A 72,089-nucleotide genomic window follows, 5' to 3' on the forward strand; every position below is an offset into this window, starting at 1 on the left:
AACAGTAAACAGGACGATTTAAATGCTGCACCTGCGTCCGTGCTAAATGCCGTGCTGTCTCGCTCTGTATTTATTGGTGTGATTCTTCAGAGTGCCGCCTGTAATCATAAACATTTCCACGTATTAGCAAACTACATGTATTGTTATGAAAAGGTATACAGAACTGTTATTTTGTTCCACAGTGATAGAAATAGTGTTGTTGTCTAGATGCATTCTCTTTATCTGAGACATAAAGGGTTTAGACAGTCTGCGGTACAGTGCAGAGTGCAGGGTTAAACGCTCAAATATCCCTCACTACAAAGCACCTTTGAAGTAGTCTGACTTAAAGAATGTATGTGCAGTTTTGATTGGAGGCAGGTTTCACATCTGCAATCTACTGATGAAAAAAAATAAATAAATCTAATTAACTTGAAGACTGTAGCATTAATCTTAAAATGTCTCTCTGATCTGAATATACACTACCTAAACCCCAGCACATGCAGCCAGTCATCAATGAGTTCTAGTTAGTGATGGGTGAATGGAGCCTCGTGAAGCATTGACACCTCAGTTGCAATATTGTCTCAAATGGTTCGACGTGTCTGAGGCCTCGGAGAAACACTGACCTCTAGTGGACAAATTTAACCATTGGCACGCAGGTGTCTCAGCATCGATGAAGTATTGTTAGTGTAAGACAATACTTGTGTGCAGAGCGACACCGTACCTAACAACAACAATAATAATGATGATGAATAATATGTAAAGAGCAACATAAATAGCAGCTGTAAATAAGAAAATAGGTGTTACCTTGTTAGATGGAATTAGATCAAAGTGATCCCAAACCATGGATCGCTTTTTTCCACTTGTAGATGCCATCGAAAATGAAACGAATGCCAAAACACTAACACAACTAACGTCACACAACACTCCTCACTACCCAACATTTTAAAGAAATATTGGTGCATCTTTTATACAGTAGCAGTTTAGCGCTTGTCAAACCACAGAAGTGCACTGAACACTCTGAAGCACTCTGAACCACTGCAGAGCTGAACATTCGCCGAGCCAATGAAACGCTTCGATACACTGAAGCAATTGACACGCAGAGCGAATCATTAAGGGGGGGTCCCGACACTTCGACACTTTGGTCACGTGAGCGGCTGCTGCGAGACGAGCTCCGAGGCAGCGCTTCGGAGCAATTTGTTTCAGAAAGAACGAGACGTCCTCCGGAGCTCCGTCTCATTTGCCCATCACTAGTTCTAGTGCCTCTGCAGCTCCAGGAGGAAATAGGTTCTATTCATGTTTACATCACAAACCAGGATGCGATTACAACTTCCCAGGCCCAGTTTTCTTCATCTAAATGTCACTGTAGTGTTCCGTTATGTTCGGCTAATCAACAATTATGACCATACCTCAGTTTTCATCATTTCCCGACGGACATACTGCTCCGAGCGCACTGGGCACACGCAATTAGAAGAGACGAAGCGCCAAATTTAAGGTGATTCCAAACAGCACACACATATGCAGACTTCATTCACATTTACTTCAGTGGTTTTTATCACAATTGGTCATTGAGTCCAGTGTCAGTAACTACACCGGAAGTTGTCATTGCTTCTTTCCAAACATCTTCCTGGTTTGTGACCTAACGTGAGTAGAGTTTATTCTAGAGGTTCTGAGCTTTCACTTGAGACATGGTAGGTCCATCTACAGAGAATGAGACAAACTTGGATGTGTCTCTATCTGCAGGTTAAGGATCTACTGTAGCAAACCAAGTTGCAGTTAAAGCACAGACCACATACAGTTCCTTTAAAACCAAACTTTGTTACATTCTCCTTGAAGTTAGATGAGTGATGCCAAACTGAGGAATATTATAGGAACACTTCCATGGAAACAAGCAGGAGGAGGCTTTCCTTCAGGCCAAATAAGTCAGGTTTATGGAGATGCAAGCTATCTTGATTCACTTCTCAATCATCTGAACTGAAATCATCTGACCTTGCAGCATTAGGATTCGTTTGCTCGATGATAGGCAGGTACTTTTTTTAATTTCACTAGGGCTGGGCAAAAATAAAAAAATATTAATCGCATGAGTTTGAGTGTGAGTAATCGCATGTTATACGCAAAACCAATTAATGAATTAAAAAGTAGCGTATAGCGCACTTTTATTGGAAATGTAAATGAAAGAGCCACACATTTGTTGTGCAAACAGCATTTCCTCAGAGCCTTCAAGGTATTCTGAAGGCTCAAGAAAAAAAAAAAAAGAATGAACTAATATATTTTTTCGAACTTTTTTATTCAGTGAGTAGTAAACACTACTACTTGCAATAATTTCTAGATCATTATTATAAACGTGAACTGATATTTCTTGGAAGAAAAATAGTGATTGGTCCATTTCCATTCCATTATTTTAGCCCTTTGTTTCCCAATGGTGTCTGGGTAAATCAGTGACTCCCCTGCAGACACTGGACTAAACAAACACTTGCAGGACTTTTGGTGGCTGCAACGAAGTTTGAGAATGACAGTTGTCTGAGCCAATCATATTTCTTTGAGTTATGGGCGGGATCATATCCCGAAGTCTTCCGGACCTTCGCGAATGACCTGTAATAGCGTTATGTAGGCGAGACCGGAGCGACGAAAACCGCACTGGACACCCCTATCTGGACGACTCAGGGGCGTCTGGAAGAGCCCGCGGCCCGGTTGGAGCTAGGAGCCCACGGAAGCTCAGAGCCTGTGGCTGGTCCGGCCCGCGGCCCACAGAGGCTCAGACACGTTGCATCTCACGTGGTCAGAAAAAAGTGAAAAGAGAAGACGTCAAACTTAAAGAAATGCTCGCGGTGGACTTTTTCAAAATAAAAGCCAGTGAGAAACAGACATTTACAATAAATAAATAATAAAAACTGCATTAATGTCGTTAAAATAATTGTTGGTGATAATGAATAATTAGTTAACGCAAAATTAATGTGTTATAGTGCCCGGCCCTAAATTTAACCAGTCTATTTAGCCAACCTATTTGGTTGGATCCTGAACACTCAGTGATGTCCAAGTATTTGCTGGCTTCACAGCTCTTCGCTGATTGGCCAGTGTGTGGTCTATAAGTTCAGGGGCTTTTGCGGAGTGTCAAGTGTATTCCGATTTCTGACCTAGTCGCTGGAGAGAAATTGAAATTGAGTGGAGGCACTAGGTGGTGCCAGCGTGGCTAGATGCAAGCCCACTCACAGTAGGAATTTATGTTTTTCAGTGCAAAAACAAAACCTTTCTTTCTTTTCTTTTTTTTTTTTTTATTATTTTAGTCACATTTTTGACACAATTTTGTACACTTAGTATGTTCCACAGCATGGCTTACCTGAAGAGTTGAGCCTGCTCACAGCAAGATATGTGTATATGCTTTTTTTTTTTTTTTCAGTCATTTTGAAGCAATAAAACCACACTGTAAACCCAAATTTTCTTTTACATATTAAGCCATGCTAATATTACTAATCTTTTTAATATTTTGCAAAAGGCGGGACCATTACTAAACAAAGTGTGAATTGTAAACTATTTTAAACTAGTATTTGCTGTACTAATGGCTCTGAGTGGAGACGGCTCACACTTGTATGTTTTTACCGGTGAAGGGAGGGGCGTGGCACCTGAACACTCCCAAACTGCACCAAACCACATTTGACTTCTGCTCGGACTGTTGGCTGCAATTCAGCGTCAGTCTGCTTTATCATCACATGGTAAGTGAATAAATATGGTTTATGTTCCCGTGAGACTGAATAGTTGGAGACATTGGTTGACACTTGCAGCCAAATAAGGCTAACGTGAAGTTCATTGTGGTCACGTTGCGCTCGTTATCATCTGTTAGCCGCTAACAGAGAACAGCTAATGCTAACAGTTAAGGCTGTGGGAGCCGGTAGAGATGAACGGAGGGCGAACTCCGCGACTAAACCGCTGCTCGTGCGTATGACGCGACGAAAAATACTGTTTTAATTAAACTCGGGCGGGTGGCGGTTTAACGACGCATGGACCCATAGAACTCCTCACGTACACCGTGTGCACCGCGCCTCAGAACTAAACCAGGTCTAAAACCAGGACTAAAACAGAAGAGCGTCTCCTCCTGTAGGCCGCGCGAATCGAATTTTAGAATGAATGTATAGAGTTGGTGTTTTTTTTTTTTTTAATCGAGACTCGTTTTCGTTGTTTGCTATATGATTGTTCTAAAATCTAAAATCGTGGGTGCAAATGGAGAGTTTGGAGTTCAAGTTTTTAGATTATCACCACAAAATTGCATATAAGCTTTGGTTGGAATTAAACACTAAAACATATTTTGTGTTTTACAGGTGACTACCCAACATGCTGTGGAGCTGTAAATACTGTGAGTTCAGCTGAGATAAGAGAGGTTACTACCTCAGACACTACAGAACACTAATTTCTTTTTTTTTTTTTTTTTTTTTTTTTTAGATTTGTCTGGAATTCAAAAGGATTGTGGGAAAAGACCTGCACCAGGAATTTTATTCTGCCCTTGATAACCACACTACCCATTTTCTTGAAAGTTTTAAAGCTAAGAGGGGCAACGTGGGTGACAGTTGGCACAGCTTTTGCAGCAAATGCAGGTAAAACTTTTGTAACCCAGATAAAAATACATGTGCAGTAAAAGCATAAGTTCATAACATAGTTAATCTAAAATGGATAAAAAGATAATTCATTTTTATTAAAATACATAGTTCATGTTAATGGTTAAATGTATATTTACAAAAGTGTTTGCATCTCTGTATATTTCTTTTAAGTTATCATACAGTATCCATTTTCTGTCTTACAGTCACTGGATTCTACTGAAAAAAAAAGGACAGTCACACTAAGAGAGCTTCCTTACTTACTCGGAGACAATCCCACTGAATTCTTCAAATCTAGAAGCTTTGTAAGTGTGCATTTTGTTTGTAATGTGAAACTTTTAGAATGTGACATTTATTGTATAATTTGAATATGCCAAAACTGACAAGTAGTCTATACATTACGAGCTCCAGCCATTCCATGAATATTATTTATCTTAAAGTCAGATTATTATTGATTTTCAAATATTTGTTTGAACATTTGAAAATGCTTGACCAAATAGTTATCATGTCAGCATAAACTGAATTTCATACAATTTATGTTTTGTCATTCTTATTGAGTCTGTTGTAGTTCAGTCATTTCATTCACTAATGGTTATGTTTCTGGCATTAATTTTTTTGTTTTTCTTTAGGATGGTGATGAATCCTTTCGCCAAATGGACATTCGGATCTTGTTAGTAAATCTGAAGGTGTCTCTCTTCCAACACCAGGTCTTCACCCAAAGCAAATGCTGTTACAGGGAACAAACAGAAGACTGCACTTTATTCAGGTTTAAGCATGTTATTATTGCACTATTTTTGCAATAAATTTGTGAGAAAAAAATTTGTCATTTTATGTCAGTTATTAAAAAAATAATATGATGTATAATTTGCATCTAATTATTATAATTAATAAACATATTCAATAAATACTCATAAATATCAGAAATACATGCTGATAAAAATAAGTAATGATTACTGTAATACACAAGTAATGGTTAGTTAATTACTTGTAAACATTAGTTTTAGAAACTTAAGTTCTTTAGTAATGGATTATCTTGGACAGAAGACTTTATGTAAACAGAGCTTGATTTGTTTAGTTTTTGATATTGTAAAAACTAGACATCCCAGTGCAATCACTTACCACGCGCGGTTTTAGTAATGATTACTAATTTGGGTTTACAGTGCACCTGTTCTTTTATGTGTATTGATACGTATGTCAAATGTCATCAAGGTCGACTGTGAAACATAAGAGATATAATATGTCATTAAGAGAAGGAGGTGGGGGGCCTTTAATCAGTAAGTAATAAGCAAACTCATTTCTGCTGTCACACATTTGCAGGTTATTTCTGCGTCCTTCACCGGGTTCACTATGAATTTCAGAAATCGTCTGTGACCGTTTTGACAATTGCTCCAAACCGGAATTGTCAAAGTACATTTTCTTTTCCATTACGTCCTATTGTTGTTGTCAGCTTTTGTTATTTCCTCATGTAATTGTAGCGTGCATACAAATTATCCCTCGGAACCCCCATAAGGAGAAGGCAATGTAGAAGAAAGATTAATCTGTTTTCCCATCTTCCCCGGTGGATTTTAAATTATCATTGTTTTGTTTTTTACCAAGAAGTCGACGCAAGTTTAATGTTTCATGAATAGCGTTGCATTTAGAATTTTTCACAATCCTTGATCTCATTTTATGCATGAACAAGTTATTACACATCACATAACAAAAGGGGCACGCCGTTTCCTACACTCTGCGAATGCCTCTAACAGCGCAAAAACGTGCTGCGGTGACTTCGTTTAATGGCATCTGGGGAAATATTAAAAGTGACAGAAACAGCAAACTTGACTTCTAAGCGATTTAAAAGACACAAAAGAAAAACTAATTTCTGTCAAATGGACAAATGCTTTTTTTTTTTTTGGAGGGAATATGTTTCCCCATCCAAGCTGCTTCTTCATTTCTGGTCACGCACTGGTGGACACTGCCTTATATCTACCTGAAGGGAGGAGATAACTACACTGAAACTACTCTGAAACTAACACACACACTTGTTTACAGTTTATGTTTGTTGGCTAAATCTATTGAACTAGACTAAATGGGGACTCTGCCTGAATCATATTAGACTAATTGCCCCAGATGGATGCTTTCACACCTCTGAGCCTCTTTTTCTGTACACATCTTCAGCAGTTTTGATATCGGTAATTGTGCATGCGTGTATTATCCGTAAAATTATGTTGCCATTTTGACAACGTCGTCTCGTCATCTTCTCTGTGCCTCTAAAACCAGGATTAAACCCGAACTAAAACCAGCACTAACCCAGGACTAAACCAGGAGTAAAATCAGGCCTAAAACCAGATCTAAACCAGAGCAGAACGAGGATTAAACCTGAGCTAAAATTAGGACTAAAACCAGGTCTAAACGAGGAAGTAAAAAATTGACAAAACTAGGACTAAAATCAGGACTGTAACCAGGTCTAAACCAGGATTAAACCAGGACTAAAACCAGGACTAAACCAGGTCTAAGACAGGATTAAATCTAGGTCTAAACTAGGTCTAAACCAGGACTAAAATCAGGACTAAAACCAGGTCCAAACCAGGTCTAAACCAGGATTGCAAAAGGACTAAACCAGGACTAAACTAGGTCTAAACCAGGACTAAAACCAGGTCTAAAGCAGGTCTAAATCAGGACTAAAACGAGGTCCAAAACAGATCTAAACCAGGACTAAACCCAGGTCTAAACCAGGTCTAAATCAGGACTAAATCTAGATCTAAACTAGGTCTAAACCAGGACTAAAATCTGGACTAAAACCAGGTCCAAACTAGGTCTAAACCAGGTCTAAACCAGGACTAAAAAAGGACTAAACCAGGACTAAAATCAGGACTAAAACCAGGTCTAAACCAGGTCTAAATCAGGACTAAAACAGGATTAAACCTGGACTAAAATTAGAACCAAAACAGGATTAAACCTGGACTAAAATTAGAACCAAAACAGGATTAAACCTGGACTAAAATTAGAACTAAAACAGGACTAAACCTGGACTAAAATTAGAACTAAAACCAGGACTAAACTAAGACTAACCCAGGACTAAATCTCGGTCTAAACCAGGTCTAAACCAGGACTAAAATCAGGTCTAAATCAGAACCAAATCTGGGTGTAAACTAGGTCTAAACCAGAACTAAAATCGGGTCTCAAAGCAAGCCTAAACCAGGATTTAACCAGGACTAAACCATGCCGAGTGGAGGGGGCTCATTTATCTTTACCTGCTTCAAGGGGAGGCTCACATTCATCCAAATAGAAAACCCCTGATCTAAATTCCTCTTTTCTGTTCCAAGATGGACTGTCTTAACTCCCCTCTCAAACCATCACCATAAGAAGATCAGGAACCCTTTACTGCACATATTAATGCTGTCGAGCTGAACATCATACTCACACGGGAAGAGAACTCATTAGTCTTCTTACATTGTGCAGTAACTATAGGAGAAGACCGGCGACTCCAGGTAGAGGTCTTCATGACGCCCACACAGACTGACCAGTGTCTGCTGTTAGATTCACAATAAACCACTGCAGCACAAGGTCAGAGTTATTCAAACATTACAGCACAGGGTTCAAGTGGTTCCTACAAGCACAGAGGGAAAAGAAGAAAGAAGAACATGCACAGAAAGCTCTCTGAAATCGGGGGGTTGATCTGTGTGACGCACACAAAATGTGCAGTCACATTTTTATGTTATTTTGTAATCTGGCTATTTGTGTTGGTGCTGTTAAGTAGCTCCCTTATTGATACATGTACTAAACAAATGTAATGTTTTCCTCACTGTAAAGTTTTTAGGATACTCTTGCATTATGCGCCAGGAGGTGGCAGTGTAGTGAGTAGTCGCGGGTCTCCAGCCACGGCCCTTCTTGAAAAGTTTTGCGCCGCTCCTCTTCATACAATGAAGCGAGGCTGAACAGAACCAAAGTCACTGCTCACTGTCTTTATTTTTCTATTATTCAGTAATCTAATGTGGAACACTTACAAAAAAGTACATACAAGAGAAATGTATTTTATTTTGGTTGTTTAGAGCCGATATCGAGTGGTTTTGATAAAGATAGATCGCGTTAGTTTGTTAAAAGCTCTGCTAGTCATCGCAGTAGGAACATGAGGTTTTGTAATGGCGGCGCCCTCCGTAACTTGAACTTTTTTTAAAAGCATGTAGTTCCTGGAGTATTTGTATTGTTCATATATATAATTCAGATAACAGTTAAGATTAAAAAAAGGTACATTTAAGGTTGTTGTTTTGATTGTAAAATGAGTAAATGTGTAAGCCGAACTGAAAAAATATGAATAATAATTCAGTTCATTGTCAAGTAAGAAAAGTACTGTTTAGATATATACAAATATATATGCACGTATTTGAGTAAATATGCGTTTTTCGGTAATTGAACAGTATGTGTGAGGTTAGAACAAAGAACATGTATTGTGAAGAAACCAAATTATTGATAAATGTGGACTAAAATGTAATTTTGATTATTTGTAAATAAATATACAATGAAGCGAGGCTGCACAGAAAGCTCACTGACTGATTCAGGGATTCTTCTGGGGGTTGATCTGCAATGTGGCAACTGGAAAATAAGTGATTTAAAGATCGCTCGAACATGCACTAATCACTCCAAATACAAGTGAGAAAATGGTGAGGGTTAAAAGCTCTGAAATCGCAATTTTGCATTATTGGTCTGCTTCAACCATGTTTGAATGGAACTCCGTATAAATGGACTTTATTTATTGATTCATTGTTCATACTCTTGGCTAAAATCAGTGCCATGTTTTTTTAACTGGAAGTCAGAGGGCCAAAGATGTTCATTTTGTCATTTTACATACTTTAACTTCTTGGGTTCTTTTTAAAGACAATACAGTAAAGTGTGTTTACCTTGTTGACATGTTTCGGCTGCTGCTGCGAGCCATCGGTGTTGGTGGTGACGTGTCGTATATCAGCTGTTGTTACTTCCTGTAGGCGTGGTCAGCGTTTCCTCATTTCGTTGGCCTTCTTGATCCAGCGTTTGAACTTGTTGTTTTCTGCTCCGATCACCCGAGCCCCGTCCCAATCCATAAAGGAACCGAGGAAACGAGGCACGGACAGCATTAACCGCGATGACGACGCGATCCTCTTTTCACACATCTGGGACACCCTCCTCCAGAGACACCGGGCGACGGGAGGCGTGGTCAGTCTGAGCGACCTGCAGGTCCATCAGGTCTGACCACGCCTACGGGAAGTAACAGCAGCTGATATACGACACGTCACCACCAACACCGGTGACACTTCTGAAGACGCAGCAGCCGAAACATGTCAACAAGGTAAACACACTTTACTGTATTGTTTTTAAAAGAACCCAAGAAATTAAAGTGGAAGTCAGTGGACCAATTTTTATATAGAAACAGATGCTTTTTTTGTGACTTTTGTGATTCCCTTTTAAACATGCTTTTCATTTGTCTGGGACTGAGAATACAGAGTTCTTAAATAAGAACATGCTGGTCTGGTCACCAGTGAATCTCCCCATTTTTAGAGACAGTTGAACAGTTGGATTTGCCAAACAGGGACAAGTATGGTCCGTCCATGTGTTCTATAAAAAAATATCACAGGGGGCTGAAAAACATAAGCCAGGCTGGCGCTACATTGTGCCTCCATTCAATTTAATTTCTCTCCAGCTACTAGGTCAGGAATCAGAATACACTAGACCAGGGGTGGGCAAACTTTTTGGCTCGCGGGCCACATAGGGTCCTAAAGTTTGGCTGAAGGGCCGGACAGAAAATAAGACATAATGTGTTAAGAGCTCGACTTCATTACATCATCACGTTTATATAGAACTTCAGACGCTTCGACATTTCTGTGAACGATTCAGACACATAAAAGTGAATAAATCTGTTCCACTGCACACGACAGGGAAATAAACACCATGAGCTCAACGTTCACAAATTTGAGTAAAAATAACTCAAAGTCAAAGTCAAACAGTCACACACATACACCTGTAAACGCAGTAAAACTGGACACTATGAAGTTACACATATTGACATTTACATCTCAGAATCTTCAAGTTTTCTAAGTTTTACTTTTACCAACTTAAAATGGAAGCAGTGCAGTCTTATATCTTGAACACCAACTACTTCACTCATGGTCCGAATAACTCCTGTAAGAACACTTTCCCATAAAGCATTGCGGCCAATATAATACGCCGCACCTCAACGTATATGTAGTGCGCCATCTACTGGGAAACGATGGAAATGCATGACAAATAAAACAACAAGGTTTATTTTTATAATTTCTTCCAGTTCGGCGGGCCAGATTAAAAGGTTTAAAGGGCCGTAGTTTGCCCACCCCTGCACTAGACGGTTTGCAAGAACCCCAGAAGTGCGAGTTCGGGCACCAGCCAATCAGTGAAGAGCCATACATTCTGTGTTGGCGACTATGCCCGAGATCGAAGATTTAAAGCTGGAACAAGGGAGAATGTTTTGTGAATTTTATCAAGGGTAAAGACGTTATTGTCCTTCTTCCTATGGGATTTGGGAAAAGCTTAATATACCAGTTAGTCCTGTTACATACACATTACATACGTCACGACCAAATAGCAGTGATTGGTTAATGAAAAAAAAAGTACCCGCCTGCTGTTGAGCGAATGAATCCTAATGTCAGATGTTTTGTACGAAGTAAGACTGGCTGATGAATCAGGCTAGAAAAACATTGCAAATTTCTGCAGAATGAATGAGTGAAGCCAATTCATTTCACATGTCACTGAGAAAGACAAATCTTTTCTAACAAACCCTAAATGCCTCACTGGAAACAGAGTTGGAGCTCTTCTTCTGTCAACAATGGGAATGAACATTTAGAAAGTAAACAAATGTTAAACAAATGTGAACACAATTCGGCCTTTGAATGAGTCTGAAGTTTTACCTGTGATGCAACAATCCAAGAAAAATGCAAACAGAGCATTATGAGTGCTTAGAGAAGTCAAATTTGGATTATTGGATTAATGAAACAAGTGTGAATGAAGAAAAATACAACTCTATGTTTCCATGAGGAGGAAAACAGTATAACTAGATTAGAAGCTCAAAAAGTCAATGTTGCAAAGGAGTTTTTAACAGTTTAGTGTAGGAAAAGCCAAACCAGGGACAGGAGCCTGCACGGGTCCGTTTTGGGAGACCCACACCTGCCCGTAAACCCGTGATTTTATCAAAGTTAAACCCTCACCCACTTGGACCTGTTAACATTTCACCCATTACCCGTAAATCGCACTCAAATTACAAGCATTCTAACTGAAGCATCCATCAGAAAATTAATTGAAAAGTCACGACTTCAAGAATTACAATCACGAAATGAAATGAAACGGTTTTTCACTTTCTTCGGTACGAATATGAATTCACAGACACGACTCGACTGTCAAAAATACGTCACATCATAGGCATTATTTACTGAGCAGAAGAAACACTGATTGAGATGCCCGACTTTTGCGCCGCACACGCCACGGACTGAACCAAGACTAACCCAGGACTGATTCCAGGACAGGACTAAACAGGACTGAACTAGGACTAAACCAGAACTGAACCAGAACTGAACCAGGACTCACTGTCGGGACTGGCTCGGAGGTGCGCCCACGTAGACTGTCGGGTGATCGCAGGCGAACGGACCAACGCAGATCTCCACGCGCACGGAGGTTAAGTGCAGTAATCGCCCCAATCGCGCTTTCTTTTTCTCTTCAATCCAAAATTAGTCCTGGTTAAGTCCTGATTTAGTCCTGACCCGCCCGTATGTAATCACTACCCGCCCGCATACCCGCCCGTAAATTCCAGAACATTAAAACCCGCCCGTTTCAGCAACTATTTGCACTGGATCCGGGACTCTGCTCTATCTGCGTCGCATCGGCTGCACGTTCTACCTATGCCTATGTATGACTGCACCGTCCTCGTCACATGCATAAATTGAAGTCAGATCAGATTAATAATGCGGTTTGCAATGAATAAAATGTAAAATAATGAGATTACTACACACCAGACAAAGCATAATATATCTTCTGTAGGAAAAAGCGAAGTTGTTGGGCTCTGTCAAATGAACGCGAGACATATTCACAAGAACCGCCTCCCCGGCTCCGCACAAAAGCTGCATTGTCAAAGAAAGTCCATTATACTAAAAGGCAAGGTGTTTCGGCGATATTCTCCGGCAGCACAAAGGACTCGGAGGAACTTTTGAAGCAATCATTTCAGGTAGGAGGGAAAAAAAAAAAACACCTTAAACTCTCCAATGTGTTGAAAGCCTATAACTACAGAGCGCGGAGACGAGCAGTAAGTATTAAATAATTTGAGAAATGGGTGAAAAAGGAGCGCAGAATACGTCCATCATTTTGGCACTTGAATATGTGACAGCGTTAGGGACATTTTGTTATAGCTCCTCTTACGCTGTGGGAAAAAAAACTGTTGGAAAAAAAGAAGAAGTTGTTGGATTTTAAATGGCATTGTGCTGTCTTGTGTACTGTGTGTACTGTGGCCCATTCAACCAACGTGCAAATGAATGACTCAAACTCTTTAGCTCTACAGTTACTTCTGTTCGTGATTCACTCTTAACAACATTCGCACGTCTCCGGAACAAACTGAAGTGCCTTTGAGCAAGACACTATTGTGCTAAACTGACTTTTGACAGCGTTATAAAACTGTGAGGTGGGTTGCAAGCGGCGTTTACCTGACGTGGGGTTGGTTTTTACTCAAAGGTGCACTGTGTAACTTTCAGTGTTGGGGAGTAACAGATTACATGTACCAGCGTTACGTAATCAGAGTACAGATGATGAGTAACTGTATTTGGTTACAGTTACTGTTTAAGTGAGTGATAATTAGATTACAGTTACTTGGTTGAAATAAATGGATTACACAGAGGTATTTTCCTGTTTTCACATTTTAGGCTAAATCCCTTTTTTTTTTTTTTTTTTTTTTCAGCAATTCCACTCATTGCTGGACACTAGACCAGGTTTAAACCCAGGTCCAAACCAGTTTTAAACCTGGTCTAAACCCAAGTCTAAAACCAGGTCTAAAACCAGGTCTAAACAAGGTCTAAACTCAGTCTAAACCAGGACTAAAACCAGGTCTAAACTACATCTCAAACAGGATTTAACAGGACTAAATCATGCTGTGCGGACTGCGTCTCCTCTTCTATCAATAATATTTTTTTTTTAATTTGGTTAAGTAAAGTCTTGACTTTTTAATTGTCTTTTAGCAGACAAAACATCTTATGTGAAGATTTCCTCGTCTTTGTTTATCTACAGCAAATCAAGAAATCCAAAGTATTCAGATTATGTTACTGACCTTAAGTAATTTAATGGATTCGGTTACAAACTACATTTCGATGTATGTAATCTGTCATCTCGACCAGTTTGTTTACTGTTGTGCTGTTCCACAAAAGGATGATCATGATGTCACAGCTCTTCTCTGATTGGTCGGTGTGCGCGCTACAGCTTCCGGGGTTCTTGCAAACCGTCTACTGTATTCTGATTTCTGACCTAGTCGCTGGAGAGAAATGAAATTGAGCGGAGGCACAAGGTGGCACCAGCCTGGCTAATACTGTGGAGCATTCCAGGCAAAGAAGAACCATGTGGTGGACCCCCATCAAAAAAGTTACACAATGCACCTTTAACTCTTTCCCCCCTGGACGCCTACTAGGAACAACCCATACATATGTCACTAGGGCTACACCCATAGAGCATAATTGCATAAAAGAAAACAGACTTCCACGAGTGATTTCAGGGCAATTTTGGTTCATAATCAAGTATAAAGCCCGGATAGTTTGTTTGGACAGACGCATCAGCGGCATTCTCATCTTCATAAGTTTCACTCTGTGTAAGTCCGTCGCTATCGCTGTTTTCCACTTTATAATCACCCTCATCATCACTTTGAAATCTATAAAAGTCACTTTCTCTAAACTTATCCATAAAATACGTCCGCTCCTCATTATTTCTAAAACTGTGCGCCGCAGCACCGCGATCTTTCCATTACACGTGTTTCGTGTTGTGTTTTTTCCGGAAGCTACCATCGTCACTACTTCGATTAACTTCGGAAAAAATCGGCGAAAACATATCCTTGAATCCTATTGGTCAGTCTAGTGTTGGGTTGTAGTGGCCCCCACCGATCACAGTCTCTGTTTAAATGTGAAAAACCGAGCCATTTCTAAAGGTCGTCAAATCACGTCTTTAGTGATACAGCGGAGGTGTCAAAAGTCGTCATTAAGGGTTCAGGGGGGTCGTCAAATGTCGTCTTCATGGGGGAAAGAGTTAAGGCAGTTTATTTGGTCAGCAAAAAAATAATATCTGTAATGTGCATTTAAAGCTAAACCATTTTAAATCTATGAGTCTTGAATAAGCAACTGTCACAGTCCAGGTTGTGTCTCGCCCTGCGCCCTCCCTGTCACTCTTTCTCTCTGGGTGTGTGTCCTCGCCTCCAGGTCCTGCCCTGCCTTCTGGCTCCACCCGCCCATCACCGCGGGACTATAAAGCAGTGCACTGCCCCTTCATCTCTCCAACTCCAATCCATCCACCGGGGCCTGCCACACCGCCACGCTGCCACCACCATTTACCATCATGCTTTTACAATAAACGCTCACACAAGGGCTAAAAACCATCGCCGTTGTCGTCTCCCTTTACTTTGTTGCGGTCTTTCGAGACAGGGCCGTAACACAACCAATAACACATACTTGCGCAGTCTTCACTTCACTTTTCCATGCTTAATATGTATACATTGCATTCTTAAAGATGTGGTATTAAGCAAATTCTACTTTCTGGAGTTTTCTACCACGTTATAACATGACTGAAGTGGTTTTACGCATCATCCATGCATGTCTGAGTAATCTTGTGATCTCTCCTGGGCCCTATCCAAACCCCTCTTATGGTTGGCGTCAAACATGCACTCACATGGCAATTTTTAACAGACAAAGCATGGCACAAAACAATACGCTACAGCCTTGACAAACCTGCGCAGTATCATTAGTGAAATCCATACTGATTATGTTGTGACTTTTTTTGAAAAATTGCAGGTTAGTACAAAGCAGTGGGCAGAGACTGGAAAGGCGAAAACAGACATTTTCTGGGCACTCCAGCCTCGAATGCAGGACAAGAGGATTACTCAAACACACAGCAGTCAATGGAGATATAACTCTGAGTAAGAGAATGATGACAACACATTGTAAAACATCTAAAAAGTTAATTTTACATAATATTTTTCAGGCACTATGTGTTCTTAAAAAAAAAGAAAAACATAACTAGTTCATTTTAAACAGTTTGCAGAGGTCCAAAGTTACTCCTCACTTACCTTAAGCATTCTGAGCATCCTAATTATTCACCATGATGGGATTATAAGAACTTTCCGCAACTTTCAAAGCCCAGAGCAGACACACAACACCAATATATTTGTATTGGAGCAAGACACATGTTGCAGTACAGAGGAAGTACAGAGGGGGGGAAAATCTGGGCACAGAGCCATTAAATACTCCATTCTCTTTTCTAGACTTGTTCATTACATTCTTCAACCACAAAAATACCAAGTTACAACAATTAATACAGATAGGAATCTTTAATAATACACTGTTTTCTGATCTGTGTTATAATGTTATTTCCTTATCAGAAATATTCCATGAGTTGTGTTTTGTTTCATTCACACAGACCCTTCATATTTAGGAGTTCTTCTCTCAGGGCCTGTTTACATGAGAACGCTTGTGGGTAAAAACGGCAAAATATTTTATCGTAAGTGCCTTGACTGCGACGGCGTATTGGGGCTTAAAAATGCAAAAATCTGAAACCACCCTCCAGTGTGGAAAAGTTGAATACACTCCGCTGTATCATTTCAAACAAACATGCAGTCGCCTCTGTCAAATCCTGGACGCACCAGTTCGTCGCAGGCGAGCCAGACAGCTCTGGACGAGACCTGGAGAACCAGTCGATGGTGGGACAACTTTGTGGAAGGAGTAGCTGATGAAAATGTGTGGCAGGAAAACTTCCGTATGTCCAAAGACGCCCTCGTTGCTTTAAGTAAAACAGGGCTCTCCGACCTGTAGCTCGGGAGTTACCAGTAGCTCTCCACCTCCTAGTAGCTCACCAAGGGATTTTGGAATTATACCACTGTGCTGAATAACAAAAATATGGTTAATTACACGCTGTTGTCAAAGTTTTCAGCTTGTCCAAGAAAGGGTGAAAGTAAAAGGCTGGAGACCAACTGGACGTCTTAAGCAGGAGAAGTTTATTTACCATCAACAGTGTTGGGGAGTAACAGATTACATGTACCGGAGTTACATAATCAGAGTACAAATTGTGAGTAATTGTATTCAGTTACAGTTACTGTTTCAGTGAGTGGTAATTGGATTACAGTTACTTTGTTGAAATAAATGGATTACACAGCAGTATTTTTCTGTTTTCAGATTTTGGGCTTTTTTTTTTTTTTTTTTCGTAATTCCATTCATTGCCAGAATCTAAACCAGGTCTAAACCAGGACTAAACCAGGTCTAAACTAGATCTAAACCAGGACTAAACCAGGACTAAAACCAGGTCTAAACCAGATCTAAACCAGGACTAAAACTAGGTCTAAACTAGATCTAAACCAGGTCTAAACCAGGACTAAACCAGGTCTAAACTAGATCTAAACCAGGAGTAAACCAGGACTAAAACCAGGTCTAAACCAGATCTAAACCAGGACTAAACCAGGACTAAAACTAGGTCTAAACTAGATCTAAACCAGGTCTAAACCAGGACTAAACCAGGTCTAAACTAGATCTAAACCAGGTCTAAACTAGATCTAAACCAGGTCTAAACCAGGACTAAACCAGGTCTAAACTAGATCTAAACCAGGTCTAAACCAGGACTAAACCAGGTCTAAACTAGATCTAAACCAGGACTAAACCAGGACTAAAACCAGGTCTAAACCAGATCTAAACCAGGACTAAACCAGGACTAAAACCAGGTCTAAACCAGGTCTAAACTAGATCTAAACCAGGACTAAACCAGGTCTAAACCAGGACTTAACCAGGACTAAAACCTGGTCTAAACCAGGACTAAAACAGGATTTAACAGGACTAAACCATCCTGCACGGATGTGTCTCCTCCTCTTCTATCAATAATATTTTTAATTTGGTTAAATAAAGACTGGACTTTTTATTTTCTTTTAGCAGACAAAACCTCTTATGTTACGATATCCTAGTCTTTTCTACTCTACAGCAAATCAAGTAATCCAAAGTATTCAGATTACGTTACTCACCTTAAATAACTTAATAGATTCCTTTACAAACTACATTTTGGTGTATGTAATCTGTAATCTGGAGGGGAATACATTTTAAAAGTAACCTTCCCAACACTGACCATTAATAATACAGGCCCGAGGGGACTGGAAAAGCCAACATAGTTTGATTTCAAAAGAGAACATAGTGTGATCTTTGATGAGTGTTCAAGCCCCTTTGACTATGCTTCCAAAAGAGGAGGTTTATAAAGCAAGTGTGGTGAGACTATTAAGGCCAGTAGACACCAGTTAGACAGAAATGTGCCACAATTTAGATAGTGGTACGCCAAGGGAAGATCAAGGTGTAAATATACCTTTTATAATTTTAAACTGAGATGTACGTGGAAGATAAATTACTTAAATTCTCTTACACATACCCATTACCTTTTTAAATATATAATACTGAAGTCCAACCTTGTACACTAGTAAATGGACAATGGTTTATGTTTTATAGGCATCTAAAGGCTCGCCCTCTTTCTTATAATCGTCTCAATTTCTTGCGGCCGCCAAAATGAGCAGCTCTCTAGCATTTTTGTTTTGTAAATGAGCTCACTGGAGGAAAAAGGTTGAAGACCCCTGAAGTACAAACATACCCAATCGAATTCCACACACTTTTACGTCACCGTATGTGCGCAGATTTCCTCCAGAAAACGCTCTAAATGCAGAATAAAAAGTGAGGACACAACACCACTTTTGCGTCTTCTGTTCAGACCGTCGTCATGTAAACGTAGCCTCAAACAGAAAACAGTCTGTTCCACCTCGTGATGTCATGGGGTAATACAATTAGTTTTTAAACTCCATACACCTTCACTAGAATCATTTGGATAAGTTAAGACATGGAATTGCCAATCTCTACTGAGCAAAAGGCATTAAAGGAGCTGCTGAAAACTACCGCTTCATGACATCACAAGGTGGAACTGAGCATTTTGAGCTTTGGAGATGTAAACAAACTAATAATAAAGGGTTAGTTAAACGTGTGAATGAAAGAAAGCGCAAATCCAGGTCTGTTTTTGAGGAGGTAACAACATTATAGCCTGACTTAAAGCTCAATTTTACATAATGTAGGTCCTTTAACTCTTTCCCCCATGAAGACGACATTTGACGACCCCCCTGAACCCTTAATGACGACTTTTGACACCTCCGCCGTATCACTAAAGACGAGATTTGACGACCTTTAGAAACGGCTCGGTTTTTCACATTTAAACAGAGACTGTGATCGGTGGGGGCCACTACAACCCACACTAAACTGACCAATAGGATTCAAGGATATGTTTTCGCCGATTTTTTCCGAAGTTAATCGAAAGAGTGACGATGGTAGCTTCCGGAAAAAACACAACACGAAACACGTGCAATGGAAAGATCGCGGCGCTGCGGTGCACAGTTTTAGAAATAATGAGGAGCGGACGTATTTTATGGATAAGTTTAGAGAAAGTGACTTTTATAGATTTCAAAGTGATGGTGTTGAAGTTGATTATAAAGTGGAAAACAGCGATAGCGACGGACTTTCGGGGAGAAGATGAGAATGCCGCTGATGCGTCTGTGTGGAGTCCTGCGATGTCCAAACAAACTATCTGAGCTTTATACTCGATTATGAACCAAAATTGCCCTGAAATCTGGATGTTGCCCAGGCCAGTCCTTTAAAATATTTCAGTCTTTTTTTCCAAGATGCGATGTATAACAGAATCGCTACAGAAAAAACGCTTATGCGGAGCTCTGCACACGAGAAAATAGCCAAGATGACAAATACTGGACACACACTGACGGGGAAGAGTTTTATTATTATATTATCATATTATAATAAGCTAAATTAGTTGAATAAGCTAAATGAGTTGAATAAATAAAATAAGTTGAATAAGCTAAATGAGTTGAATAAGTTAAATGGAAAAAAAATTAATTGGGTGCACACAGGTGAACAACAGGTAAAAACAGGTGCACACTTGGCTATACTGTATCTGGTGATATGAAATCTGTTTAAATACTTTGACAGAGTATATTTTTATTTTTTTTTATGAATATAGTACTCAGAACATGCAGATATCAGATGCTGAATGTAGTTTTTTGTTTTCGAGTTTGCACCTGACCAGGTAAACTCTCATTTTCAGTGAGCTGTTATACACCTATAAATGAGTTGAATCACATTTAAACATCCATAAATGAATAGTTCAGAGTCTAAGGTTTCCAGAGATACTAAATATGTCTGTGTTACAATTAAGTTCATGAGTGTAAAAATCATTTATAATCACTCGTGGAAGTCTGTTTTCTTTTATGCAATTATGCTCTATGGGTAGAACTAGTAACATATGTATGGGTTGTTCCTAGTCGGCGTCCAGGGGGGAAAGAGTTAACATTTTAAACAGGTGAACCAGGCGTCGTACCTTCAACCATCTTGTTATGAAATCCAACCAGGCTCAGATAGACTGTTATACACTGCATTCTGCTGCACTGGGCTCTCCACAGACCAATCTCCCTGCGCACGGATGAGCTCGAGACTTGGAAGATGGAATTCTGTGATGGTTTGCGAGCGCACAAACCCCATGTGGATTTGAACTCTTGATTCAAAAACTCCCAATAAGATTCATTGTGTTTTTGACAAAGGAGCCCCCGGTCCCATCGCTGACTCAAACCAGGCCACCACCTGCTTGTCGACATGGAAATTTTTATTGCTTTTGAATGAATAAATATGCTTCTATTATCATACATTTTTGGTTAAAAAGTAACACACTGGGGTTTTAAGTAGCGTATGAGACTTTCTTTCTAGTGGAGGGTCTGCCACCTGTTTGTCTCCATGGAAATGTTACTGCTTTGTCTAAAATGTTCCACAGTGTAGATTAAACCAACTGTATGTATCACGAGGGAGACGAGCAGGTTACAGCACGACGCTACATTACAATTCAGATCTGAGGAGAGTCGTCCCTATTCACAGAATGAATTGTTGTATTTTTAGCAACAGAAACGTCCATGAAGAATAAATGCTAGATGGAAACGTTTAAAGTCATACTATGGAACATTCCAGGCAAAGTAATGACATCTCCATGGAGACAAGTAGCAGCTTTATATAGATAGATTGACAGTAAACTTTTTTTATCTGGATAGATCTTACCATATATATGAATGGACTATGAACATAGCTATCGCGTGAGCCTCGTCATTTTGGTCTTAAATTGTTTGTATTATTAGTTTGTTTGTTTTTTGTTGCTGTCCCTAAATCAAGATATGAACATAAATAACGGACCAATCAGACGCCTTTATTCCCCCAGGTCCCTCCCACTAGCATTGATATTAATAACATATTATATATTCCGTTACAACCTTAGGGACGTTAATGCCCGTTAAATCAAGTATTTGTTCAATAGAGGCTTTGCACCGCTATAGCAACGGTACCTACGCCGCCATGACACCGGGCTATGTCATTGACTTCAGCAGCATCGGAGAAACATGGGCAGGTTTTGTTGTGTATTTGGTTGTTCTAGACGCTCTGAAAGGGATAAAACGATTCGTTTCTTCACTATTCCTCTGGAAATTACTGATCAGGAGCTCAAACAAGGGAATTATTGAAAAAAGATGGGAATTATGGCTAGAGAACATAAACCGCGAAGAGATTTCCTATGATATCATCAAGACACACTCACGTCACTTTCATCAAGGTATTTGCTATTTAAATAGTTTCATAGCTTATTTAATGAGAGAAGCACATTTACTGAACTAAAATTTAAAAAGAAAACATTTGCAGTGTGAGTGGCAGTAGAAACTGTATCTTCCAGCACACATATAAACATGTCACTCATCGTAGGACCGATGTTTTCTTTATTGTCTTGCTTATCCACAACTATGTCTTCTAGAATTAATCGCTTTTTGCGAGTGGATCTTTCTAATGTTCGCGAGGATCTTTTCATGGCCGATTCTTTCGAGGTTCGGCTCACAGACTCTTCGACTCGTGCGCCATGTTCATCATAGGAGCCCAGTGTGGCTTCGTAAACTAGTGCGGGTTTTCCTGGATAAATCAATGAAATTTTAGTTCAGTAAATGTGCTTCTTTCATTAAATAAGCTATGAAACAATTTAAATAGCAAATACCTTGATGAAACTTCGGGTGTCTTGATGGAAATCTCTTCGTGGTTTATATTTGCTAGCTATAATCTGCGTCTTTTTTTTGATAATTACCTCGTTTCTCCTGATGAGTCATTTCCAGAGGAATAGTGAAGAAACAATTCATTTTATCCCTTTCAGTGCGTCTAGAACAACCAAATACACAACAAAACCTGCCCATGTTTCTCCGATGCTGCTGAAGTCAATGACATAGCCCGGTGTCATGGCGGCGTACTTACCGCTGCTATAGGGGTCACGTGATGGTGCAAAACCTCTATATTGGCCTCACCACAACACGACTACCAAACCCACAGGCAGAGATATGGACACAGTGAGGTACTGCAGTGATACGAGTGACTGAAATTGTCATTTAAACCACCAAAATGTCTAAACACAATAAAAACACTTCATATTTGCACGTCACAGTGGGTGGAGCCATCTTGGATTCGGACTCGAAATCCTTGCTCGGTCCACTTTTTTCGCCACCAAGGTCCAAGTCGCACCGTCCCACGAAAAGAGACATGTCATGCATGTCACAACATTCACTGAAATGTTTCAAAGTTTTGATTCCGAAGGATTAATTAAATGCAGGGTTACTTAGCAACGAAATGCACTAGCTGTCAATCAAACCTATCGCTAATGTTATAAATAAAAATAATAATTTACAGAAATGTTTACAGAAATAAATAAGTAAATAAATAAGGTAAGTGAGGAATCATTGTGGATCACTGCAAAGAGTTTAAAATGAACTAGATTTTCTTTTTTTTTTTTTTTGGTGTTTAACTTTCTAACATGTCATAATGAACAATGTTCCCTCATCAAAAACATGCCTTCGATTTTAGATGTCATCCATGCATGTTTGAGTAATTTAGCGATCTCTCCTGGGCCCTATTCAAACCCTCGTTACGGTAAACTTCAAAACTCACCCCACGAGCCAATGCGCTCCATCAATTTACAAAAACACAATACAAAACTGTACACAACAACACGACAAACCTGATCTTACTGATTGTGTTGTGATCGTGCTCTGAAGGGGGAGTGACTTAATGCAGAGAGCAAAGGCAGGGGACACTCAGAGCATCAAAAAAAGTGGTTTTCGGTGGATATAGGATTTTCAAAACAATAAAAGGTAAAATGATCATCTAAATATGTTAAGTGTTAGTAGTTAATACAGCGTAAAGGTGTAATACTCCATGTTTAAGTGAGTAAAAAAAAATAAAATAAAATAGTGTGTGTCCTGATTAAAGTGACCTGATTCGGGCTGAGTGATGGTCGAGTCGTCTCTCTGTCTCCTGCAGGTGTCTTGTCGTCTCCGGGTGTTTGACACGGTGAAGCCTGTGGAGTCTTTGGCCTCGGTTCTGCTCTCCACGCTCCGACGCACAAACACAGCACACACACACACACAACACACACAACACACACAACACAAAGCACGCAACACACACTCACCTCTGAAAATCCCTTTGACCAACCACGTGTAAAATGATACTTCAGAGAGAGAAAGAGAGAGGGAGAGAAGGGAAAGAAGAGAGAGGTGTGTGTGTGTGAGAGAGAGAGGGAGACAGAGAGAGAGAGAGGGAGACAGAGAGAGAGAGAGGGAGACAGAGAGAGGAAAGGGAAAGAGGGGAGTGACAGAGAAAGAGGGGGAAAGTGTGTGTGTGAGAGAGAGTGAGAGAGGGAGAAAGAGAAGGGGAAGAGAAAGAGAGAGAGAGAGGAAAGGGAAACGCGGCGCGTTTTCCGCGTCAGCGCGGCGCGAATCTGGCGTCGACGCGGCGCGTCTTGAGCGTTTTTGCGTCAGCGTCAAGAAGTTGAAAGTGCTGAACTTTTCGCGTCAGACGCGCCGCGTCAACCAATCAGGGACGAGTATCCAATGACGCAGCGACGTTATTATCAGGAAGCAAGACCCGAGAACCAGAACGAGAACCACAAACATGAGCGGAGATTAAATATATACGCCACAATCACCGACCCGATCGCGAGGACTACACCAGGACCGGACCAGGACTAAACCAGGACTCGACCGGGAGTAGACCGAGACTAGACCGGGACCAAACCAGGACTAGACCGGGACTAAACAAGGACTAGACCCTGAATAGACCAAGATTAAACCACGACTAGACCAGAACTAGACCGTGATTAGACCAGGACTAGACCGGGACTGATCCAGTGTCATTAGCGGAGTATAAATATATATACGCCCCAGTCGTCGACCCGATCTCCTCCGCTGATGTTTTATGTCATAAAAACACAATCAGTCTGGTCTGATATTGTTTCGGGAAAAGACCGAAACCGGGTTCTTGTTTCCAGGGCAACGGACGCGCGTCAAGTATTTGTGTCCCTTTCGTCCACGGCGTCAAAGACGCGCGTCGGGGGCGTCTAAACTCAAATGCAAAGGCTCCAAACAGGCGTCAAGGCGTTTTTTGACGCTTTGGTGTGAACGGCCCTTATGACATCATCACATTCTACAATTTGAAAACCAATGACATTTTCTTCTGCTGGTTCCCATGGAGACGAGATTACATAAAGTGAGTTGTTCTTTGAAGTAGAAGTAGGTAGGTTGTGAGGGGGCAGCAGCTTGTCAGTGGAGCGGTAACAAAGAAGGTTGATTTGTATTGATCGAGGGCTATTTGACACAAACAAACACACATATCATTCCATATTTATTACAATTTTAATTACTAACATGGATGGTGAAACTCAAATTAAGTCTTTGATAGAGAAGTGGCAGGGCATGGAGAGAGACCATGACACTGCAGAGACAGAATGGAGTGAAAATTTTCAGGTCTGGCTTTCAACAGAGGTTGATCTTCTGACCAAGGAGCAGGCTACGAGCAAGACGGACCTGCCTTGGGGACAGAGTGAGACAGACTGGGAGAATAGGGAAGTCGTGTACAAGAATGTGGTCTTGGAAATTCTGAGGGATGCCGATGCTAGACTCCAGGGAAAGCCAGAGATGTTCCCCAAATTGCCTGAGCTCCAGCAGCAATTTGACGATAGGCTACAGCACCTGACTCTCCGGCACTTCCTCCGGCTGCAGACTGAGGCGTGGTTTAAAGGGAGGGAACATCTTTTAGGTCATGATAAAATAAAGGCACAAAAGCTTACGTCAAAAGTCCAGATGGCAGTGGCGCAAAGGTTGGACAAATTGAAATCAGATGAGCTCAGCAGTACTAGCAGTGACTGGAGCTCAGGAAGTAACCAGGAAGACGACAAAACACTGAGCGATAAATATGTGCAGTTACAACATGAACATTCCACCCTGCGCAAAATGTATTTGGAACAAGAGACAAGCTTCACTGAGAAATTAATGGAGGAGCAAGTCATGTATAGGCAAAAAACGTCAGAGCTTGAAACAACATCTGAAGAAAGACACAAAGAACTGTGTGATGAAATTATTGCACTGAGACAGGAGAAGGAAAAATGGACAATAGAATACCAAGAGCTTGAGAAGATCTGCGATGAGAAAGCAAAACTGATACACGAAAACGAAATGGAAACTTTAAAACTGAGGTTCCAAGAGCACGAACAATATTTGCACACTTATTATGAAGAGAAGAGAGAAAAGGATCGAAAGGAATGGGCGAAGAAGGTGGTTGCATACCACGAGAAGTTGAGCGAAGAGGTCAAGGAACATGCAAAGACAAGAATGATTCTGGACGATCTGAAGAAGCAGTGGAAGAATAAAGAGCTGGCAATGAAGCTGGCACTGGTGGCTGAGGAGAGAGAGCGGGAAATTGCAGAGGAACGACGCGCAGAGGAAATTCGCAAGTGGAGAGCGCAGGTCCAGCAGGAGTTTGATGAGAAAGAACACGAGCTACTTACGAAAGAGTTACTTTATGAGAGCAGAAAACTAGAGATGGCTAAATGGGAACAATATTTCTCCTCAGAGTTATTGGAGCTCCAAAAAGGAATAACAGAATCCCCACCTACAAATATGAACGAAACTGAAACAGCATTGTCGGTAGAAGATCAGTTGACCAAACCAAAAAAGAAGAGAAAGTTCTGGTCCCGGAGCGGCTTCAGGAGATTTGGGTGGGGAGTAAGGGATGAGGCTAATGAATAGTTAAGAGCTGTAGAGGGCAATGGTATGCACTGTTCAGAGTGTGTTCGGCTGCCCTTTGTTCAGCTCCTGTTGGCGGTTGCTGTTGGAGGCCAGGTCAGAAGAGTAAAGGAGGAGGGGTCAGAGTGGATGAGGCTAAGTGGGGGTGCTGTATTGAGTCGTTAAGAGCTGTAGAAACACTTTTTAGAGTGGGTGCGGCTGCCCAGGGCTCATCGTCTCAAAACCAGCTCAAACCAAACTTTTTATTTATTTGCATTTTTTCATTAAGACGTAGTCGTTACATGTTAACAAGTTAGTTTTCCCATTTCTCATGAGCAAACTGTTCTTGTTGCCTCAGGTTTGAAGGGTGACTTCTCCAGACGCATGTTTCAGCTCCTTTCACAAATGTTCAGTAGAATTGAGATCTGGCTCACAGAAGAACGCTCCAGAATAGTCCAGTGTTTTGTTCTTAATCATTCTTGGGTGTTTTAACTGTGTGTTTTTTTTCATTATCCTGTTGGACGACCCATGACCTACAACCAAGACCAAGCTTTCTGACACTAGGCAACACATTCCAGTCCAAAATACACTGATAGATTAGAGATTTCGTTGTACCTTGCATGGATTCAAGACACCCTGTGCCAGATGCAGCAAAACAACCCCAGAACAAATCAAGCCTCCTCCATGCTTCATAGTACACTGTAATAAAAAAATAAGTTATTTCAACTAAAAAACTTAAGGCAACAGGATGCCTTTACTTTTTTTTTGAAAAGACTAACTAACTTATTCAAGTTATGGATTTAAGTTGCTCCAACTTAAATTATTTTGTTCACAAAATTAATCTTTCATGTTTTCCTGGACTTACTTTTATTTGTTAGAACAAATAATTTATTTTTGTTTGTTAGTTATTACTCTTTATGAGCACAAGGCATTTTTTTTTTTGCTTCTCTGACTTATCATTAGCTCAACACATTTACTATCACAATCACAATGCATTTTCTTTTGCTCACCCAATTTATTTTTTAATGTTTGCAGAATGTATTTTCTCTCATTTGTAATTGTTTTAATTAACTGAAGTATAAATAAAGATATAAACAGCTCAAGTAACAGACTTTTTAATAGATTATTAATAACTGCACAACTGCAGTTTTAAATTGTAACACATTTTGCCCATGTTCGCACACATCTACCCATCACACATTTAAAAAGGTCCTAATGATGCAAATTAAGATGTAGAGTCCAAAGACAAATTGCATGTGCGGAAAAGATGGACTTATTAGAACATTTCTTCACCATTGTTAACTGTAAATGGAACTGACCACGATGCAATTGCTATCATAAATACATCCAACCAGAATCTTAGGAATAGGCTGCTTTCTAGAATCTAATTTCAGATTTGTAATAACACCTTAACGTAAAATTGTTACTTGACATCTATAAAAATATTGTACATGAAATGCACATCCAACTGTAAATGAACAATATAAATGTCTAATATTTGTGCTTATGCTATGGAAGCTTTTACACTGCCCAAGTTAAACCCAAGATTGAACAGCAATGTGTATATTATTTTACCTACCAAACTAACAGATTTCACAAAGTCTTTGAACAAAGCAATGCAATTGTATGAATATAAGCAATGAGATGCATTTCTATCAAAGGACTTTAAACTAAGAGCTTAGTTTTTAAGCTTCTCACTCGCTGGGAGCAAGTAGGAGTCAGTTCCATGAAAATGTGTTGAATAGCTTCAAATGTGTACCTGTGCTCCTTTGGAAATTCCATATTTAGTCCATAAAGAAGTCCAAAAAGACACGCACAGGCAGTGGGAAGGTCTGACAGATCAGTGAGAATGATGTTCTCTTCTAACACAATACCAATGTTGACAACAGTGGGCTCTGAAGCAGGTCCAGTGTAGTCGTCCAGAACAGCAAGAATGCCCACCTTCACACCTTTGGTGGCCCTCTCAACTGGGTCTGTGTCCTGTTAAAACAAAAGGATTACAAGATAAGGACAGTCAGGGAGACAGGCAGGGAGACCTACCTATACTTACCAATATTTACCTATATCCCAGTAACAGTTATAGCAAAATCTAAATCCGGAAGTATGTCCATTTATTTCCACAAACTGTTGTCTTCCTGTCAGATAGCTTTCAATCCAGTTTAGAGCAATGCCCCTTATGCCATACAGTTTAAGTTTTTTGAGTAGTATTGAGTGGTTTAAAGTGTCAGAAGCTTTCTTTAAATCAATGAAAACCCTCACAACATACTTTTTGTTATCTAGTGCATTTGTTATCTCCTCCACAGCGTCCATAAGTGACATTGTTGTTGAACTTTTGGTTCTGAACCCATACTGACTCTCGTCTATTATTTTATGTTTATCTAAAAATGATTCCAATCTATTATTGTATAATTTTTCAAGAATTTTTGAAAATTGAGAAAGTAAAGACACCGTTCTATAATTAGTGAACACATGTCTATCTCCATTTTTGTAGAGTGGAATTACTTTGGCAATTTTCATCTTGTCTGGGAATGATCCCTTTAGAAATGATAGATTAAAAATATATGTCAGGGGTTTAACAATGCTATTAATAACATATTTAACTATAGTCATATCAATATCATAAAAATCAGTTAACAATTTATTTTGAAATTCATTCACAATGGTTATAATTTCAAGTTCGGTTGGAGGAGAAAGAAAATTGTATTTGGAGATCTTTCGATAACTGTTTCGTCTTGTATTGTGGTGCTTATTTCTGGAATTTTTTCTGCTAGTTCAAGACCTATTTTTACAAAGAAATCATTGAAGTTGTTAACAATGCTGGGCATGTCGTCTATCACACCATTCTCATCGACAAAATAATCAGGGTATGAGTGCTTTTTAGAGCCTTCTTTAATTATGCTGTTCAATATACCCCACATTTATTTTTACATTATTTTTATTATTTTCAAGCATTTTATTATAATATAATTTTCGACTGTTCCTTATAATATCTGTCAATTTATTCTTATATAATTTGTACCTTCTTTCTGAATCCTTCGTTTTCAATTTTATGAATTGTGATTTGTAATTCGGCTGGGTCTTGTAATAGTTGGATATAAGCTCAGGCTATACATTCTATTAAGAAAATCGTCTGTCATTTTATGTTTAGCAGGATTTAACAGATCAATATTGTAATCTCCACATATGTAAATTGTTTTGTTATTGCTCATTGTGTTGCCCTTAAGGCAATTGCTAATTTCATAATGTTCTTTCAGTACATAAGTTAATTAATTTCATGCTTAAAAATGTATAAAAAATCTCACATGGTTTACATGATTGTTTAGTAGGATTTTTAAGAGGTATTTCATTGAATATTTATGGTTTAAATTAAGAAAATAGCGGAATGGGGGCACTTCCGGTTTTGGCGCGTCACTTCCGGTTTGCTATTTCCGGTTTCCATGGTAGACAGGCGGCATGTGAGATCTGACAGGCTGGCCTCATCTTTATTAATCCACCTTGGAGTGCATAACAGGCAATGCAGTGAGTTACTTTATGCATTTATAAGTTCCTGAACATTTGTATTTTTGTATTATTAAGTGAATATATAGTGTCTTAGATAAGATGAATGCACTTTGTTTTTGTGTTACATTCGGCTCAGATTCTAAGAGCAATATTGTTGTATGTTTTCACCATCTGAAGAGGAAAATTAAACTTCCAAAACTTCTCCTGTGGTTCTTCTTCAATGGTTTAACTAAGTGTCACATCAAGGACATAACACTCATCGAGAACAATTTTTCTATCCAGTCATCAAATACTTCAACATTTGTTCCAGGAGATCGATATATTCAGCTGATTATAACATTTTTTGTCTTTAAGTTACAGATTCCAACTGATACACATTCTAAGATGTCGTCAACTACAACTGACAAATTATCAATTACTTTAAACTTCAGATCCTTATGTACATATATAGCAACTCCCCCACCTGCTCTGTTCATTCTGTTGACATAATTGAGTTCATAACCATCAATGTTAAAGTCCATCCCCTTCTCCTCCTGGAACCAGGTTTCCGATACTGCAATTACACTAAATGGAACTGAAAACTGCAGTAAGTATTCTTTAATGGAAGAAAAGTTAGCATACATACTTCTGCTATTGAAGTGGATAATTGATAATTTGTCATCTGATTTAATAGAGTGCTCAAATTCTTGCACAGTGTAATATTTACTATCTACATTTATAGATGAGAAAAAACGGTTATCAGGGTCTATTTCATTTTCCATATCCAGTTCATTACGCTCTGTGTAGCCAAATAAGTCCAGTTCTGATTGATCCAAACTATTTAGTCTTTGCTGTAGAGCTGTATGACAACTCATTGTTATGTTTAAACATGAATGATTAATGACAGTTAGTGTTGTGAAAGCCGCTCAGTTATCATACCTCGTGAGACCCAGAAGTTGCTTGAGATCCCACTAGGGTTCCGTTGAATTGATCCAGATCACTCAGGGCCTTGACCACCAGCACCTTTGCTTCTTCTGGTGAGCCATTGAGTTTTATAAATATTTTGCAGTTGCTAACCCAGGTACCTTGGATAAGCCTTTGCTTCTTGAGTTGCCTGGCCCTCCTGGCGATCTCTGCATTCCTCCGTGTCAAATGGTCGTTCATGTAGACCTCCGTGCCTCTCAACTGTCGTCCTTGTTTCATCAGTGCAATCTTTTGCTTTCTGTTGACAAACCTTAAAATCACTGTTGGCTTGTCCTCATTTCTTCTCCTTGGAAGCGGGTGGCATGCTTCAAGATCCTCCACGTTAAGAGCGATGCCCCTAGACCGCAGAAAAGTCGCCACCTGCTGTTCCGCGGAGCACTCCTCAGCCTCGCTGGGCTCACCCCCGTTGTTGTCAGTGGCCACTGCTTTTGCATATGACCGGGGTTTGATCTTGAGTCCCGAGATGACCACATCATTGATCCTCGAGTACTGCTCCAGCTCGTCCACCCTCCTTTCCAGGAGCGCAATCCGCTTGTCCTTCTCGCTGTTTTCTTTGCGCAATTGTTTAATTTCCTCAATTGCGTTCAGGATCTTTTTTTGGTCATTCCGAATCGCCGCGACTTCCTCGATCAAGGATTCGAGTGACTTCTTAAGTTCGTCCGCTTCCTCCACCGTAATATTTCTCTTCGGCATGTTGACATAGACTGTCCCGATTCCGAGCCGCGGCGGCCAGAGTCACTTGTGGCTTTACGCAGCTACTGCCGGATGCCGGGTACGAGCCAAAAGCGGTCAGATGAACACTCACGTATCAAAGTGTCCAACCGTTGTTCAGTCCTTGATCAATGTATTTAATCCTTTAACAAAAACTGTAATCCGTGATTGGTAAAAGTAAATAGAATCCAATAGAATTAAGGGGTAATTAAGTTTTTATTTATATAGCAGTTTTCACAGACATTTGTCACAAAGAATCTTTACAGTTCATTATTCATTCACTTTATATTCGGTGGAGGTAAGCTATTATTGTAGCCACATCTGCCCTGGGGCAGACTAACTGAAGCTCGGCTGCCATGCCAGTTGGTGCCATCGGTCCCTCCGACCATCATTACTCACACACAGACCAGTTTTTCCACTGACGCCCCACTGTGGCACCTGATTTTCCCAGTGGTCTCCCATCTAAGTACTACCAAGGCCCAACCCTGCTGAGCTTCTGAGATCTGACGGATCTGTCTTTTACAAGCTGGTATGAGAGTAAGGGGAAAAAGAGGGAGGTAGAGAGCGAAAGATGAGGAAAGGTGTGTGAAAGAGAGGGTGAGAGAGAAAGGGAAATAGAGGGAGATGTGTGTGTGAGAGAGAAGACAGAGAGAGAAGGGCAAGAGCTGAGATGAAGAGAGGGAGGGAGACAAAATGAGAGAGGAGAGAGAATGAGAGGGAGATAGAGAGCGAAGGAGAGGGGAAGTGAGACATAGAAAGAGAGAAGAAACAGAGAGATGTGTGTGTGTGTGAGAGGAGACAGAGAGAGAAGGGAAAGAGGTGAAATAAAAGAGGGAGAGAGAAAAAGTGAGAGAGAAAGAGAGCGATAGAAGGCGAGAGAAAGAAGTGAAACTGGAAGAGGTGAGATAAAGAGAGAGAAGAGAAACGGAAGAGACAAACATAAAGTGTACAAAAGGAGAGAGAGAGAGAGGTAAGAGATATAGAGTGACAGATGAGGAAGAGAGAGGAAAAAGCCAGAGAGAGAAAGAGAGGATGAGGAAAGTGTCGAGAGAGAGAGAGAGATACAAGACAGAGAAAAATAGGGAGAAAGAAAGAGGTAAGAGACACAGAGAGAAGGAAAAATGACAAAGTGGGGAAAACTAAACTAGAGAAAAAAAAGAGGAGAGCAATAAAAGCGAGAGAAAGAGAAAAGAAGAGAGATTATTTGGCGTGTGCAGCCTGAAGCGTTTCCCGTCACTCGCCTCAGATTGATCGCGGCTGATTGACTTTATCAGATGCACGGCTGTTTCCTGTCTCCTCACTCGGAACGCCACGGAATTTATTGGGAGGACGCGGAGCTCAATATATTTCAAGTTCTTATCAGGGAAGCCTCTAATTAAGCTCCATTTTATTTCCTCCTCCCTCTTCTTTTTTTTTTTTTTTTTCACTTTCTCAGTCTGAGGTGGTTAAATGAAATTGATCTCGCGAAAAAAGTCGTTGGTTCGTCTGTATAATCACAAAACAGGAGAATGAGAAAACGATGTACTCTCTGCATCGCTTTTTTTTTCTGTCTCCCATCTCTCTCTCTCTCTGTCTTTTTCCCTTCTCCTTCTTCTTGCTCATTCTTTTACTCTTATTTTTGGTGGTTTCTTTTCCTCTCTGTAGCTCAGTTCTTACCGTCGGTCCTCTTTCTCTCGGTCTGTTTCTCTCTTCCGTCTTTTTCTTCTTTCTCTCTCACCTTCTCTCTTCTAGTCTTTCTCTTGTCTCTTCTTCTTTTGCTGTCTCACATCTCTCTCCCTCTTTTCCTTCTATCGCTCTGTCTCACTCCTTCTCTCTCTGTCTCTCACTCCTCTCCCTGTCTTTCTTTTCTATCTCTCTGTGTCTCACTCCTCTCTCTCACTCCCTATCCTCTCTCCCTCTTTCCCTTTTCTCTCTCTCGCTCTTTCTCTCTCTCAATCCTCTCTCCCTCCTTCTATCAGTCTGTCTCACTCCTCTCCCTCTTTCTCTCTCCCTCTCTTTCACATCTCTCTCCCTCTTTCCATGTTCTCTCTTCTTCTCTCTCTGTCTGTACATGCAGAAATAATTAGGGTTGTCCTGATCCGATCACGTGACTGCGGACTTGGACGTTATGTGCTGATCAGGTATCGGATAAATAATATAGTTATATAACACACAGCACACAACAGTTTTTTTGTTTTTTTTTAACTGAGGTGTGGGATTTGCTCAGGGATGTCCAGTTACCACGTCTATCTGTCCCAGTACTAGAGGTGCACTCGCGCTGGGACTTTTGGGCCGTGTCGTGCTCGGGCGCTGTTACCTGTGGTTCTGTGGCCCGTGTTCACACCTGCACGGCCGATGGTGTCATCACACGGTGCTGTTTGTTTGCATGTTGCGCTGCAGAGCTAGCGCTTTTGGCGGAGAGGGTGAGAAAAGTGGCATGAGGCATCTATTGAGCTGTGCTAGCGGTGTTGCGGTGTGCACTCTGCTGTGGGCTTGTGGATGTGGTGGCGGTGCGGGGGAGAGAGGCTGTGGGGCTTCTGTCAGTTTTTATTTGGTAAGATTTTATCTTATTTGGAGATCATAGAAGAGCCTGAATGTTTAAAACATAATGCACATGCCTCCATATAATATCAAATATACTCTAGATTGTGCAGAGTCTAGTCTCAGGTCTGATCTGATTCTGGTCTTGTCCAGTTCATAAAATTTACTAAGTTACATATTCCAAGACCAGACTGTTTTAAAAGCAAAGATTTTCAACAATGATGGTGCATGGTTAGAAAAGTTAATAAAATTAAACTTAAAGGTCCCATCTCACCCAAAATAACTCTTTTCACATTGTATCTTCTGCACATAAACAAGCACAATTTGGGTTTTGGAACATCCATTACACAATAGTTATAAAATTTGACTGATTTCTTGGAGGCGTTACAGACCAGGAACTATGCAAGGCCGACTATTTCTCATCCCTCCGCCCGTCCTGAGAAAGCACAGGCTCCGCCCTCCAAACATGACGTAGGCTCTGAGTGAGCCGCCCTTCCTCCGCCATCTCAGGGAGGGAGGAGGAGACAGACGTGCACCCTGATAGCGGTAGGAATAAACTTTTATTCATCATGGAGATACAGCACGTTCAGCCGCATGTGTTGGACCCGGAATCGGACGAGGACTTGGAGGTGCATGAAACTCAAGCGCCGCATCAACATCAGCTGAACATTACTGATTGGTAAAGTATTAATAAACACTAGTAGATAAACTTATTATATCATGTGTGAGTGGGTGGAGGCGGGGTGGGTGGAAGCACTTTCTGCTACGTGAAAAGCGTCATAGGTGCCACGTCATCGTTGTAGCAGCTTTAGTTCGTTGTGTCGTGGGAGGGTGGCAGAAATACGCTGCAATTTGTTGAAAAAAATGCTTAATCAATCTAAAAACCACTTCGATGACATATACAAGGCCCACACATCACTCTTAGAAAGTAGAACGCTCTGAAAAGTTGATTTTGCATGAGATGGGCCCTTTAAAAATGACCAAAACACAAAGAAAATATGACTGTACTGACTCCTTAATGACGCACTCGTTTCACAATTTTATCATCACAAACCGAGAGTGTCCCAGTTTTTTTAATTTGTTTTTATTTTGAAATTCTGGTCACTGTTATAGATTCATGGTAGTGACATAAAACTGAGAATTACCTGCATTAAAATTCTCCCTGATCATTGTGTAACAGACTATGAACCAGCCTTTAATCCTTACTTTGAATTCACGACATACTCATACTCCACTGACTAATTTAGCAAAATACTCTTTTATTTGATCTGTTTTTCTTTCTTTCATTGGACATGTGGGATCATTTCTGTGCCATATTTTCTTCTCACCAGCGTCGTATGTGCAGAAATAATGAGCCGTAGTTAAAACTGGACCGGGCTCAGAGTCGGCTAGTTTGTTTGCAGATGTAGCATGTTAGCAGACTCCTCCAGGGTTTACGCGCACATGCTAACGATGTAGCTGGTGTGCTCGCGGAGGGCTAGCGCGGGTCGGGTAATTGGGACGCGCTGAGCTTCAGGGGAAACCATCTATTTATTTAAAAAAGAGGTTAGTCCAACATCATTAGGCTGAGACGAGGTTCAACAAGTGCGGAGCTAAAATCTGAGCTCCCGTCTTTTGAATGCGGAACTTTAAATTCAGACTAAATACTGAATGTTTTTTTTTTTTTTATTATTATTATTATTATTACCAAACTGTACATGTGGTTTTAAGTGAGTTGTCTATAGTTTTCTACTTTTAAATTTGCTGCTTTGTGTTCAAAAACAGTCAAAAAAAAAACCCTCCCAAAAAACAAGTATATGCTGCTTCCAGTGGCCTTTGCAATTTCAAGTGCTATGTGACATCACACAAGACTGCCCTGATAACAGTCGGGTGTTTATGATTACTAGTTCTTATCAGGGAAACCTCAAATTAATCCTTATTTTATTTTCTCTTCTTTTTTCACTTTCGCAGTCTGAGGCAGAGTCCTGTACGGGTCCATTTTTGGAGACCCGCACCCGCCCGGACCAGTTAAAATCCCACCCGTTACCCGCCCATGTCCGTGATAAATCGGGGTCAGCTCATTAGTCTGACAGATCGATAGTGCAGGACTAAACCAGGACTAAACCAGGACTAAACCATGACTAAACCAGGACTAAACCAGGACCAAACCTATGCCATGTCATTAGCAGATTATAAATATAGACAAGCCAGGATTACACCAGGACTAAACCAGGATTGGACCAGGACTGGACCAGGACTAAAACAGGACTGAGCCAAACTTAACCAGGTCTAAACCAGGATTAAACCAGTGTCAATAGCATAACTATATACACACTGCAACCACCAAACCGATTGCCAGAACTACACCAGGACTAGACCAGGTCTAAACCAGGACTAGACCAGGTCTAAACCATGACTAATCCAGGACTAAACCAGGACGGAACCAGGATTACATCAGGACTAAACCAGGTCTAAACCGGGACCACACCAGTACCCACTTAGGACTACACCAGGTCTAAACTAAGATTAAAACAGGACAGAACCAGGTCTAACCCACTGTCATTAACATAAATATAAACACGCCGACCGCCAGGACTACACCAGGACTGGACCAGGTCTAAACCAAGACAAAACCAGGACTGAACCAAGACTTAACCAGGACTAAACCAGGTCTAAACCAGCACTAAACCAGGAGTGCAGCCCCCGATCCTCTGCTGATGATTTTATGTAATAAATACACTAAAGTTTCTCTCAGCTTGGTCCATCATTGCAGGAAAAAGACCGGGAAATGACGATTGTTTCCAGGGCAACGGACATCATTCATTTGATTCACCCAACCCGCCCGTGTTTAATCACTACCCGCTGGTACTCAACCCGGTGCAGGATTCTGACATGACCCCCTACCCTCAGCTCCTTCTCTGCTCAACTTAAATTGGACAATCAGATCCACGCAGCTGAACTTAAACAGCACATTTTGCACATGAGCCGGAGACTGTGATCATCAGTGTTGGGAAGGTTACTTTTAAAATGTATTCCCCTACAGATTACAGATTACATACAGCAAAATGTAGTTTGTAACGTAATCCATTAAATTACTTAAAGTGAGTAACGTAATCTGAATACTTTGGATTACTTGATATTGTCATGCTTTTTAAAACAACATGAACGTTAGCAAACACATCCTGAAAATTCATGTTTGTTCTCTTCAAATTTTCTATTGAGTCCAAGTCTCCATGAACAGACAACTGTTTGCTGTAGAAGAGCAAAGACTAGGAAATCTTAACATGAGATATTTTGTTTTGTCTGCTAAAAGAAAATAAAAAGCCCAGTCTTTACTTAAGCATATAAAAAATATTATTGATAGAGAAATGATTTCTGTATGAAATCACTGCTGCCTTAAATTATGTCCACCTACTGTTAGGTGTCATATTGTTTAGACCTGGTTTAGTCCTGGTTAAGTCCTGGTTTAGTCCTGGTTTTAGACCTGGTTTAGTCCTTGTTTAGTCCTGGTTTAGTCCTGGTTTAGACCTGGTTTAGTCCTGTTTTAGTCCTGGTTTAGACCTGGTTTAGTCCTGGTTTAGTCCTTGTTTAGTCCTGGTTTTAGACCTGGTATAGTCCTGGTTTAGTTCTGGTTTAGTCCTGGCTTGGTCCTTGTTTAGTCCTGGTTTTAGACCTGGTTTAGTCCTTGTTTAGTCCTGGTTTAGTCCTGGTTTAGACCTGGTTTAGACCTGGTTTAGTCCTGTTTTAGTCCTGGTTTAGACCTGGTTTAGTCCTGGTTTAGTCCTTGTTTAGTCCTGGTTTTAGACCTGGTATAGTCCTGGTTTAGTTCTGGTTTAGTCCTGGCTTGGTCCTTGTTTAGTCCTGGTTTTAGACCTGGTATAGTCCTGGTTTAGTTCTGGTTTAGTCCTGGCTTGGTCCTTGTTTAGTCCTGGTTTTAGACCTGTTTTAGTCCTGGTTTAGTTCTGGTTTAGTCCTGGTTTAGCCCAAAAGGTGTAAACAGGAAAATACCTCTGTGTTTATTTCAACAAAGTAACTGTAATCCAATTACCACTCACTGAAACTGTAACTGTAACTGAATACAGTTACTCATCATTTGTACTCTGATTACGTAACTCCGGTACATGTAATCTGTTACTCCCCAACACTGGTGATCATATTTGTATGTACATGTGTAAATCTGTGCATGTGTAAGTAGTGAGAGCATCTGTCTGACCTGTACATTTTAATACTAACGTTGTTCAAATGTGTTTTCTGGTGTACGTGTGAGAGATACATGTGGGAGTGGGCACTGGAGGCTTTTATAAATTGTGCGGGTTTTGTGTCTGGCCTTGGTCCAGCAGCGGACTAAGGATGGAAATTAGCTTTGGCTACAATCCTGCATACAATATTTCCAAGTACATATTTGTCTCTTACGTTATCTTGTCTTTTAATATGCATTGTCCAAACTAGAAATACATATAGTGAATAATTACAATGCATAAGTAAGTGAGGAGTAACTTTGGAAGACTGCAAACTGTCTCAAAAGAACTAGTTCAGTCTTTCCAGCTGCTCTCAGACAATAATACTAATCAAAAATACTTAAAAACATAATTTTGCCATCACCCGAGTAAACATAACCAAGTAATTGAATTGTTTTGAATTTCCGTTCAATCTCCCATTCATACAGTAGAGGCTGGACCCATTCAAACTGAGACAGTAATCGACAAAAACCGGCAAGTCCTGTCTGCAAGAGGAAGACCAGTGTGAGACGGGCCTTATTTTTTTTTTTTGGCCTAGCACTTCTTCAAAATGTTCTAATTGGACAAGAAATTATAACTCAACTCAAATTATGTTCAAAACACTGTGAGGAATAAAACCTGTGGAGGAACGAGAGCTTTTCCATTCACTGTAGACTCTGAATAAGAGCTTAGTAATAATGACGCAGATCTCTAAATCATTCAAAGGTGCATTGTGTAACTTTTCCAGTGAAGGGTCTGTACCAAATGCTTTTCTTCATGGAAATGTTATTGCTCTGTGTGGAATGTTTCAAAGTACGGTGTTATCTAAGGTATTTTTGAGCAATAAAACCACCTGTAATTGAATAAATATAAAGTAGAGCTTTTTAAGGTTGTTGCAGACAGAGAAACAACATCTCAATAGAAACGAGAAGGCCCTCCACCAGAAAAGTTACACAATGCACCATTACATTTATTGTAAACTGTGCTGTTAATGCCATACCTACGGAAGCCGAGAGGGGTCACAACAAACGCAAACGCCGCAACAAATACAAATGTGACAACACAACAAAAAGCCACAACACACCGAAAAAAAAAGCCACAACACACCAAAAAAAGCCACAACACACCAAAAAAAAAAAAAAAGCCACAACAAAAATGACAGTGAGACTCTATTTTAATGCCAACGCCGCAACAAATACAAACGCCACAACACAAACGCAAATGCTGCAACACATTAAAAAGCCACAACACATTAAAAAGCCACAGAACATTAAAAAGCCACAACGGAAGTGACAGCGGGACTCTATTTTAATGCAAACGCCACAACAAATACAAATGCCACAACACAAACGCAAATGCCTCGAAAAATTAAAAAGGCACAACACATCAAAAAGCCACAACACATCAAAAAGCCACAACGGAAGTGACTGCGGGACTCTATTTTCCGACGGACCGATCAAGCGGCAAGTGAAGAAGAACTACAATGTGAAAAGTAAAGGAATGGAGAAGTTGGAAACGTAAGTAAAAGTAATTTATTGTTTTATCATTATTCGTTTCACGTTGTAGTTCTTCTTCTTCACTTGCCGCTTGATCGGTCCGTCGGAAAATAGAGTCCCGCGGTCACTTCCGTTGTGGCTTTTTGATGTGTTGTGGCTTTTGTATTTGTTGCGCCGTTTGTGTTTGTGACCCCTCTCGGCTTCCGTACATACCTATGCACATTAGACTTATATTTTTGGTTTTGAATCAACTAAAAGTATAAAATATTTTAAGTTGCCTTGAAATAACATTGTCACTCTTCTTTAGTGATCGATAAAAACAGCTCTTAGAGTCAAAATGAGACAGCTGTGTGCTCTCTACATATCATTTTTTATCATCTGCAAACCAAGAAGTAGCCTACAGTAAGATGTGAAAAGTGCTTATAAACTCATTGTGGTTAAAAATCAGCATGTTGGGCGATGGACTAGGAAACTGAGGAATGAGTTCGGACCACTGCAAACTGTTTAAAGCAAACCTATTAAGGAAAATGGACTTTTATTCTAGACTCCAACTTGCTCCGTTGGATCTACCCCTGTTTTCATCTCTAAACGGTACACAACCACTTAGATATACACACTTCCTGCCCTAGAATTAAGCTGCATTCAGATTGCGGTGTCAAAAAACACTCTGGACGGCTTTGCATTTGAGTTTAGATGCTCCCCGACTGCTGTGGTCTGTGAGTGTCTTGTTTTCCCATTAGTGGGAGTGGTTTTAATGCATTTATTACATAAAACCATCAGCGGAGGCGATTGTCTCGACGGCTGTGATCTATATATACAGATATATTTATGTTCTCCTCTAATGACACGGTGTAGGTTTCTTGTTATGGTGTCTCTTCTCCTTCTCCCGGATAATGGTGTCGCTACGTCACTGGATAGTCGTCCCTGATTGGTTGATGCGGTTCGTCCAATGTCAGAAGTTTATCTTTTTCAGCTTCTGGCATCAGACGACCTGGATGAGCGTTCAGCGTCTTTGACGCCTGAATCAGCGCCAAATTCTCGCCTGATGCCTGAAGATGTGCTACAAAAACACAGGATGCCCTAAATCCACATAGACTTTGCATGTAAACGAGATGCCTCACATATAATGTAGTGAAAATAAAATATAGAAATATAGTGATTGACAGGACATAGGGTTATCTGTTACATAAGGGTGAGTTGTTGTACAGTTGTAGGGAGTATTATCTGTTACATAAGTTGTAGGTAGTATTATATTTCATAAAGGTTAGCTGTTATACAGTTGTAGGAAGTATTATTTTGCATAAGTTGTAGGGAGTATTATATTTCATCAGTGTAAGCCTTTACACAGTTGGAGGAAATATTACATTACATAAGGGATAGTTATACAGTTGTAGGGAGTATTATATTGCATAAGTCGTAGGGAGTATTATATTTCATAAGGGTGAGCTGTTATACAGTTGTAAGGAGTATTATATTACTTATGGTATGGTTGTTGTACAGTTGTAGGGAGTATTATATTTCATAAGGGTGAGCTGTTATAATGGTGTAGGGAGTATTATATTACATAAGGGAGAGTTGTACAGTTGTAGGGAGTATTATATTGCATAAATTGTAGGGAGTATAAGTGTGAGCCTTTATACAGTTGTAGGGAGTATTATATTACTTAAGAGATAGTTGTACAGTTGTAGGGAGTATTATATTACATAAAGTTGAGTTGTTGTACAGTTGTAGGGCGTATTATATTACATAAGGGTGAGTTGGTGTACAGTTGTAGGGAGTATTATCTGTTACATAAGGGTGAGTTGGTGTACAGTTGTAGGGAGTATTATATTAATCTAATTTCTCACAGTCTGAGCAGTGATACATTAAACTAGTTTCTTTTATTAAGTCGTTTTAGATCAATATTATGATTTAAATTATGACACAATGATCCACTTGTGTCTTAGATTAAGCGCAGTGCGTCTTCTTTAAAACTAGCTCTCGTTTTTATACAGTAGAAGTCGAGTAGAGTCCCTTTAATTGCTGTCCATCCAGAGCTTCTCCTGAAGACCGTGATAAATGACGGCTCCTCGCTCACACGGAGACGAGTGGGTGCAGCGGATTCAGATCACCGCCAACAGGAAGCGCAGCCTGTCAGGGACATCCGTCAACTCAAGATCACACACTCCACAGAAAGAGAGGAAGAGGAGTAAGGAGGAGAGAGGGGAAGTGTGGAGAGCGGCGCCTTTGGTTGGTCCATTCCCTCCTGTGGACCAGTTTCTAGGGAAAGATCTAAAGAAGAAGAGCCAAGACACTATTTTATAATCTGTGTTCTAATGTAGTTTCCTCATCACAAACAGACCTGGAGTTGTGTTTTGTTTCATTCACACACGTTTAACTCACAAATCCTGCATATTTAGGTTAAGTTCTTCTCTCGTACACTCTGTTCCACCTTGTGACGTCATGTGGTAATACAGGAAGTGCTCCACTGTGTTGTTAAAGTCTGTACACTTTCACTAGAATCGCTTGGGTAGCTGGTTGAAAACTTAAAATAAAACCAGCTGTAATTGAATAAATGTAAGGTGGAGCTGTTTATTTTATACTGTGGAACATTCCAGGCAGAGCATCTCCGACATCTAGAAACAAGCAGGTGATGGACCGTCCACCAGAAAAGTTACACAGTGCACCTTTAATCTCACACTGTAGCTGGTCTGCAGTGTTGTGTGTGTAACATAGTGTGAAAAGTCGACTTAGTGTCAGATGAACTTGACTGAGGGTCTGTTTACACGAGAACATTTGCGGGTAAAAAGGACAAAATATTTTATCGGAAGTGCCTTTCATTTAGACAGTGACAGTTTTTGGGCTTAAAAAACAAAAATCTGAAACCACCCTCCAGAGTGGAAAAGTTGAATACAGAATTGAGACAGAATTTGTGGATGCAGTCAGAGGCCAGAAGGGGTTCGGTTTGGCGACCACAGGATCTCCTCTCTGCTGTTTTGCAGATGATGTTGTCCTGTTGGCTTCATCAAACCAGGACCAGCAATGTGCACTGGGGCGGTTTGCAGGCAACTGTGAAGCGTCAGTGGAGATCAGCTCCTCCAAGTCTGAAGCCATGAAAAAGGTGTCTTGCCCTCTCCAGGTGGGTGGAGAGGCCCTGCCACAAATGGAGGAGTTCAAGTATCTCCGGGTCTTGTTGGCCAGGGTGACTGGGTGCTCCCTTAGAGATAGCGTGAGGAGTTCAGTCACAAGGGAGGAGCTCGTAGTAGAGCTGCTGTTCCTCCATATCAAGAGGAGCTAGCTGAGGTGGCTCGAGCATCTGTTCCGGATGCCTTCTGGGCATGTACCACCGGAAGGAGAACCCGGGGAAGACCCAGGACACGCTGGAGGGACTATGTCTCTCAGCTGACCTGGGAACACCTTGGGGTCCCCCTGGAGGAACTGGAGGAAGTGTCTGGGGTGAAGTAAGTCTGGGAGTCCCTGTTTAGACTGCTGCCCCTGTGACCTGGCCCCGGATAAGTGGACGAAAATGGATGGATGATTTTACTGGGATTCTCCTGCTTTCTGTCAGTGGCATTAAATATTTTCAGTGATCATGGTCACAGTTTTATACAGTGCTTTTCCACCTTTCCACCTGCCCACTCAACCAATGATGTTTATGATGTCGAGAGCTGGATTCACACCTCCGACCTTCAGATCAGTGGACAAACGCTCCACCAACTGAGCAACTGTCATCCCCCGATATTGTCGTTTATCACAGTGTTTCTCTGCACCAGTGTATTGTACTTCACAATGTATAATTCTTAGAGGTTTGTTTGGAGGAAGTAGACGGGGAGACATGCAGCGCTGGGTGATGCAAACATATAGAAGTGGAGAAAGTGAAAAGCCAAATGCGGTGAGGCCGAGCGAGTTCATGACCTTTTCTGCTTCCTCCTCTCCTCTGCCCTGCTCCAAACCTTAAACACACTCCACATTGTTATCTTGGTTTAAAGTGTGCTGTCCGATGCAGTGGTGGAAAAAGTACTCAACTTTGTTTCTTAAGTAAAAGTACAGATACAGGAGCAAAAAACTAGTCAAGTAAAAGTATTAAAGAACCTATTTAAAAATGACTAAAGAAGCTTCAAATGTTGTGATTTTCATAAAGATTTGTGCTGAATTTTGTTCAACTGAAACTGAATTGATATATTTTTCCTAGTTGCTTTTATTTGTATATTTTTGTTTCCTCAAATTATGAACCTTTCAGCAGGTCTCATACAAAAATAACAAAAAAATTTACTTCTCAGTGCAGTGCAAATGTAGTGAAGTAAAAGTAAAAGTATCCAATGTGTGTGTAAACTGTCATTAAAAGTACGTGTCCACACTGACTATAGACAGAAGCCTATTCAAATTCTCATCTGAATTTATCTTGTCTCATTAGAGGCGAGGAAAGAGAAAGGAGAAAAGTAATGAGGGATAAAGGAGGAGAGGAGAAAAAGGGAAAGGAGAAGGGAAACCGAGGGAAAGAGGGTGCAGAGAGAAAGAATGAAGCAAGGGAAGTCTTATAGTATCTGCAGCCAAGCATGAGTCAGTGCCAGTGCAGCCTCAAACTTTTTTTAAAACAGTTTTAAAGAGTTCAGGCTACGTGTGACCTTGGGAACCACGCTTTTTTTTTTTTTTGCCGTACTAGATTGAAGTGTAATTGCACATCCACTACAGTAGTTGGCAGTGACTTTCTCATTGTCAGAGTGTGTGCAGGGTAGTGTCGCACACACAGCACAGAGCAGGAGATATGAAGTGCAGAGAATAAATTAAACTGTATGTAAAGCGTTAGTAGCGCTCGGCTTCGCTGCGACTACAGTGGGAAACGAGGAAAGACCGATGTGTTTACTGTGTCTAAAAACGTCGGCATCGGACAACATGAAGCCAAATAAATTACGGCGTCGCTTAAAGACATTACACCCCAATCACGCTGATAAGCCGCTTGAGTTTTTGCAGAGAAACATGCCGAATATTGCCAACAATCATCCCGCTTTGTAATAATAATAATAATAATAATAATAATAATACATTTTATTTATATTGCACTTTACATAAAATAATCTCAAAGTGCTACAGGTATAAACAATAAGTAAAAAGGTGCATCAGAAACAGTGGATCAAACTAAAACCAGTGCAGGAATTTATAAGATAAAACAAGAATAAAATACAATTAACAAAAGGCTTTAGTAAAAAGGTATGTTTTAAGATTTTGTTTAAAAACAGAAATAGATTGTGGGGCTCTCAGGTGGTCGGGGAGAGCATTCCAAAGCCTTGGAGCAGCAGAGGAGAAGGCCCGATCTCCCATTGTGAATGCTACTTCAGTAAACCAACGAGCTCTGTTAGTGTCATATAAGTTGGGGAACCAAACAGCAGAGGAGCTGATTTTGCTGCAGCATTAGACGTAGTTTCTGTCACGCTGGATGACGCAAGTGTCTCGAACTATAACACGGACATGATCTTTAAAGACGAGGAGGCAGCAGATCGCTTCATGACGCAGGTGAGTGCAGCGTGGAATATGGATAAACATATGCTGTGTGTGTCCCGGGAGTCGCTTTGGTGATGCAACTAAGGGGCCTGTTTGCACGAGTAAAATGCGGGTAAAAATGACAAAATATTTTATCGGAAGTGCCTTTCATTTAGACGGTGACGGCGTTTTGGGGCTTAAAAACGCAAAAATCTGAAACCACCCTCCAGAGTGGAAAAATCAAATATACTCCACTGTATCGCTTCCATCTACACTGTACAAGACGCAAAACTCTGGTCAGATCGGCTCACGTCACGTACATGTTTACGTCACATACATACAGTTCACAGAAACAAACATGTCAACAGATCATTTCCATGCATCGCACCTTCAAGCTGTAGCTCTAATAAACTTACAGGAGGCTCCCAACAAACGTACAGAATCTGCAGAGATACTATTAGTGAACGGAGAAGGATCTGCAATCACCTGTCAAATTCTGGATGCACCAGTTCGTCGCAGGCGAGTCAGACGGAAACGGACGAGACCTGGAGAACCAGTCGATGGCGGGACAACGTTGTGGAAGGAGGAGCTGATGAAAATGCGTGGAGTGAAAACTTCCGTATGTCCAAAGACGCCCTTGTTACTTTAAGTATAAACATACACAATTGAATTTCACACTCTTTTGCGTCACCGTATGCACGCAGATTTCCTCCCGATAACGCTCGTCTAAACGCGGAATAAAAAGTGAAGATGCGATGCCACTTTTGCGTCTTCTGTTCAGACCGTTATCATTTCAACATAGCCTCAAACATTTGCTCTTGTATGTAGGCGAGGATGTGATTTGTGGTTCTGTGGAGTGGGGATGCGCAAAATGTTTTCTTCTTCCTAGGGGGGCCTGACAGAAAATAATGGAGAAGCACTGATTTAAGGTCATATATTCTGCTAAACCTGAGCTTTACAAATATATCTCTTTGTTCAAAATTCACCAGAAGTTTGTTTTCATTTTTTTATACGCATTATCTTAAATTAAACAAAAACTCAAATGCAAACAAAATGCACCTTTTTAGAATAACATGAAAAAGTTCAATATGTTTTGTCACTTATTTCAGAAACCCATATTTTACATAGACTCATGACACACAGAATGAAGCTTTCAAGCCTTTATTTCTTGACATTTGGATGATTATGGCTTACAGATAATGAAAACCCAAAATTCAGTGTCTCATTTTGCACATTTGCACATTACGTAAGATCAACAAAACAATATATTTTAAACAGAAATGTCAGCCTCATGGAAAGTCTGTTCATTTCTATGGGCTCGATACTTGGTTGGCTCTGCTCATGTGGAATGGGAATTTCTGAAATTACTGACAAAAAAACATTAAACTTTTTCATGATATTCTAATCTTTAACCTGTACAGAGATACTGTAAAAGCAGCTCTTTCGGTCAAAATAAGATTGATTTGTGCATCTAAATCCAAATCTCAAGGGCCGATATTATCACGAGATTCATTTTACGGTACGATATTTATTGCAATATATTTTGGAGAGGCTTTTAGAATTGTAGAAAGGATGGCTTTTTGATTTTAATATCTTGAGAAGACTTTGAATTATTCTTGTCATAATCCCAAGAATTCAAGTAAAAACACATTTCTTCATGTTGACTGTGCAGAAATGAATCATGGGATATGTAGTTCCCAATGTTAACTAGCTGCTGCTACTATAAAACAGCACATTTAAGCAAAGGAACTTGTAATTCGATATATTGTGACACATCTCGATATTATTTAGAGACATTTGACGATATGATATCACGAAATTTCGGTTATAGGCTCTATTCACATAGCCTGATTTACTTCACTGATTTCACTTTGTGGAAACCGTCTGACCTCGCAGTGTTAGAATTCATTCACTCAACGGTAGGCGGGTACTTTTTTAATTTAACCAGTCGCTGCTATTTGGTCGTGACTTATGTAAAGCGCCGCAAACTGGTATATTAAGGTTTTCCCAAATCCCGTAGGAAGAAGGGCAATAACGTCTTTCCCCTTGATAAAATTCACGAAACATTCTCTTTGTTCCGGCTTTAAATCCTCGATCTCAGGAATCGTTGCCAACGCAGAATGTCTGGCTCTTCGCTGATTGGCTGGTGCCCAAACTCGCACTTCCAGGGTTCTTGCAAAACCATCTAGTGTATTCTGATTCCTGATCCAGTCGCTGGAGAGAAATGAAATTGAGCGGAGGCACTAGGTGGTGCCAGCCTGGCTACAATTCACAATTACCGGAAGACGTTTGGAAACATGCGGATGACGACTTCGATTGTAGTTACTAGGGATGCAACGATACGGTTTTCCCATGATTCAATATGTATCTCAACACACGGGTCATGATATCGATTCAATATGTTTTAAGATGCAAAAAATCTCATGCAATTTTTTGTGCTAATGAGTATAATATAAGGACACTATGATGTTAAAAATAAATGACAACACAGAGCACATGGAGGAACACGTGTATCGAAACCAGTATCGAACTATTTGATAATATGTCAAATATCGTTGCATCCCTAGTAGTTTCCCGACACTGGGCATGTGATAAAACTGTGGATTCAGCAGCAGCGTCTTTACAACCTGCCAAAACTTTCCATGGAGGACGGGACTCTAATCACATCTTCCATTTCTCTTACAGGCAGCTGGTTGGAACGGTTGATCTGCCGAACATAACGGACTTTTTTTTATTAAGTTAAACTAATTATAATACGCAAATTAATAGGCAATTTATAACAGGAAAAAAGAAATACAATAACATTTAGATGAGGAAAACCGGGCCATTTTCCCAGTTTTCCCAGATTTTGTCATAGTTATTTTCACCAACATGATTCCAAACTTGTGCCGGTTTTGTGACAAAAGCAAGCCTAGAGCCCATTGTTACATCCCAAATTCTAAAGAGCTTTATCCTTTCAGAATCAGGAAGTGCGTTGTTAGCATACTATTCCCATGCACAGATCTGGAGTCGGCTTGTAACTGTCAGCCTTAAACTTTCCTTTAGAGTCGTATAAGTATATTCTGTTCAGTTTAAGCTTTAAAATGATAATTCTTTCTCCAAAACTCATCTGAGTAATCCTGCTGAGTCTGTATTCTTAAAAGTGACACCCGTTTTATTTTCTTGCATCGTCTGTGTTAAAATTAAATGAAAACTCACAAAGAAAAATGCAAACAAAGTAAGTCTACATCTCCAGCTATTTATGATAACAAATACACAACACAGGCCGTGGATTAGTCTAATTAAGCCCTTTTCATTCTTTATGCTTCACTAATGACTCTACAGCACAACTTTCATGTTCTGCAGTGTTTGGGGCTGATTGCTCAAAACTGTGAATTCAAATTAAATGAACTAATTAATGTCTTGAAAGAATATAGAAATGATTTGGGAGCGAAGGGACACTATAACGAACTATCAGTGTCTCCTAAATATACGCAAAGCTCTACCAGGTCAGTCCTAAAGTGTAGTGTAGTAGTTTATTTCTCAGGTTAAAGGGCCCATCTCATGCAAAATCAACTTTTCAGAGCCTTGTATATGTCGCCGAAGTGGTTTTTAGATTGATTCGGTGTTTTTTAACAAATTGCAGAGTATTTCTGCCAACCTCCCACATGACGACGAACTAAAGCTGCTACAACGATGACGCGGCAGCTACACCTATGATGCATTTGACGTAGCAAAAAGCGCTTCACACATGCCCCACTCCACTGCCTCAGCCCCGCCTCCACACCGCATCGGCTGACAATTCCCACATGAACACCTAAACAAAAGCAACAGCATAAGCACATTGTTCTACGCTGCAGCAAACACGATATAATAAGTTTATCTACTAGTGTTTATTAATACTTTACCGATCAGTAATGTTCAGCTGATGTGGACACGGTGCTTGAGCTTCACGCACCTCAAAGTCCTCGTCCGATTCCGGGTCCAACACATGCGGCTGAACGCGCTGTATCTCCATGATGTATAAAAGTTTATTCCAGGGTGCACGCCTGTCTCCCCCTCCCTCCCTGAGATGGCGGAGGAAGGGCGGCTCACTCAGAGCCTACGTCACGTTTGGAGGGCGGAGCCTGTGCTTTCTCAGGACAGGCGGGGGGAGGAGCAATAGTCGACCTTTCATAGTTCCTGGTCTGTGACTGTCTCCAAGAAATCAGTAAGATTTCATAACTATTGTGTAATGGATGTTCCAAAATCCAAATTGTGCTTGTTTATGTGCAGAAGATACAATGTGAAAAGAGGTATTTTGCATGAGATGGGCCGTTTAATGTAAAAATTGAGCACTGTCCCTGTCTCATTAAATAAAAATTAAAATAAATAAAATAACTCATTTTTGACCAAACATGATCTTACGGTGTTCTGCCTTTGTAGGGCACAGTACAGTAAGAGACATATTTACCTTGTTGACATGTTTTGGCTTTTGATTAGCATGTTTGCAGCACTATTCCTGATTCTCAAAGGATAAAACTCTTTTATGACACGTCTGGGGATGAACCATTACCTGTGGTGAGTAGAGTAGACACAAATTTTACTCGAGTAAGACTAATGCTACTTCAGAATAATATTATAAGTGGATGTACAATGTAGTGGTCCAAGAAATTAGTAAGAGCAAAAAATATCTGTGAAAACTACTACTCAAGTAAGAGTAACTTAAAGAGGAATTTGAATTTTGAAAGGACAAAAATTAAATAATGTACAAAATCTGGTATTTTCAAAGGGTAGATACAAAAATCACATCTGAAGAAGCGCTGCAAGAAACATAAGTGTTCAAATCATTTCATTTTGTCAACATGAAGCTTTTGTCACTTTAGACTTACTCACAGTGGGAAGAGCAGGGATGTACACTGGAGGTTCGCCGTCCACCCACTTCTCCTGACGTGAGATATATAAAAATAACAAATATAAAATACTGTAACTACGACTTAAATGTCAAACCGGAGCTACTGGCAATGGTGAAAACAACCTGCATAGGCTCGTGATGTCTGCAGTACTGTCCTATAGTGACCTGAGACATGAGGGACCAGGACCGAACCAGGACTGAACCAGAACTGAACCAGGACTGAGTGTTGGGATGGGCCCAGGGGTATGTCCGCGTAGTCCTTCGGGTGACCGCAGGAGAACCTTAGCGCAATCGGGCTTTGTGGACACCCTGCTCTGACGGATTGGGTTCCCTCTCGCCCTCAAGTCCATTTGTTCTGGTTTAGACCTGATTAAGTCCTGGTTTATTCCTGATTTAGTCCTAGTTAATCCTGGTTTAGTTGTGGTTTAGTCATGGTTTGGTCCTATTTTAGTCCTGGTTGAGTTCTGGTTTAGTCCTAGTTTAGTCCTAGTTTAGTCCTGGTTTAGACCTGGTTTAGTCCTGGTTTAGTTCTAGTTCAGTCCTGGTTTAGTCCTAGTTTAGTCCTAGTTTAGATCTGGTGTTTAGTCCTGGATCAGTCCTGGTTCAGTCCTAGTTTAGTCCTGGTTTAGTTCTGGTTCAGTCCTGGTTTAGTCCTGGTTTAGTTCTGGTTCAGTCCTGGTTTAGTCCTGGTTTAGCCCTGGTTCAGTCCTGGTTTAGTTCTGGTTTAGTCCTAGTTTAGTCCTGGTTCAGTCCTGGTTCATATGTTGTCGTCTATGCTTTATGCTCTTTAAGTAATTATAAAAGGCATTAATGTTAAAAACATGATTCTGCATCATTTTGAATAAAAAAAAACAACATCAAATATTACTGATTTTTACTGGGCTGGCACCTGGGGGAAGGTTGACGTCACAAATTGCGTATCCCAACTTTAAAAATCCCTGAAACTTTTACTCAAATAAGAGTACTGTTACTTCACTAACAATATTATTCAAGTACGAGTATAAATTATCAAGTGTAACCTTGCACAGAAAGATGGATTTTTGCAACATTTGTTTACAGATATTTACAAGAGTTCACAAATTCACAAGAATCCATCTTGGCATGTGCCCACTGTAAGGTCAATTGGGTGAGCAGAATAATCACAGAGGCAAAGAGCCCACGAACCAAAACAAACATGGAGACGCCGAAAGACTTACTTCAGCCTAATATCAATACTGATGATTTAGTTTGTGAAAAATAAGCAGGAGATAAGAGCTTTGTGCCTTTGTGCCTGTAAGTTTTTATGTTATGAGGTTCTTTTTTCAGACCAAGAGTTTGTTTTCATACCTGACAGTTTTGACTGCTCACTAGTGCTCTTCCTCAGGCATAATTGTGCAAACTTGAATCCTATAATAATGTTAGATCAAATTAGGTCGTCATAATCTTTACAGGCGACCACTAAACATCAGTGGTCGTAATGACTGAGGTGTAAGGTGTAATCGCCCTTTTGTTATCGTGCAGAAGCATTGAAGACTCACTAGAATAAAATTATGCCCTAAGTATGTTGTTAGTATCATTGTAATATCGTAGGACTAGGTAACGTTTGTCAAACTAAAACAGGTAGAACAAGGGAGATGACATGCAGATTGAAACTATATGTCGGACAATCTTCAAAAATAAACGCTGCAGCTTGCTTTTAGTTCTCTTCAGCGGTTTACTAGCGGTAAACTTACAGATCTAGGATCAGCATCTCGGGACCCTGGTATCGTGGGAACAGCATCCTTTTCCATAGTGTCGCTTCTGCTTCGTTGTAAGTCCAGTTTTAAAATACCTGTAGTTCTCGAAGCAGTTGTCGGTGAAGTGTCACTCGCAAACAAAAATATTCTTGGGGACCTTTTTGTCTGTGTTCTGTGGGTTTTTTCGGAAGGTTCAATGCGTGTCCTAAAAAGAAGCACAGGAGATGGAGAATCCGAGAGAACAGGCCACTTTATTTCAGCATTTCCATTGAGAGAGATTCAAGTTGATTACCATGTACAACTGCCACCCCGGAACGACGCCTCTGACCAACTCAAAATCAGGGGTAGCTTTATACTACATCTTGACAAAACATTAACTTGTTGATTTAGCATATACAGCAAGAAAATGAACAATACTGCTGACCCAGTACACATTATCATGGGTGGGAACATGCCACGGGGTCCACATATGTCAGTTTTTCTGCTTCGTGGCACTCAAAGTACAGAAAAACATGTTCTTTATGGCACTCAAGTACAGAAAAACATGTTCTTTATGGCACTCAAAGTACAGAAAAACATGTTATATAGACCTATAGATAGTCATACGTGTTTTCCACCCTGTTGTCATTCCAAAGTCCATAATATTAGGTGAATTAGCATGACCAACACATAATATTTCCCACAGTTCCCAAAAATAAACTCCAGCCACTTAGCACGCCTTGCTTCTTCTGTCGGCATGCCAAATAATTTCGTCTTGCCATCGCAACCAAATACGCACTTTCCCTTACAAAAAGCGTGTTTGAAGCGAAAAATAAAGATAAATAACGCAGAACAGCAGACCTGTACGGCGCAGACGCAGGATGGTGTGTGAGTGGGTGGAGGTGGGGGAGGGGGGCGATCGCGAAGAGCCTTTTGCTACGTTAAAAGCGTCATAGGTGTAGCTGGCCACGTCATTGTTGTATCAGGCTTTAGGTCGTTATCACTTGGGAGGGTGGCAGAAATATGCTGCAATTTGTTAAAAAAAACAATCAATCCAAAAAAACGAATCAATCTAAAAACCACTTCGGCGACATAAACAAGGCCCACACATCACTCTTAGAAGGTAGAAAGCTCTGAAAAGTTGATTTTGCATGAGATGGGCTCTTTAATCTTAACAAGAGAGATGCATTGTACCAGGTTGTAGCACCAGTGTTAATTTCCACCTGTCATCCCTGGGCAGGTTCACTGACTGTATTTAATTGACCTTAGCCTTCAACTGTTCTTCCTTTAGACATATGTAGCATGGTTTGCGTTAATGTCGTTTAACTCATTGTCGTCAGCGTGAATCCTGCTAATGAAACTACTGCACATCCCATCAGGTTTGTCAAGTTGTTGTGTGCAGTTCTGTATTATGTTTTTATGTTTAAATTGTCTCGTGGGAGCTTAGGTGCCGTAGACTTGTGAACTAACGGTTAACAATAAGGAGGGTTTGAACAGGGCCCAGCAGAGACCAGTAGATTACTCAAACATGTATACTGTATTTTTCAGACTATAAGTCACACTTTTTGTCATGGTTTGGGTGGTACTGTGACTTATACTCCAGTGCGACTTGTATATTAAAATTTTCACACTGACAGTCTCAAGAGGGCGCTCTAGGCTTGTGTGTCAGTATCTGCTGCTCCTATTACTCCTGTACCACTGTCACTCTACTGTGCATGTCTCCTGCAGAAAGAGTCTCTGTCCTGCTGAAAGTAGTGAAATATTCAGCCGAAAACGGTAATCGAGCAGCAGAAAGAAAGTTTGGAGTGAGCGAGAAACTTGTGAGGGACTTTCGGAAAGCGGGGATGGAGAACATCTTCATGGTAACCAGGAGGGTGCACCATGCAACTTTCCTGGAAGTCAGTGGATGGATCGGCATAGCCTGAACTTCAGTGACACCGAAACCATCCTGTCGAGATTCAGAAAGGTCGGAATAATTCTAACTGGAACTGAAGCTGAGGCCCTGTCCACAATAGTACATATTCGAGTCGTTTTCTTTGCGGATGCAGTGTTCGTCCACACTAATCACATTGAAAACAGCTCCAGAGAAGGAACGATCTGGTGCCGTCAGCTCCCACGAATTCATCTGAGTACAGATCTGATCTGGCACTGTGTGGATGCCTGAAAACACTGATACACTGATGTAGGTCTATGCTCCACGAAGTAATTCACCACCAAAATGCTAAGAGGGCTAGAATATATGTCCATTCATATATACAGTCTGTGTGTACGACCTGCAGACGTATAATCTCTGAAAAGTTTCACATGAACCATCCCCAATGTGACAGAAGCACAGAACAGACTCACCATCAGCAGAACACCCCTCTGTCACAGAAAGAACACTCATATTCCACTGAGTCGTGTCCTTTAGTTCAACAGAAGCTGAACTGCATCAGTGCACAATAGCGAGCTGTTTTTTGAGCACTTAGTTTATGCAAATTATCTATTTGGTTTCTTTAAAACGTAAACAAATATGCTCAAAGCTGTGTAGATAGGGAAAGACACAGAAACGACGTGTGTGGACACAGATCATTTCCAATACAGTGATACAGTGATACAGTGATACAGTGATACGCGGATTCATTTCAGTTTAATTGGGGTCTGAGTCTGACGACACCTACGCAGAGGAAGAGGAAGTGGCACTCCTTTTACCTCCGGAGGTCGCAAAGTTGCTCAGAAATGACACCGAGGATGAAGGATTCAATGGATTTAGTGATTTGGAGTGAGATGGAGACTTAGGGTTAGGGTTGTTCTGTTGTTTATGCTATAGTTATCAAAAGAACTGTTCATATGTGACGTTAACAGTCTGTTGTTCTCTGTTCTATTGTTATTACTCCTGGTCTCTGATTTAATAAAATGAATTTCCACCAAAAGATGCGACTTATCGTCCAGTGCGATGTTTTTTTTCTTCTTCATTATGCATTTTTTGGCTGGTGCGACTTACACTCCAGAGCAAAATATAGTCCGAAAAATAAGATACATAACATTTAAAACCTCCATAAGCATGTTTTTTGATGAGGAAACATTATAACATGACGGAAAGCTCCAAAGAGTCAATTTTTAATGGGCAGGTACATTTCCTAAAGATTGTAGCCTGTAATGAATGCTCTGCAGAAGCGTGACATGGCAAAAATGAGCAAATAAGCTCCATATTCTGGCAAATATCATGAGTTGTAGGTGTTAACTTGACATAAGTTTGCGTCGGTCTGTAAAATCCTGGCTGGGTGCATTTGACAGGGAGGTGCCCACACATTCAGCCGGAGTTTGCTGCCTGTTCGTCTCACTAATGTCCCTCATGCATCCAATTACTGCGGTACCCCAAAAAACAAGCTCATATTTTACCTGACACAACATGTTACATAATGCGGGATTCATAACTCATAAACAATGTGAATAAATCTTCTATATAAATCATTTTAAAGTTAGAAAAGTAAGAAAATCGTCGTCTGGGGATTTCGTTGAAAAGCCGCGCACACTGTAAAGAAAATAATTTGGGGCTAGACTTACTTGTTATTGGCTTAAAGGTCCTGTAATACACAAAATAGACTCTTGAGAGCTTTAAGTCAAGTTATAATGTTGTTATCTCCTCGCAAATAAACCTGGCGTAGTTTTCATTAGACCACACCACAGCAGCTATGTTTAATCTTTCCATGATTGTGTGTGGAGTGAATGAAAAATGGCTACAGTGTAAAAAAAAATAAAATCGAGACAAGGCAATTTCTACAGATTTTTACCGAACTGATAAGGGGCACGCTGCCGAAAAGAGAGAAAAGACTAAAAATGTCACAAGCAAAGGACAAATTCACCTTCGGATAGTTCAGATTTTTTGGAAGAAGTGGTGAATGCATCCATCAAGTCAAAGGAGGTGAACTAAACTTTGGAATCTGTTGCAAAGATGGAGCAGAAATCAGAATTTCAGTCCACGACACCATCAGACCAGAACTGCACAGTCCCACTTTAACTGTGTGATTTTAACTCTATGTTTTTAATGGTGTTTAACTTTACTTATGTTTGTATTTTTTCAGTTTTGTAAGGCGATCTTGAGTGTCCAGAAAAGCGCCTAATAAATAAAATGTGTTCAGGATTCCCACTCTTTTTCACTGACAAAAATTCAGAACTTTTCCATGACGTTTTATTTTCCTAAAGTGAATTTTGTGTAGAATTGATCAGATTTTTAGGGCTAAATATGAAATGTTAACCCTTTTTTCCTTTCACCTTATGGTTTGGGATTATTACCTCCGCCAAGGAGGTTATGTTTTTGCCGGCGTTTGTCTGTTTGTTTGTTTGTTTGTCTTTTAGCAACATAACTCAAAAAATTATGGACCGATTTTGATGAAATTTTCAGGATTTGTTGGAAATGTGAAAAGGAAGAAATGATTTCATTTTGGGGATGATCCAGAAGAAATCCTGGATTCTGGATCACTTTGAAATTTTAGTTAACATTGTGGTAAATGGGGCCAAAAAATGTGTTTCTCAATATCTCGGTTAATTATTGACCAAACCCCATGAAATTTGACTCAGGGATGGACAATGGGATCCTCTTTCATATTCCAAAGGCTGATCCGGATCTGATCCAGAAGACTGATTTTATCGCAATTTATATAAAAAATGGGGGTAGTCCTTGGCGGAGGTCTGCGCTCTCTGAGTGCTTTTCTAGTATATATATATATTTTTAGCTTTTTTTTTTTTTTTTTTTTTTAAACACAGATTTTAACGTTCTGGAATTTTACGAGCAGGTAGTGATTACACACGAGCGGATCAGGAGAATCAAATGAATGACGAACGGGAGTAAAAATACTCAACGTGTGTCCAGAACGTCCGTCACCCTGGAAACAAGTGACATTTCCCGGTCTTTTCTCAGAACAATGGCAGACCAAACTGAGAGAGACTTTAGTGCATTTATTACATAAAACCATCAGCAGAAGTGATTGGCTTGGAGGCTGTGCTCCTGGTTTAGACCTGGTTTAGTCCTGGTTTAGTCCTAGTTTAGTCCTGGTTTAGACCTGGTTCAGTCTTGGTTCAGTCCTGGTTCAGTCTTGGTTCAGTCCTGGTTCAGTCCTGGTTTATTCCTGGTTTAGTCCTGGTGTAGTTCTGGCGATCGGCTCTGCGGTTGCGGCGTGTATATATTTATAATCTGCTAATGACACGGTGTACGTTCAGTCCTGGTTCAGTCCTGGTTTAGTCCTGGAATATTGGGCTGTCGGACTAATGGGCTGACCCCGATTTATCACGAGCACGGGCAGGTAGCGGGTGGAATGTTAATGGGTCCGGGCGGGTACGGATTTAACTTTGATATAATCACAGGATAACGGGCTGGTGTATTGCTGTACTGCATGGATGCGGGTCTCCAAAAATGGACCTGTGTAGGACTCTGATCTACATCTCCACAGCTCAAAATGCGCTGTTCTACGTTGTGATATCATGAAGTGGTAGTTTCCAAGTTAACAGCTCAATTTTACCTTTAGTTAAGTAGAGATTTAATGATTTCTGCCCTACAATAGTCAAATAATTCTAGTGCAGATGTACGGATGGAGTTCAAAAACACAATGGAGCACTTCTGTTCAAGAGAAGAAGCCTAAATATTCAGGACTTGTGTGAATAAAACAGAACACAACTCCAGGTACGTTTGTGATGAGGAAACGACATTATAACAGATCAAGAAATTGACGGAGCGGTGCCTCTAGTTAGCGCCACCCTCCAGGGACTATTGACAGCTGCAAAACTATCGATAAGAGACCATTGACCTTCTTTAAATATTCCAACTTCTCATAGACCTAGAAGTCCGGCGCGTGTTGAGTAAAACATGCGAAAAATTGAACTCCACAGACGCGTTTAGGAGCCCTGAGCCAGAATCTGCGCTGTAAACAGATTGATCAGCTCCTTCTCCGGCTCGCACATTTCTCCTTGGGTGGAGGTGACTGACCACTCAATAAAAACAAATTCAAGAAATGAAGTTGCCCACGATAAAACTCTTTTATAATTCCGCCATGACATTTGGTTATTCACAATGGCTCAAAACATCATCAAATATGCATGCTCATGAAATGTCAATATGCAGTCCATTTCCCTATTCGTAAATGTGAATTTCGCTCCTTTGTCTAAGAATTCAACTTTCGCAACTTTTCCGGTTAAAGGGGCGCAGTGTAACTTTTAAAGGTCATTGAAGGTCCTGTATTTCATGAAATTGACTCTCGCGGGGCTTTAAGACACGTTAGAATGTTGTTACGTCCTCACAAACATACCTGGAGTCGTGTAAAAAAAAAAAGAAAAAGGTCTCAAAAGGAGCGCTTCCTTGACCTCCAGAGGATAAGACACAGTAGATTGAATTCAGTGGTTCACCTGCTTGTCCCCAGAGGAAAAGCCACAGGTTGAAACACGTCAGGACATTGTAATTTATCCATTAAGATAAATAAATTAATAAAGGCATTTTATTTTAACCAGTGAGTGCCTTGGATTTTTTTTTGATTCTTTGTACCTGGAGTTGTGTTTTGTTTCTTTCACACATGTTTGAGTGATTCTGCTTTATTAGTCTGTCCACATCTCCAAAGCTCAGTAGGCCTCATTCGTGAAGCGTTCTGACCAACAAATTTGTACTTAAGGCCTTCTTGCGAACGTTTTTTGGCATTCGCAAAACTTTTTCTTAACTGAAAATTTTCTTCTGGAAGAACAAATCCTACAAACAGTCAAAACAAGAACAAAAATTTGACGGTTTTAGAATATTTTTGCTCTGATAGTGCAACAAAAAATTCAAACTCTTTCATGATTGTAAGTTATATATTTTCTTAAATTATTTCCTATAAACATATTATTTTGTGATCCAATAACATTGATGAGGCGTTTTATAGAGCATGTGTCTATTGGGTCTAACCAGGGTATCCCCAGGTTTGACTACCCCAAATTTAAGCCTTTTTTAAGACCTTTTTAAGACAACTTAAATGAAAATTAAGACCAACATCGCAGCCTTTATACGGGCGAAAAACACCAGATCCAATTTTAATCATGACCAACCAACTACTATATCTAGAGTCTAAGAGCCACTGTGGATTAAACCTGCACTTCCCTGTGATCCATCCAACGTCTTCCTCTGCTGTACTGATTGTTTACTCATTGTCTCCAGCGCCAGAAACCAAAGTATTGCTTGCACATTCTCCAAATTAGACGTTCATTCATGTTACGAGATTTCACATTGTTGTTTTATTCCTCCCTACATTTAACGTTGCACTGCAGACCCAAAACAGGCTAATGAAATTTAAGACTGCTGTGAAAAAAATAAGACTTGGACAACATAATGAAAGACTTTTTAAGGCCTTAATTTAGGAACATGAAATTCAAGACCTTGTTAAGACTTTTAAGACTCCACGGCTACCCTGTCTAACAAACTTTCTCCAGGCTGCAGTGAGCTTCAGTATGTCCCAGCCCCAGTGCTCTTTATTTGGGCCTCTGTCACTGCCCTGTGTCCGGTCACCGCGCTGGACTTACTGCACTCTTATGCACCCTCACCCCTGTAATAGCCTGGATGGCAACCTTAGCGGTTTGAAGAGGAACAGAGTCAAGTTGAGCCAGTTTTCTGTGCAGATCCCAGTGCATTTATTCCCAACAAGACAAAAAAACTATTTACAAAAGTTCCAAAAATAAAACAGGCATGGCAGTACCTGCGCTCACACAGCACCTCTCTTCTGAACAATGTGAGGCTGGGTTCTTTTAAAGGCCCTGTCCTAATTGGGAGACGCCACTTTAACGAGCAGGTAACTCCAATAACTCTACATTTAATATTTAAAAGCTAATTATCAAAAACAGTGCCCAAACAACATCCAATTACATACATTACACAAATATATATATCTTTATTTAAATTAGCAGTGTTCAAATGTTTTAAAATACTAAATAGAACCAGTTAAAAAATTGTGCTCCCCTCCTCCAAACAACATGGTTGGCTGCCCCGGAACCTTCTTAAGGTGCTCTGGCTCCCCGGGGACTCTTTTGGCTGGAGCACCTGAGGCAGACCACACCAGAGGGCAAGTACAATCACTTTAGAATTACTTTTACAATTTAAATGCACTTTTACGTTTTCCCTTTTCTTTTTCAGGTATTTTCAATCTGCACATACATTTTCAATAAACATTTCTTAAACTTTGTTTCAGTGCCTCATTTTACCTTTTAACTAGCCCTAGGCCCAAGTAATGGACTGGCTACATTACACCCCCTCTCTTGCTATTTACCGCAGGTTCGATGAAAGAGGCCTGTTTATTTCAGTAAGTTTATGACTTAAATATTTCTTCCCTAAGCGTGTTCATGTGAGTTTGGACATTTGAAATCGCTGCTGAACCTGTCAAACTGTCCAGACTTCAGACTTCCTCGGTCTCTCTCTCCCTCACACTTTCACGTGTCATAACACCAAACCCATATTGGCCATATCTGGAAGTTCAGAGGGCGATTGTAACCAAATACATATTCATTTTCTGTGTAAATTAATTGTAAATGAGCGTGGAGGTGTTCGTAGCTGGGTGCTGGAGATTTCTGCGCAACTGTCACTTCTGTTGTGGCCCCAAAGCTTTCTTGCTCCTCCCCACCTCACTTGAAATCCCTCCTAAAAACACTTTTTTTTTTTTTCAAGATGGCGTTCAAAAGCCCATGAGCTCTACTTTAGACTATTATCTTTGTGTATCAAGTCACTCATTTATTCATTTATGTAAGATTTTATCCATTTTATACTTGTGTTATTGTTTCACTATGTTGTGTTTCATGATGTAAAACACTTTGGTGAAACTTGTTACGGTTGTTTTAAATGTGCTCTATAAATAAAATGACTGGCATTTGGATACATAACAACGCTTTGTGAATCTGGGGCAAAGTTCTTTCAGCGTCTTCTTAAAGTGGAAGTTACAAACATTAAACAGCAAAATTATCTGTTTCATTTTATGTAGTTTCATGTATTTGCAGTTTTCAATTTAACATCTACCTTTTAGTCAAGTAGAGATTGGCAAATCCAAGTCTGAAATGGTCAAAATGGTGAAACAGATACTCCAGTACTTTTACTTAAGTAGATTTTTTTCATGTGATACTTTTATTTTGACTTGAGTATTTTATTTTATCCCACTGTTCAGTAACAAAATTAATCAAATCAATTCAAATCAAACTTTATTTATAAAACGCTTTTCATACATAATGTAACACAAATTGCTTTACAGTGATTAAAAACAATCCCACGTTTCCGCCCACTTACCCAACCCCCACACCTGCCTGACCCCACGTATCCAAACAACCCAGACACACACACACACACACACACACAGACACACACACACACTAACACGGTAAAATACACAAAACTACGCCGAGTAAAATGTGAGGCTGAATACAGGAGAACCAGTTGACAAAGCATCATCAGAGGAGCCGTCTACACCAGGAGCAGAGAGACGTCCACCGCCACCAGGAACCACCACAGGGCCCAGGGGAGAGATGAAGCCCAAGGCACCAACCCTCCACCAGGAGCCCACGGGACAGACCCCACAGCCGGCTCTTACGGAGGAAACACTAGAAATCCTTAAAAATATGTCTTAAATAAATAAATATAATAAGTGCTTCATTCACCACTGCTGTTTTATCACATGACATCGCAAGGTGGACAGTGTTTACAGTTTGAGAAAAGACTTTGCCGAATAAATCTGCAGAGTTTGTGCGTTTAAGGTGTGAGAATGAAACAAAACGAAACTCCAGGTATGTTTGTGATAAGGAAATTACATTAGATCTGACCAGAAAATAGCGTAATATGTGCGTCTCCCCAGTGACAAGCAAGCGGAAGACCCTCCAAAGAAATGTTTATTCAAATTATATGTAACGTTTTTGAAAGCTTGAAATCGTACGAGAAAATGATATCTTACCAAAAGTGAAAAGTCCACTGAGGAGTCAAAAGGCAGCCAGATAAATGTATAATGCTGTTTACTTTTGCCTGAATCTCCGTCCACTCCCCTCTTGAAATATCTATGTTATTTTGAACACGTTTATAACGTCGCTCCCTTTAACCTTGCACTAAAATCATATCAGATTTCTAAAGCAAACATGAACGTATCACTTTGACACAGCTTAGACGGATCAAATAAATACGAGACGAGAATCAGGAGCCATTTCACATGCAGTTACTAACGTCAACTCTGAGCGGTTGCTACGCTGATGGTGAAATTACAATGAAGGACATCACTTTCTATGCTACACTGACTTTTTAGAGTTGTTAGCCAAGGCTGAATGATTTTTCTCCAACGTGAACATACCACAGTTACATTTTGGTACTATTAACCACGCTTATGTGAGTAGAATTATTTTAGACATGGATTTAGTTCTGTTTTAAGGCCTCCACACACTACAGGATTGTAAAAATATAAATATATAAATGAATGTGCGACAAAAAGCGTACACCACAGACACGTGGAGAATCTTATGATACTTCAAATTTCTGATCGCAAAGACTACAGTGGGATATGTCCCTGACCACAGGATATAAAGTTGTGAAAAGCTGCTTGCTGTCTACAGTAAAAAACACTCACTCTGAGACTCTTAAGTCTTCAAAAGATCAGAGCACAAGACTTCTAGTTTAGATACAAGTTCATCCATCCATTCATCCATCTATTTCTTCCGCTTATCCGGGGTAGGGTTGAGGGGGCAGCAGTCTAAGCAGAGACTCCCAGACTTCCTTCACCCCAAACACTTCCTCCAGCTCCTCTGGGGGGGACCCTGAGGTGTTCCCAGGCCAACTGAGAGACATAGTCCCTCCAGCGTGTCCTGGGTCTTCCCCGGGGCCTCCGGGTCTTACCCTTAACACCTCCCGAGGAAGGTGCCCAGGAGGCAGATACAAGTCAAACTGTTTTATTACTATTTGTGAAATGTGGTGCAATACTTCAGATACGTGATTTTTAAAGCGTAACAGATTGGCGATAAAGTCCACAGGAAGTAGAGTCACTATTGCGAATCTGCAGCTTCACCCCGAACTGCGTGATGTGTGGACGTAAACAGACAGGGGTTGAGTTAGCCAGTTAGCATAGTCCTGCTCCTGAATCTCAGTTAATCATACATAAAAGAAGGCAAAGTTCATATTTGACAAAGGAAGTCCAAGGAGGATAGTATATGCAGTCTGCTATCGCAACTCGGGTTGGTTCAGCTTTTTGCTGATTGACCGGAGTGAGGTCGACCAAACTGGTCTTCATCAGGGGTCAGTTACAAACAGAACATGGGTGTGGCCTATAAGTAAAACACACCAACCAATAGTAGGACCTGGAGTTGATTAGAGATGATTAACTGAGCCAGTTAGGTCAAAACATGTTGGCTTTGTCCGTCTAAATAAAGGCCTTTTAACTATATTTTTCCTTGTGTGATTTTTACTTTTTTGGAGTGCCTGAGTCTGCTGTGTTTAAAGCTTAAGTAACTTAACTTAACTTAAATCTTAAAGGTTGTATAGAGGATTTTCCAAGGAATGAGAAATCCAGCGACTGTTTGTCCTTTTTCAAATGTTGCGCATGCGTGAAACCACCCCCCTCCCCTACAGCTCCTACGTAGAAACACCTCCTTCCGCCTCCTCCTTACGCCAGAAACCGGTGCGCTGCACATGACTTGTAAACAACTAACTACAGTGTTGGTTAGGCAAGACGGAGAAGTGAGGAGCGGGTGCGCGGACATTTCGTGCGCGGACAAGAAGTGAGAAGCAGGGCAAAGAACGGAGCGGGGAGTGAGGAGAGGAGAGGAGAGGGGAGCGGTGCGTGGAGATTCCGTGAGGAGCAGGGAGAAGAGCGGAACGTGCAGAGAGGGCACGGAGATTCAGTGCGAATGAACTAGCTACTACTACAACACGCAGCAGCAAGCGGACTCTTTCTTTGCCTTGAAAATTAAGTTTTCAGACATAGGATATCGCATTCGTGTCCTGAAAAACATTTGTCTAACTCTTGGAAATAAAGTATGTTTTCATAATAAGCAGAAGTTTCCTGTCCAGAAGTAATTTGGCGACCAAGTGCGTCAGTCTTTAGACCCTGTGTCTGCTTCAGTCGCGCCATCGCTGGAAATGAATCTTCAAGAATCACCTTAGTTTGGTTTCGCTGCTTTTCCCCTTGTCTTCTTCTTTCAGCGACCTCAAAAACGGACTTTGTTTTGGGGCGAACTGCTCGTAGATTCTTGTCGCCATTGCAACAAACTTTGTGCGAACTGCGAGGAAGATATAGGTCAAAAAAGCCGCTAAGAACTGTTGCGTTGGTGGAGTAAACAGCGTCTGTGCGTCTGTGGACTGCGTGACAGTCGTACGTAAACCACGTAACGGCAGCGCGCAGGCAAGTCAGTTACGCTAGAAACGTAGGGAGTTTGATTGACAGCCTGTCAACTAACAGATAACGAGGCAGTGTCGTTATCTATTGGCAAATGTTTAGCCCCACCACGTCCAGAGTTGATGAATTTTTATTCTCTTTTTTTTTTGGTCATCATAATTACAAGGCTACTGCACCTCTATAATCTATCATTGACAACTTGAAACAAAAAAAACAAAAACAAAAAAAATCCTCCATACAACCTTTAACTAAATTATCAACTAAAATGATCACTGATGACTATGCCAACAAAAGTTAGTACACCAACATTATGATTAAATGTACTTTACCAATTAAACGGGTCATCAAAAGTATAAATACATAAACCCAGACTGAATGCTGGCTTAAACGTCTTACATAACCGCCTTTCTTTGATTCAAACCCGACAGCTGCTCTGCTATTCCTGCCTGCCTTTCACAGCCGACCTGCTCGCTGCCTCCTCTTTTAACGGACAGTAATTTGGCTGCATTTGTCAGGTACACTGCTCTTGGGGGATTCGTATTTCTTCTTGTTATTTTCCGTTTGATAGCTCCGCAGCGTTTAACACGAGATCCAACTGCCCGGGCCTTGTTTACCTGCGTACGCTCGGACTTGACACATTTCTGAAAAACCACGCCGTCGCGATCATCAGTATTCAGCGAGCCTCTCCCGCGGCCAGATGGTAAACCGTTCTTTTTTTTCACGCGCGTGACATGCAAGCTCGTCCGGCCGCGCATACAAAGGAGCGGGCCGAAACGACGCGGTGTCTGTCCGTTTACTGCTCGTGTTTAGGGAAGATTTGGGTTCTTAATAGCGGTTTAATTAGCGTCTGTACAGTGAGAATGGCGGCGCGTTAGATAAGAAGCGGGCAGTGTGTTTTAGCACGCAGCAGACTTGAACGTGATTATTATGATGATGATGGGAATAACGGCTCTATTATGTTTTCCATATGGCTGCGCAGAGAAGACGCGCTCTGGGAATTTAAACCGAGCTACGAGCGAGTTGGAGGATCCTCCGTGCGCTTGAATTTGAAAGTAATTTTATTTTATACGTTATTTAAAGGGGATGTATCTTTTTTTTTTTTTTCATGTAATACTGTTGAATTACTTTTTAGGAGCTTCCTACCGTGTTGTAATGACATTCCCTCATCAAAAACACGCCTGAAGAAGTTTTAGACGTCGTCCATGCATGTTTTAATAATTGCGTGATCTCTCCAGGGCCCTAGTCAAACCCTCCTTACAGTTTGCTGTAAGATTCTGTGCAAGGCTCCGCCCACCAGCCCATGTCACCCACGCTCCCACGCGGCAATTCTACATAAATATACATAAGGATGATACAAAACTGAACACCAAAACTTGACAAACCTGATAGTGCTCTGTAGGGCTGGGTATCATTCAGAAGTTGCCGATACGATACATACCTCGACACAATGCACTTTTGTTTCGATATGATATATTTCAAATCGATTTGATACGGTGATATTAAAACCACTTTTTGTGCAAAGTTCATATGAAACACAAACATTTTAATCATCAAAACAGTGAAAATGTCAAATGTGTCGCAAAAACGAGTTTCCTTCCACTAAACAAACAACAAAACTGTAGCTGTAACAACATAATTAAGTAAAATATACCCAAAAATACTCTTGGCGAAATATCGATACTGCAGCCCAGGATATCAATACTGTATCATCACATTAAATGATACGATATATCGATATTTTGATATTTTTGCACACCCCTAGTGCTCTGTAGGGGGAGTGACTAAGCGCAGAGAGTAAAGGGAGGGGAGACTCAGAGCATCAAAAATGAAAGTTGTCATGATCAGGGAAGCAACAATAAAAACCAAGATGTTAAAGGTTTTACTAAACATTGTATATTTATTAAATTACGGTGTAGGAAAAAACTAAAACAAAAAAAAAAACAAAAAAAGAAGCACAAACAGAAATAGCAACCTGGTCCCCCATGAGGCATCGGTGGGGGCAGTTCATCACCACAGAAGCAGCTTATGAGGAGTTCATACCCCGGTGATGTGTGTGTCAACTTGTGTGATGACTGGGTGAATATTTCAGTCAAGATGGTTCAGAAATAGCCAAAACTGACTATCTTTTATAATGGCGTGACCTTTCAATTGACCTCAAGTGACCTCAGATCATCACCAAACGTTTTTTTGCGGCATTGGGCACGGGGGCTTGAACCACGTACAAAATTTGGTGACAATCGGTCCATAAAAATTGACAGATATTGCAGCCAATTAGATGTTATCGTGTGTTAAGTTTGGTTGACAGCACTACGTGTTTTAGTTGTTTTCACTGCGTCGTGCGCAGTGTTGGGAGTAACGCATTATAAAAGTAACGAATTACAGTAATGCATTACCTTTTGCTGTAACGCAGTAATGTAAGGCATTACAGGGGAAAAAATAGTAATATTTTACTCGGTACAAATGTGAGTAACGCGCGTTACAGTGTTTTTTTTTTAACCTGGATTGAAGTGGTGGGTTTTTCTTCATACAAATTCGCTAAAATCACCTCGATATCAGCAGCGGTGAAACGCCAGAGATGCGCCCTCACAGACCTTCAGGTAACCGCGGGCGAAAGGACTGACAAAGAACTCCACGCTGTTTAGACCTGGTTTAGACCTGGGTCAGTTTTGGTTTAGACCTGGTTTAGACCTGGGTCAGTTCTGATTTAGACCTGGTTTACACTCGTCCCTCCCTCTATCGCAGTTCACTTTTCGCTGTCTCGCAGATTTTTAATTTTTATTTTTTTTTGTGTGCAATTTTGCGTGCCTTTTTTTTTTTTACATTGTATGAATGCGTATTGCGTTCCTCCCGCTGCGTCCTGACTGGCCAAGGGACTCCTGTCTCCTGTACAGTTCAGTACAGAATGTGTTCAGCTGCCAAATTTAAATACATGTTCAATCTCTAGCAGTGTGATTCTGAAGTGCTGTACGGTTGCAAGTTTTCTCCCCGACGAAACCCACAACGACGACGAAACGTTCTGCACCGACAAAGGCTCCTGCACTCGCACCCAAAAGACAGAGGAAGATCTAACCATCACACAAAAAGTTGGACTTCTGGACACGCTGAAGGAAGGTAGAAGTTACGCGCTGTAACAGACTCTTGGACCGGCTCGGGTACCTGCAAATAGTTGCTGAAATCAGGGCCGCGAGCCCGAGCAGCAGGGTCCATAAAGAGCGATCGGGCGACAGCCGCTCTTACCTCCGTGAGGTGCGGAGCAGAGCCGCTCCTTTCTCCTGCGGTCACCTTCGAGCCCGTCCCCACAGTGAGTCCTGGTTTAGTCCTAGTTCAGTTCTGGTTTAGTCCTGGTTCAGCTCTGGTTTAGTCCTGGTTTAGACCTGGTTTAGTCCTGGTTCAGTCCATATACAGAGCAAAAGTTATGTTGGTGAGAGTAACTTAAAGTAATGCAATAGTAATGTAATGCCTTACATTTTAAATGCAGTAATATTGTAATGTAACAAATTACTTTGAAATGACAGTAATAGGTAATAAATAACACATTACAGTTTCAAAGTAACTTGCCCAACAGTGGTCGTGCGGAGCTCGTGGGTGCGAAGTCTCGTGTGCGTATAAAAGAAGTGAGCAGTGGTTTGAAGAAAGGCGCATACACAGCAAGCTGTTTACAGAGTGTTTCGAAGTTCTTAATAGTAGATGATTATAGAAAATGTGCGTTCAAGGGCTAATTATATGTTTCAAGAAAAAGTGAAAAAGAAGTGTTAGCTCGCAGCCTGCTGTTATTACAGAGCTATTACCGCTTGTTTCCAACGTGATTGTTTAGCTATTTTCTAGAGTATATTAAAATTTATATATTGTGTCATGGTTCATGTTTTGTTGTGGTTGTAGTTTGTTTTATTTTGACATTTGTCTTGTCACCTTGTATTTTTGAATTTTACTTCCTGTCTTGATTGTTTGCCCCGCCCTAATGTGTTTCACCTGTGTCTATGTGTGCATTTATACCCTGTGTTCTCCTCTGCCCTTTGTTGGTCCATTGTCTCTGTCCGGGTTTTCTCCGTGTCTCTTGTCATGGCAATTTACTCTTGAGGTTTGGATTTTTTTGGTTTTGTCATTAAATACTTTGAAGCAGTCCTGCGTTTTGGGTCCTCCCTCTGTTTCCACGTGACATATTGTTCCTTCTGTTTGTTTGTTTCAGGACCACATACACACACCCACACAAGTTCAACGTTTTGTTTTTTAATAAAAGTCATAAACTTCATCATCTCTCATCGTGTATTCTTACCGATGCCCCCTGGTGGTCACAACAATTATAAGCCACACAACTAGTTTTCCCCATAACACAGGGTGAATACAAAACCTGGTCAACTCTCCGGGGACCAGGTAAAAAAAAAAAACTAAAAAAAAACAAGGAAATGTTGTGGTGAAATAAAATGGTTTAAACAAAAAGGAATCACCAAACTATAGAGCCCTACTAAGTACAACAAAAAAAGAACCTAACTAAAGCTGTACTACAGACAACCAAAGTGTCTCAAACGAAATCAGCTAGTAAAGGGATCAACCGGCATAATTAATGAAAAATTAGACACAAACCAAAAACAACAAAAACATAAAGAGCAAACTGTCGCGCAGGTGTCCAGCCGCACTGAGCAGGCGGAAGACGGTCCCTTTTTGTAATCCTTCGTTCCCGCAGGTGGACTCCGTGGATTCATGGGGGCGGAAGTTTGCCTGGCCAATCCAGCGAGCGATCAGAGTCCAGGGCTCGTGAATCAAATTTACACACAAAAACAAAACAAAACAAGGTGAGCATGGATTATGAAATACCAAAAGGGCCAAGGCACGTAACAAAAGTGAAACTTTTAAACAATAATAAGTTGTTTTCGACTAATTTTCAAAACAATAAAAGGTAACTTGGTGATCTAAATACATTATGTGTTCTATTGAAGTATATAACATCTAATCGTGAGTGGTCTGCATCCAGTTATGAAGTGGTATTATCTGTGAACCAGGAAGTAAGGCTGTTAGCATGCTAGTTGTTGTTAACATTACCGTAAAGGCAAAACTTTGTTCCTGCGTCTGAAACCTGCTGATACAGTCCCTGCGGTGAGTAATTAAGATGTTACAAATGTGTTAGTAAATTGAGGATTATATGTGAACTGGTGCCAAATGTTTAAACTGAAATTGCTTTTTTCACATTTCAATTTCAGTAAAAATCAGAAGCAGTTCCTTTAATGCCACTTAGGCTACGTTCAGACTGCAGGGCTTAACGCTCAATTCCGATTTTTTTGTGAAATCCGATGTTTTTGCGAGGTCGTTCACATTTCCAATTAAATGCGACTTGTATGTGACTCCAGTGTGAACAGTAAATGTCCCAAAAGTGTCCCGCATGTGCACTGGAGACACGACGACGTCAACCACAGCGAGCGTGCTCTGTGTTTACAGAAGTTGTCCAAACATGGATGCGAGCTTTGAGCACCTGGAGATTTTAAAGTTCCTCTCGTACCGGAGCCAGAACATGAACAACTTACTTGTTTTAAGGAGGAGATTGAGAAGGAGAAGGACGAGGTTTTTGGCCGTGGTGTTTTGTGGGACAGCGGCAGCGACGTCCGTTGAAAGGAATGTGTGGATGTGGAGACGTAGCCAAGAGTGGTGAGTGGTGATGTGCTTCGCTTCAGTGACACGGAGTTCATTAACAATTTTCACCTACTTCAGCGCAGAATAGTGACGTTTGTGTCTTGTTGATAACGTGTAGGTCGGATGAATGCACTTTGGCCGTTCACACTGAAGTTGCATGTCAAAAGATCAGATATGTATCGGTTTCAGGAGCACATATCCAAGTGTCCTGGGTCACATTTGAAAAAATCGGATCCGGGTCATTCAGACTGTCATTAAAAGATCAGATACAGGTCACATAGAGGCCAAAAAATCGGATTTGGGTCACTTCAGGCTGCAGTTTGAACGCAGCTTTACGCCACCTCTAGTAATTTATAATATTTGTCTTTAAAGCCACAGTATATACCTTTTTTTTTCAAATAAAATGATTGTTAATGTTTTGGAAAAGCTTGAAATTGTAAGAGAAAAGTATAAGCAAAGTTAAAATAGAACAGATTTGGACATTTCGGGCTGTTTATTTCACTGCAGTACATGCGTCCTTGCTGTGAGCGGACTTGCATCTTCACAGCTCTGACTATAATTTGGCCTGAAGGAGGACCACCCCCTGCTTGTTTTCTCTAAAGCTCATCTATTTCCATAAAGAATGTTTCAAAATATGATTCTAACTTTCTATTCCTGTGGACTCAGTGTTGATCTGCCACTTCCAGACCGCACTGTGTACCGCACTGTACCTTTAAACACTATTTATCTGAGGAATTCAACTGAGATTCTACACCAACAGCCAGCCGATGATAGTATTACATAAACTGATACCTGAACTTATCCTGAATTCTCCAAGAACTCTAACCCAATAGCAGTAGTGATGCGTGAAGCAGAGGAGTGCAGTCCCCTGTGAGATTTCAAATAAAAACTTCAGAGACCAGATCTGAGCCAGAAGCCTGGTCATGAATACTTAGCTGGAGGATCACACATGAGGGTGTCAATGGACTCCTTCTTTGAGATTTACTTTAATCTACTGGTTAGTTCTAGGGCACGATCAGCAGCTTGATTGGATAGGACCCTCACGGCACGGCAGCGAGGTCCTGGACTCACATTTGCATAGATTTTAGCAGGTTGCATGTTTTCCATATGTGTGGGTGGGATTTCCATTCATCAGCCTAAAACCTGCACAATCGATTTTTGCCATTTTTCTGCCATGTATGTAAAAAAAAAACAAAAAAAAACATCGATATCAGTATTAAAGAAGACCTATTGTGCTTGTGTGGGCTATATAATCTAAGGCAATACTGGTTGATATGCACATCTAACAAAACTGCATGCTGGGTCCAAAGACAAAAAACTTACAAAAAAAAAGGAAAGACATTTGACACTCGTGCACGAGCGCGGCCAAGTTCCCGGACTCGGTGTAGCGCAGAGTCCCACAGTCCACACCATGACCATAGACTTCTATAGAACACAGACTGTGACCAACACAGAGGACGAAATAATGACCCGACCTGAGAGAAAAACTCTTCCCTTGGAGGCAGCAGGAGCCAGGCTTTGATTTAATGAACGTAACTTTAACACTTTTACTTTAGTCTTTACGCACCGAGCGGCAGAGTGACCTGAGTCTGCGGACAACACGAAGCCTACTGCCCGAACCTGACCCCAACCAAAATCTTCCCTACATTTTTGTGTAATGGGGAACTCTTGTACATGAGAGCTGCTCTCTGACTGTATGAAGAACAGAATAATGCCCGTGACCGTCCCGACCCAGACCCACACTCACAGAGGTCAGACCCAGACCCACACTCACAGAGGTCAGACCCAGACCCACACTCACAGAGGTCAGACCCAGACCCACACTCACAGGTTCAGCAGTTTGGATGCATTGTGTGGACTTTAATTGGCAGAATAACATCTGTATCTGATGTGTTTCATGCTAAATCTGTGTCCTCGTGTCTTCGTGTCCCTCTCTCGCTCCTTTCCCTCTCCAGGGGAGGGCATCTGAATCTCTCGCACGCGCTCATAATCTGACCATTCAGATCAGCATGTGCACATATTTATGTGTATATGCATAAATACACAGGGCCAGTCCTCACACACTTCATAGACAGACTTAAAAATATAGCAATAAAACTCTTGAAACAGTGAAAAAACACATGGTCTTTACTGCAAAGATGTGCTGCCTAAATATTATTAAAAAAAATGATTAAATGAACAGATGAGTCATTGTTGTCACTTTTAGTTTTGTATTTATTTATTAAACAAGTGTTTGTGGTGATCACGTGGTGCTGCGTGGAGCGTCCTCCTCCCTCTGTCCCGCGTGTCTCAGTCAAACCCACTGATTATCGGCTCATGTTTAGGGAAATCTCATTCACGAGTCACTTTACATGTTCCTTTTATGGTGAGGTGGAGGTGTGGAGGGGGCGTGACGTGACGTAGGTTTACGTGCGCAAATTGTAGTTGCAGGTGGGATTTATAAAGCAAAGATGGCGTGGTTTGGTGCGTGCGGTGGGTTTTCTAAATATGGAGTTTGCGTGGCGCACGCCTGTCGTAGCTACAGGCGTACGCACTAACTTACGACAACTCCTGCGCAGTTTTTATAAATGAGGCCCATGGTCTGGTCTCAGTCTCAGTCATGGTCTCAGTCCTGATCTGGTCTGGTTCTGGTCTCGTTCCCGGTCTGAGTCCTGGTCTCAGGCCCGGTCTCAGTCCTGGTCCTGTTCCCGGTCTCAATCCTGGTCTCAGTTCTGGTCTGGTCCCGGTCTTTGTCTCTGTCTCAGTTCTGTTCCTGGTCTCAGTCCTGGTCTCAGTTCTGGTCTGATCCCAGT

Source organism: Boleophthalmus pectinirostris, unplaced genomic scaffold (assembly GCF_026225935.1).
Source record: "Boleophthalmus pectinirostris isolate CB_2022bp ecotype Guang Dong unplaced genomic scaffold, ASM2622593v1 HiC_scaffold_7, whole genome shotgun sequence".
NCBI lineage: Eukaryota > Metazoa > Chordata > Actinopteri > Gobiiformes > Gobiidae > Boleophthalmus > Boleophthalmus pectinirostris.